Source organism: Dendrobium catenatum, unplaced genomic scaffold (assembly GCF_001605985.2).
Source record: "Dendrobium catenatum unplaced genomic scaffold, ASM160598v2 original_scaffold_121939, whole genome shotgun sequence".
NCBI lineage: Eukaryota > Viridiplantae > Streptophyta > Magnoliopsida > Asparagales > Orchidaceae > Dendrobium > Dendrobium catenatum.
The window spans coordinates 220,227-292,315 of NW_021440374.1; the positions used below are offsets into that span (position 1 = coordinate 220,227).

Genomic DNA, 72,089 nt, shown 5'->3' on the forward strand with positions numbered 1-72,089 from the left:
GGTATTACGGAGGTATAGGATAAGAGATTATGCAAAAGGCGTGTTAACAAACAACACTGTAACTGTTTTCGCCGATTTAAACCGAAAATGGTGAAATTAAGGAGAACCAAACGAGGCCTTAGTCAACAAAGAAAGCAATCGGGGTTCTCATTGGAAGAAGACACTAACCCCTCAACACTGGGTTCTGGACGTAATGTATTCAGATCAATCCCCATTACGCTCATGATGGTGTTGATAGCTGCAATCCCTTCACAACCTGATTTCAGAGATACCCTTGCTGGCTAGACAACAAAAACAAGTAACTTAAAATACATGTCATAGAGAAAAGGAGAAGAAATAGACATATGATAAGGAAAAGAAAGGAAGTAAGTTTTTAGGCAATCATCTAAAAGAATACTTGAAAACAGAAAGAGTGCGGCACCTTTGTGTCACAAAATTTTCCTCTCTTCAATATGCTTATCTCGTTCTTCTCTCCAAAACTTTTCTTCAGTTTCTCCTCTACTTAAATTAACTATTTTTCTCTTACAAATAATTTCTACAAATCTCTCTTTATTTAAAGCATATAAAAGAGCTGACATAGGCGGATGCATATTCAGTTGCGTAGCTTGTTTTAAAAGCCAATAATCATCCAAGAATGATCCCTTCATCATCTTCACTAAAACATTTCTCCTTATAACTATGCTTCAACAAGTGAGACTACGTAGATATCGTATCCAACTATGCTTCAGCTTAATATCTAACATTTCAAACAAAGGTTACTTTCTAACAGCGTTTCAAAAGACGAAGAGCAGTTTAAACACATCGTTGTGTCAAGGAAGCGGGAAGTTCAATTAGCATAAAGCCATTTCTATGTTTGAGCTTGGTTCAATTTAGTACATTTAGGCTTCGTTTGGGACGGCTTTCTTACTGCTTTGTAAAGCGGCTTTCTAGTACAAAAATTTTAATTTTTATACTAGAAATCCACTTTAAGAAGCAGAAAGAAAGCCATACCAAACGAGGCCTTAAATTCTCAAAACTACCTCCTACTTGTATCATCAGTGTGCAATTATCAGAAGACATTTTAAAAAGGATTTACCTCTTTACGTAGGAAATAGTAAGAGCATGCAACAGCACCAGGGCAAGTGTGGGCTCCAAAAATTAGGCCCCGGCCTCCGCCCGACTGTTGCTTTTTCTTTTTCGGGGGAAGTTTTAATGGATTAAGTTCCGAGGTAAATTTTGGGAAGGCAAATGGGTTTATAGATAAGACACTACCCAGAGATTTCGCCCTCATTTTGCGAGGATTTTATGATATGAGTTCTGGTTTCCTATAGACGCAAGCCCCTATAGTTAATTACCCCTCCCGATCACGAGAGAGAACTTTCGATTAAGGCCAGTCGTCAATCAGATACGTGAAGCGTGTTATCTGACATATAGTAGCAGCATGAGCATTTGGAAATATGGAAAGTTCAAGGTTTGATATTTAAAATTAGAAATTTCACCATCTTGCACTTAAAACGGATGGTGGGGGAATGGATGATTGACACGATCAAGATCCCATGGTTCCGTCATCCCAAGCCATCATGTTCCTTGGTCTACTTAATCAGAGGAAGTAGTCGACCCAACCTGACATAAGGATCCTTGTTGGCAGCCAGGGGTTGCTTCGTCCAAGGAGACCTTGTAGACCTAGGGGGAATGCTTGTCTAAGGGGATACATTTGAATCGACCTTAGCTAACAGAGGGCTTTGTGCCCTATTGATCATATCCTATTGATTTATATCTCACGGATTTGATGCCACTAAGAAACATATTGGCTCTGACCATAACCGGTTTATCGTGGTGCCATTTGGTGGCAAAACTACTCGGTTCAGAGGGCCCCGGGTCATAACTGTTTATCCTGCGGTGTCATTTGCCAGCAAAAACCGCCAGTTAGAGGACGCGTACCACGTCCTTACTAGCATAAGATTGTTTGAGAATGGATCTTAATGATATTTTTGACTAGCATTAGCTCTATAGGAGTGTTTATGAACTCCTCCGGTTGAGATAAACATTCAACACGGCCATCATCGGGGTGTTCGGGTCATTTTCATTTGATAATATTAGCATTTTGTAGATAAACCTTTTCGACTCTATCGAGTTATCGATAGAGGATCGGATTTTATAGGCTTTATGCCTTTATTAGTGAATTCTATTGATTATAGGCTTTGAAGACCCAATATGAATGTACTAAAATAAATATATCAGTCGCCACAATCGCATATTTATTTGATGTTTCGAACCTGTCGACTCCTATTGATCTACATAAAAGGATCGAGTTCGAATTTGAATTCACTTATTGACCCGCGCAGCATCCCTAGACGTCACGTGTATACTAATAACACGCTCGCCGGGTCTCATGCGGGTGTATAATTTTATCGATGAATATTTCTTGTAAAGGGTCTTGAAGGCCTAATATGAATGCATAAAATAAATATTCTAGTCGACATCGTGACCGCATATTTATTTAATGGCTCAAACCGTGTTGAGAAAAATCGTGTTCGAACTTAGATTCATCATTTAACCCGCACAACATCCCTAAACGTCACGCGTATAACAGTATCACGCTCGTCGGGGCCCATGCAAGTGTTTGGGGGCATTTTATGGTTATTTATTGAACTTTGTCGACTCCTATCTACTTGTTTAGGAGAATCGAGTTCAAATTTATTAACCCCCGCAACATCTCTAGACGTCACGTGTGTACCAAAATACACTTGTTGGGGCCCATGGGGGTGTAATAATTGTACTTACCCCTTGTGTACCTATGTGTATACAAATTACAGTGCATGCGTATGGGTATGTTGAGATATTTTAATTGTGCAGGTAATTGTCATTTGAATGCACATAACACTCCATTTGAGAACTTATACACGTCTTCTATCCGCTAATACGAGTGTTGCGAATCCGGTGGTGTGTTGTAGCAGCTTGGGGATTGAGTTGTTTGCTGCTTTGTACAGATAGATTGTCGTGCACTACTTGCATGATTTATGCAGGTAGATTGTAGTACGTTAATGAATCTTCTGCTTTTAGATATAGGTGAATCGTAGCATTGTCACGTGAATTGTTCTGATGCAGACTCCCTTTTCTCATTCATCGAGAGGTCTTTCTGGACTTTGAAATCAATGACCGCTGCTTTGAAAAGAACTTTTAAGATCTTCAATGTAGTAGACTTGTTATTTCTGATTTTTGTGGATGCCAAAATTGTTTTCTTCCTAAGTATAGAACCAAGAAGAAATTTTGGAACATCAAGAAGTTTAATTAAAATTTGTTCAAACATCTCTTCTATTCTGCCAGGAGGTAGCCTTCTCCATACATTGAGTTGTCTTCGTACCAGACATACTCACAAATCTCAATCACTGTTGTTGTAGGTGATATATGTACTTGTGTCCACAAGGGTTCGTTGTACTTACGATATACCCACTATTGTTATCCACAAGTGGTCATATCATTCGTCCTTACTCCCAAGCGAGGGGTTGTATTTGTTATCATCTCCCTTATACACATCGATTGCCACATTTGTTTATGTATCTTTTAGTACTTGTGGCGACCGTCATTTGTATGTACGAGACATCTGATGTCGGTTGTAGGGGAGTTGTTGTAGTCTCCTACATAGGTTTGTAGGACAGGCTGACAGCCACCATATCTGTGGCACATTTGCATTAGCACTTCTTTATACACCAGGAAGAATGATGTGTTTTCTTGAACTTAAGTCTTCATTTGCATGCCACTTATGTTTGAAGAATTTCTGCCACTAGTCCTTTGCTTGCATCAAATATTTGTATTCATTTGAAAACTTTGAATCATAACTTAAGATTTTCCCATTTTAATAGCATTAAGGTCCGATTCCCTGCAGTCTGTATTGAGTTCAAGTATAGTTCGATGTGCAAGTTCAAGTTCCTTGTAGTTGTCCCGAGTTACAATCTCGAGTCATTATTTGTTCGAGTTCAAATCAAAGTCTTATGCAGTATCTCTGCAAGTGTTTTGTTATTTGAATTTAGGCTTGGCTCGTTGCACCTTCGTTTAGGCTTGATTTTTGTGTAGTTCATTAAAGTCCAAGTCTTCTATAGTCTTGTTCAAGTCCTCTGTAAGTGTTCATTCAAGCTTAACTTCTGATGTTTAATTTGAGTGAAAGTTCTTTATATTTGCTCATAATAAAGTTCAAGTCCAGAACTCCCTGCTATTCATTGTCACTTGCTTGGATTCAAATTAATTTAAGATTGAGTTCATTTAAGTCCATTTAGTTCAAGTCCGAGCTCACAAGTACACTGTTCATTTGAGTCCAAATCAGGTCCGAGTGCGATTGTATGTTCACCCGAAATTTTGGCTGCCTACCGGCGTATCCCCTGTTTAGGAAAAAATTCGAAAGACTAACCTTCCCTTGCTACTTGAGCGCTTCAAGTAGGTGTCAAACGACACCGCAACCACAAATTCTTCAATTCCCGCCCGCTGCATGAGCGTTTAAGGGTCTTCGGGCACCTGTTGAAAAGAGCACAAGGATTTCCCCACGTATGGGTACTTAGTCTTGTCCCCCTTACGCTACATAAGCAGTCCGGGGATTACCCACCTCGACGCAAGCGCCGTGCCGGTTTTCCTCCCTACTACGCCATGTGAGCACTTAGGGGGTTTGCCGGCTCGTCACAAGCCACGAGAGAAGGATTTTAGGTTAGAAACTTTATACCTTCGTGTAGGACCGGGGATGGAGGCTTGTGGCTCGAGGTAAGAGGAGCACATTACTTCTCTTTTTTTTATTAATTATAATTAACATTAATTAATTATAATTAATTATAATCATCTCTAATTGATTATACTTATTAATAATTAATTATAATTAATTAAAATAATTAATTATAACAATTTATATTTAATTAAAATAATTAATTACGATTTTTGATTAATCATAACTAATTAATATTAATTATAAATAATTATAAATAAAATTTAAATTTATTATAATTAATTAAATTGATTATAATTAAAAACTAATTATAATTAATTAAAATTAATTTTAATAAAAATAAAATAGATTATTAATCCCTCTGTTCAGCAGATTTGCGGAAATAGGCCGAGGAAGCATGCGAAGGGGAGAGATTACCTTCACAGCGAGCGGCTCCCGTCGGTTTCCAATCAAAATGTGTAACTTCCGTTCCAACAGGAAGGAAAGTCATCAAATGAGCGAAGTCGAACAGGCCAAAGGAGCCGAGGAAGCGTGCGAACGGAAGAAAGTTACCTTCCGAGCAAGCTAGCTTGCGTTGTTGCTTCCGATCAAAATATCAGGACTTCTGATCCATCCAGAAAGGCAAGCCGTCGGAGGGGCGAAGTCGACCGACAACATGTGGGCAGCGGGGAGGGCAGCGGCGCGTGGCAGCGGGCAGAGGGAGGGATTTCGAAATTTTTTGAATTAAACGGGTTGGCGGGTTGACCCGGCAACCCGCCGGGTCAACCCGAACTCGACCCGTTTTTTGAAACGGGTCGATTTCTGGAACCCGAACCCGACCCGTTTTGAAATCGGGTCGGGTCCAACCCGGCGGGTCCGGGTCGGGTCCGGGTCGGGTTTTCGTGTCGTGTCAAAAATTGACACCCCTAGCTCCAACCTATCGCCATTTTTGACGCCATTTGATCACAGATGAACAGTGCAATGCCAATATTGGCGTCGCACTGTTCATCTGCGCCATTTTTTTCTCTCTACCGAACAGGTTGGGAAGAAAGGCGCGAAAGAAAACGACTGTTTTAGCGGCAAAATGGCGTTGGATTGGAGATGAAACACGACATTTTTTGATTTCCCTGCATTTTGGAGTGAAAAATGACATTTTCGGTTGGAGATGCCCTAAGGAGCTGGAGAAACGGTGCAAGAGAGAGAGATCGGAGAATAGAGCGAGATAGAGCGAGAGAGAGCGAGAGAGGCCGAAGGCCTCTTCTCTTCGGCTATTTAACGACGCGAGGTAAGTCGCGTTGAAATGACGAGCGAAATGGCGGACGTGCGTTGAGGGGCGCACGTCGTGCGAAGTCGTCATGGCTAGATGTCCGAGTAGGTATGATTTTTTTTTAGGTATACAGGTCAACAACAAGTAATGATCTTTCAAGTCAACAACTCATATCAACATGCTAAGAACCACTAAGCACACACAATGCATTGCCTAACAGGCACAGGAAGCACTCCTGATTGGTTTAAGTCTTCAAGAAGGCATGCTATCATGCATCTTCAAATTATTGATCTGTATTGTATGTATTATTAATCATAAACAGTTGTTAACAGCACCATAAATAAGTTTAAAAATATGAGAGTATATCTATTAAAAAAAAAAGAGTGGTTGCGACTCTGTTTTGCCCCAGCTTCCTCAAAACTAGCACAATGATTTTCCCCTAGACAATTATTCTACTTCCACAGTTGAAAAGAGTTACTGAGTGCTTTTGTCTTATATCATTCATATGGAATAAGTAGATCATCTGCATTGTTTCGAGGAAAAGCACTAGATGTAGAACTTTAGTCAAGTAAAATATCTCATATGCCACCTCTCCACAGAAACTAATGAGGATATCAGCAGAAGATTCTGGCGCGTCTATTATAGGAGACATCGTAGATCGACGGCTACGATTAGAAGTCTTTATTTGTGATGCATTTATGTATTTTATTTTTATTTATATTATGGCTTTTATCATTGTACCTTTGAGAGGGATTAGTTCATGTTGTAGCCGAGTGGGCAAGTTCTTCTTTGTGTCTTTTGTTCCTTGAGGCTCTTATATGAAGGCCGTAGCTTTGTATTGTGATGATAATTGTTTAATGAAATTTTCAGCACTTGTTGTTTCTCTTGTTATAAGCTCTTGAAGAGAGAACCCTGGGAGAAGGCCAAAGCAATACTCGACAGCCGCCGGAAGAGTTCGGGTTCTCGATTTCCTCTTCCCCTTTCTTCTTCCCCTCATACTATCTTCTACAAGCCGCCGGCCCACATTCCCTTTCTCCCAAACCGTTGTTCACCACTCCCTCCTCCTCCTACACCACCGGCCACCTCCACTCCCTACCCAAACCATCAGCCCTAAGCCAACCGCCGGCCCTAATCCCTTTACCCCCTCCATAGCCACCGGCCAACCCACCAAGGTCCCTTCACCCTTGCCACCAAACAACCTCTTCCCAATTCCCTTGATTCCAATTTCAAATTAGCCTTTACTACTTTCCTAAATTAGCACATTGTTAATTTGGAAAGTCCCTTAATTCAAATTCAAATAAATTTGAATTTCAAAATATTTCCTAATTAATATTTCATATTTTAGGAAATTCGCCAATTACCACAAATGTGAAATTAATCTAGATTTGATTCCCCAATCAACAATTAATGCAAGGATCCACATACATTGAATGTGGACACTCATCCCTCCCCTCCTTTAGCCGGCCCCCTCTCTCCCCTTCTCTCATTTATTTCTTTCCCCAATTACAACCCTAAATTAGGGGATAATAATCACCCCTTCCCTCTTCTTTTTCCCCTTTGTTTTGAAATTCAAATTTGAAATTCCCCTATTCAAATCCAACCGAAAAATGTGAAATTAAATTTCAAATTTTGAAGTTATTTTCCCTCTTCCTTCCCTAACCCTAAATTTGAAATTAGAGGAGCCTCTCCTAGCCTTGGCCGAAACCCTCCAAGCCCCTATCTCCTCCATTACCTCTCTTCTCCCTTGCTTCACATACCGTCCAAGAAGGAAGATACCTAACCATTCGGCCTACGTCCCTCATGAATGGCCGATCCTGAATAAAACCATGGATTCGTATACGATCATCAAAGAAGAGTAGATGTGTTGAGATCACCTTTCTTCGGCCTTAACATGGAGATCGACCACACCGTTAACGATTACATCGACCGGATTCTATTCACTTTGACGACAACCATCGACGAGCATAAAACCTCCAGACAGTGGCAAGTTCTTCAACCTCCACCGACTTCTTCCCCTGAGGCTAAATTTTTGTTGGGCAATACTGTAGGCGTCCTCTGTCTTTTAGTTGCGTCATTAAGTTTGCTGAAAGTACTCTTCCGCTAAAACAACCCTCAAGAGTGAGAGTGAGGGAAACTTGAGGTGAAAATTCTATTTGTTAATAGGTGGATTTATGTTATTTGTGCATCTAGTTTTACTATAATTATGTTATTATTTTAAATTGTCATTCTAACCTAGTTTGTAAATGCATATCAACACAAAACAACAATTAAAAAATCCTAGAATTTAATCTTGTAAAACATTAATTTTATATTTAGCAAGATTAACAATTTTTATTAAATTCCTGCAATTCCTATTATGTTTCACATTAGAAACTCACTTCAAGTAATACAAACAGCTAAACCATAATAAGGCACTTTTCTTTTTGTTAAATTACAAGCAGGTAGATAATTGACGTGCAGGAACTTCATGCTAGATCACAATTTTAAATCCATTCTATATCAGCAGTATAAGGGGTGTTTAACTCTGGTACTTAGAAGAAAGCTATAAGTCCTGCAAGGAGGGTAGTGCATCAAGAAATACGTCCAGCTTTAGAGGTTTATATAATAAACTTTTATTGCCCACTCTAGTCTATATGATGAATTTTATTATAACGTAGGTGGGTTTTAAATCCAAGATCTTGGACCTTATCAACTAATTTAGCCGACGCCCACATATGATTCATATAATAGACTTAGTAAGAAGGAATCACGAAAAAAGAGATAGACTGATTAAAGCAAGAGATAAAAGATCTGGGGATGTTGATCAAGTTAGCTGTATTAAAATGAAAGACAAAAAATTAAAGTCAAGGATAAAGATATAAGGAAAAATAAAATAATATTATTTGAGAAAATACTAAATGAGAGTTTTAAGGTATAAATTATTTTGTAAGAGCATAATAAATAATATAGTAAAGAATATTATAGCTTAATTAAAAAATGAAGTGGAGCTAATTCTGAAAAAGTTGCATAAAGGTAAGATTTTAGGTCCAAATGATATACCAGTTTAGAGAGTTGTGAGGGATGTTATAGTGGTTTGGTTAACAAATATTTTAATAGAATTTGAAGGCTAAGAGGATGTCAAATGATTGAAGAAGAAACATTTTGATATCAATATTTAGAACATTCCTAATATGCTCTTTTGAACTGGGCGGTTTGATCGGCATATGCAGGAGGCGGAGAAGTTCCGCCTATATTGTCCGTAAGCTGACCCCGTATGGACAATACTCCCCTCTCAAAGACCCACCTTATCTACAAGGTGGAAAGACAACACTTTTCATTCCCTCGTCATCACAAATGGTAAGAACCCGAAGAGTTCGGTCCTTAGACCTGTGCCCTGGTGTATACCTCTCGTCACATCTGAAACAGAGCTCATTCGCCCTCTTCTCCTCTAATTCCATTTCTGTGAGCTTCTTGAAGTTGTCCCCAGGTCTTCCTCCTGCAATCTATTCCTTCGAAGTCCCCTGAAGAGTATCTGATGTTGGTTCCTTGGATGCCAATAAGGTGGTGGTCATCCTGTACGATTCTCTTGAGCTGCTGCCTCTCGTTCCTCTCTCCAGGTGCCTCTGATCCTCCATCAACTAAGCTAGTTCCATAGCCTCGACCAAGTCACGAGACATCATCACTCTAACCACTACGCAGATCTCTAGTTTTAGTACCTTCATAAAGTTCCCCTCCAATATAGTCTCTAGAAGTCGATCCAGTGATCTCGCGAGGTACTCAAATTGCTCATGGTACTCCACCATTATCCCCTCTTGCATCAAAGCGAAGAATTGCTCACAAAAATCCCCTCTCCTACTGGTTTGGAAACATTCCAACAAGTAGTCCTTAAACTCCCTCCAAGTATGTATCGGTTTCCTCGTATCCCTTCACTGGTACCATGCTAAAGCCTTCCCTTCCAAGCACATCTCGGCTGTTATTAGTCTCTCCCCCTCTGTCAACCTGTTGACGGTAAAGTACCTTTCCATCTTGTAGATCTACCAATGGGCATCTTCTGCCTTAAAAATACGCATCTTCAACTTTCTCACCCACAGATCGCATCCGTTCCCTTCATAATTTCCCAATCCCCAAGGGGGTGATTTCCCTCAAGTGTCTCAATCATCCCTTCTACGTTCATACCCAAGACTTTCATCAAATTCTCACCTTATCCTTTCAAATTCAGTATACCTTGGATCATAACAAACCCATCCCCATTCAAATTTAGGCCCCCTTTGGTCATAATTACCCCTTTCCCTTTCAAATCCCGCTCATCTACTCTCCAAATCAGCACCTCTTTGTTCTTTCCCTACCTCCTCCCGCCTCTCCCCATAGCCTTTGCCCGACTCCTCCTTAGGAATAGGCCCTAGGAAAGACATTTTTTCTGTTCCCTCCAAAATCTCCACCTCTTGATCTTCACTTCGTCTAATTGGCTTAGGATTTTCCCCACTTCCTAGGCTATCGGCACCTTCCCTCATCTCCGACGGTGATATTTTGGTTTAACCCTCGAGCACTATCTTCAACATCCCCTCTAGGATGGAAAAAACTTGAATCGATCTTATCATGGAAGATTGAAATATCCTTTTTTAAATTTGAAACTTAAATTTGGAGATATGAAATTTCAGATTTCATTTATCTGATCCCCCTTCTAATACTTCTACCTTTCTTCCTGTCATAAGTCCCCAGATCTTTGTTAGGCTCGAAAATTCGGATTTCCACCACAAAAACAATAAAATTCATGACCTGAAATATAAAAAAATTGTTGCAGAAATTATCCAAAAACAATTTGGAAACCGATCTGATACCAATTTGATAGGAAGTGCTTATAGAAATTTAGGAAAAGCCTTGCATGAATCTGATTTCAACAATGTCAGAAAACCAACAACAAGAAAACTAGGAATATAATACATAAGAACACTTTTTTTATTGAAAGTTTTATGAAAGAAAAATCTTCTATGAAAATAGTTTTTATTTTAAAAAAATTGATGAAAAAAATATAAAGAGTAGAGAAATGATCTTTATCTAAGTTTAATAAGTCATATAATAAAGTACATGTAAATTTTTTTAGTACAAATTAGAAAAAAAACTGTGATAAAGGTCTGTTAAAGTTATTAAAGATATGTAAATTGGAGTGTTGATTATTATTAGAAATAACAAAAGAACATTTAATTTTATTATAGTAGGATTACATTAAGAGTCAACATAGAGTCTCTATATCTTTTTTGTTTGGTTGTGGAGTGGTTTAAAAGGATATTCAAATTGGAGTGATTTGGTTTATGACAGATAGCACAACTTTAATTAGTAATGCATACTAAAATAAGCTAAAAGTAAAAAAAAAAAGAATATATTTTGAATATAAATGATTGAAAACTAGCATAATAAAGATTGAGCATAAGACATAATCTCAATGATTGTGATATTAATAATTATTAATTAAGCAATATTATCAGAAGAATATGTAATACATAATGATAGATTTAAGAATTTTGGATATATTATATAAAATAATAGGTATAGAGATGATATTATTTCTTGAGTTAAAGTTGAGTGATTAAAATGGAGAACTGTCTCATGAGTATTATGCAATAAAAGGATATCATGAAGGCTTCAAAGTAAAATATAAAATTACAATTAGGCTGGAGATGCGTACGAATCTAAGGGATGGGTGGTAAAAAAATCATTGACAATTAATTTGAGCATGATTGAAATAGAATATTAAGATGGATGAGTGGAAAAATTATGAAATATAGAATAAAAAATGATTATATTAGAGGAGTGGATAGAGTGACATCCATTGATGAAAGTATAATTAAAAATAGACAAGTGGTTTGGACTTGAAAACTTAGGATTACTAATGCTCCCATTAAGTGTTAGATAAAATTAATGATAGAGGATTAAAGAGAAGAGATAAACATAAGCTAATATGGATGTTGCTCAAAATGTTTTCTGAACTAGGTATAATGCCATAGGTCATACTTAACAAGAACAAATGAAAAACGAGGATTCACAATTCTAATCCCATATATATGATGATTACAATGTGAAACGAAGAGTGTCTGCTCCATCAATCTGGATAAGATAATAATCTTTCACTGACAAGGTATATTCCAACATAAACTAGCTAAAGAAGCATCCGAAAACCTCTACCAATATTTACTCATTTCAAGCAATGTTCAGTTAAATTAGAAAACATGAAAAAATGTAGATCATCATCCACTAAGATAACATATATCAATAAATTAAAGGGAAAAAGAAATGTTAGGCAAAAAAGAACCTGTGTAATGTCTGTTATGTTAGGAGTCATCTTAGCCCAAACAGGTACAGTGGCCTTTTCATTTATCCAACCACAAACCTCCTCCAATAATGCACAATCTTGTCCCACAGCCGCACCCATTTTTCTCTCTGGCATTCCATGAGGGCATGAGAAGTTGATTTCCAGAGCATCCTAAATGAATATCACCAAAAACATTCTGAATATAAGCATGCAAAAAAAGTATCCTTTATGAGCTGTTATATTGATAAATGAAAGAGAAATACCACTCCAGCTTCTTCAACTCGTTCAATAAGTTGGTGCCATGCATCTTTATTGTATTCTTCCATTATTGAGCCAATAAGTATCCTATCTGGATACTCTTTTTTCAATTGCTTAAACTCATTTAACATTGTTTCAAGGGGCCGGTCGCTAATGAGCTCAATATTCTCCCATCCTATGATCTGTCCCTTGGCTGAACCATTTGATCCTGCTCGAAGCCTTGCATATCGAGGTGTTACATTCACAACTTTAGAGGCATCCAAGGACACCTACCATACACATGAATCATATACGCAACTTTAAAATCATCCAGGCCACAAGGCATAATATCAACCAGCACAACATTTAGATGCAAAACTTAAGAAGGTAAATTTCTTTCTCAGCACTAAGATACATTAATTAAGGTCAACAGAATGTTTCATTGTCATGATAATAGAATACTAACAGTGGTTGTGTGCTAAGAAGAACTTATACATGCAGTATCTGGGATCCAAGTACATATCTCACATCAATCAGACCTATAAAATTTCCAAAAAAAAAAAAAAGACAACAATTAAGGCAAAAGGACTTACTGTTTTGGCAATAACAGCGCCCCAACCCTCATCAAAGGCCCTCTTCATGACGGTGTAGTTAGTCCCCGGCGGTCCGGACCCGATCACGAACGGATTAGGCATCTCCAGACCGTTGACCTTAACACTAAGGTCGGGCTCCGCGGCCGGAGACCCCTCTCCCCCCGCCGACCTCACTACAAGTGGAAATGAATTCGCCGAAATCCTCCGGCGACGCTGAAAAGGCAGCCCGATTGCTGTGCTCCGCCCCGACGGAAGAAATGATGCCGCCATTTTTGTTTACTCGAATAGATAAGTTAGCCGGCGATGTTAGAAATTTTTTATTTATAAAGAAGAGACAAGCAGCGAGAGAGAGAGAGAGAGACGATACGAAAGCTTGACGAAGGAAGAACATTTCGGACAGGATTATGCGGGCTCTCCGGTTGCTGAGCTGGCTCTTGGTGTCAATTTCAGCTTGCATTGCCTTTCTTAAGAATTAGTTTTTTTTTTTTTTAATTTATTTTGTATAGACACTTAGGCTGATTAAGAGAAACTAAATAATATTTCAAATATTTAAAATTATTTATTTAGGTAAATGAAGAAATATAAATAATTATTTTTTATTTGATTTGAAATATAATAAATAAAATATAGAGTAAGATTATAGTGCAGCAGGTAGTGGCAACAATCAATAGTAGGTGCGGTCGATGGCAGCAGTGGGTTGTGATAATGAAGTCAGATTGGGTGAAAAATAAATTTGATAAAAATAGAGGAGTTTATAATACATACAAATTGCATTATAGAGTGTAAAAGGAATTCTTTAAAATTTTACTTTGATATCTCATGTATTTAAAATACTTTGGGTTTTTTTTTAAAGCAAATCAAATAGTCTTTTAGCAATTGAGGTATTTAAAGTATTTATTTATATAAAAAATAAATGAATTAAAATTCATATATCATGCTTGTGTAAGTTGTGTTATGATGAATAAACTTATTGAAAATGTAATCAAAGTGAAAAAAATTATGAGTTGAAATTTTATTGCGCTATTCTAAATTTATTTGATATTATTATAAATAGAGATAGTTGATAGTTTTGTAAATATTAAATATTTTGATATTTCACATATAATTGCTCATTTTATTCCATTTATAATTTCATATCTAAAAAATTTATATTTGATAGTATTTAATATTAATTAAAAAGTAAATATATTTTTTGTTGCTTTTAAAAAGAGAGATGTTTTGAAGAGGAGAAATTCTTCTGTGCGGCATCCGGATGGGAAGAACTGTCAGGATTGTGAGTGTCATTCTATCTGTACATAATGTGTGTACTAATTTGGCATAGAGTGTATACAAATGTATGTGATTTGGCATACAGTGTATGCAAATGTATGTACAATATGTACACTCACATATCCAAACGGTTCTTCCCGTCCGGATGTCACACAGAATAATTTCTCTTTGAAGATATAGGGAGTGGTTCATTGTTGAATCCCTAATGATGCTTAAATTGTTAAGTCATCCATTATTATTGAAGATGAACAAAAACACAATAATCTTTTTTTTCCTAGATGACTAAACTAAAGATAGTTTATTTTCATATTTGGATGATAATGATGATAACACAACTTCTTTGAGCAAGTTGATGTTGATGAATTAATGTTTTGTTAGGGATAGCTTACTTTTTGCTTTTTATAATAAATTTTTAGTGCAAAAACTTTTAGAACTAAAATTTTTTTATACTAGAAATCGTTTTAAAAAATAGTAAGAAAGAAGTCCCAAACAATGCCTAAGATGGACATCAAAATCTTCCATGTATGGATGTTCATGATGGCTTGCTTTCTTTCTATTTAAGGATGGTGTTGATGAAAGTGATTATTTTTCCTCTTTATTTTGCAACATTTTCTACGTCTCATTAACAACTTTGTCTTGAAGAGTTCAAAATAATTTGATGATGCATAATGACTTATGGAAAGTAATGATAATCTTATCTTATGGAAAACAAAAAGAGAAAAAGAAATAAAACTAAGAAAATGTGAAATGGAAAGCAAAGCTAAGATAACAATCCTTAAGCTTAACAAAAGAAAATCAATTTTCATCCCAAACAACAATCCAATAAGGGATGTCACTCACTACAAGATCAACACATGATAACAGCCAAGCCCTTAACTCTTTGTAGGATAATGGCATGGAAAACCACCTTTGGCCACATCCAAGCCATTTTTTATAATAACCCAAAAATATAAAAAGTAATTTTAAAAGATAAAATTCAAAATTTTGTATTTTTAACCTATTTTCATGTGTTTGAAAGTATTTTTATTTATAACATAGATATGCACATGTTCTGAGATGAGTCTTAGGAGTTTTAGGTACTTTTTAGATAAAAAATTATAAAATTTTACTATTTGAGTGCCTTGTTGATCTCATTTTTATATGAGGTCACTAAGATCAATCCACACCCTAGATCAATATAGACTCCAGATTAATCAAGACCCCAAAATAATCTGGACTCTAAATCAATCCAAACCCTAGATCAATCTATACTTTAGATCAATCCAGACCCAGACCAACTAAACCTCAAATAAATTCTGATCTTAAGTCAATCCAGATCTCAAATTAATCTAAATCTCAAACTAGTCCAGACTTTAAGATAATCCTAACCTTCAATCAACCTAGACTTAGTCAATCCAGCCTTCTATCAAATGTAAATCCTATTCAATCATTTTATAATTATCAACATGATTGTTATTGATATGGATAATTCAAATTCAAGAAATTAAACTTAAAACCTAGTTCAAATTAAAAAAATCCAGACCAAAAGTCCTAGGTCCTAAAGCCCTTTTTGAGTAATTTTTTAATTAATTTAAAATCCAATCAAATGACATCTGATTCATGATCTGTCAGTTTCATATTGATTAAATTTTTCCATAGGGTCAAACCTCCAAATTTGAGTTCAATCTGAGATCTCTAGTCCCAAAAATTAATTTTATTTCCAAAGGTTGTAAAACCTTCAAATATTTATGGCCAATACCACTGGACATTTCACCATATAGATTTTGACCTTGGGGCCCTTTAAAAAATCCTTGAACATGTTCATTACCTTTGTTATGATATGTGGACTAATAAACTATACTTTGACAGACTCAGGTTTACCCATAGTTGACCTAGGGCCCAAATGATAGAAACACCCCTTAAGGGCAAAATTGAAGTTCCCTCCAAACTTCTACATGGCCTATTCAAATAAAACCTTAAAGCCTCTTCTAATGTACCATAATCATCATTTGGAGTGCATAGGTCTCAAACCCAGACCCTGGTCAAGCTTGGTTGACTAAGTCAACCTATTTTGACCAAAATGGCCCGTAAGAGTTTGAATTGCCATTTTGATCCAAATGACCTCCTCTTTGTATGGGACCACTTCCATTCAATTCAAAATGTCAAATCAAACCTATTAAGCCTAAACCTTGACTATGGATCAACCTGATAGACCAAGTCAACCTAGATTGACCCAATTTACCTGTAAGGGTCTAAATGGTTAGTTTGACTCAAATGACCTTTTAACCATTGGGACCACCTCCACTAGACTCCATTTATCATTTCAAACATATTGAGCCCAAACCTAGACCCTTGGTTAACCTATTGATCAAGTCAACTTAAGTTGACCAAATAGCCCTTTAAGGGTCTTAATGGTCATTTTGACCTAAAAGACCATCCAAGACTACTTCCATTAGCCTCTATAAATCAAGCCAAATATGTTGAACCTAGACTAGGCCTTGGGTCAAACTGGTTGACCAAGTCAACCAGGGTCAACCCAATCAACCATTAAACCCTCTTTACATTGAATCAAATTTCAAGTTTATTCAAATCTAACCAAATCTTCAAACCCATGTCCCTTGATGCTTTGGATACTCCCTAGCCTACCATAAGCCAACTCATTGTCAAGTTTACTTGGTCAACTCAATAAAACTTATTCAAATCACCTTAAGCTCTCACACTTTCATTCAAGCTCCAATCCTTTAGTATAAAATCCTTTTCATATCACCTCAACTAGCAAATCGTATTCCTACATACCACATTAATAACCCCACTCAACATAGTCTTTAAAAGGCTCATTAGTGGTTTAACCACTCCTTTAGCACCCTACTTCAAATCCAACTCATTCCTCCCATTCAAACACTTTATAGAGTATTTCTAAATGACTCCTAAACCCAGCTTAACCTTTAATTAGCCCAAAGTATCTTCTAATCATGGCCATGTGTACATAGGAACAAGTGAGGCTTTCCACCTCATTTTACTTTTGATTCCCAACCTCCTAATAAACTTAGTCCAGGTATCAAGCATCACGGATCAAGCCAAAGCAATCCCAACGCTCCATTTTGATTAGGGAAGGATAAATGGGCCAAAGGGAGAAAAATGAACTCATTATCTCATTCTCCATATCTAGTAATATCCACTCCAAAAAACCTCTCCCCCAGCTCCTCCAACATCTCTACAACCCACTCCAAGCCTTTATCCACCAAATCCTAGCCTCTAAAGCCCCATTGGTGAAGAGAAAATGATCTAGAGGGAGAAAGCGGGGTTTTGGAGTTATCTCTCAATCTAGCCAAAATAAGACTTTGGAGTCTTCTAGGAAGTTGAAGAAGACATCTTCATCTTTCCAACAAGCCTAAGAAATTAAAAATCTGATGGTTGGATTGTATGTTATTCATATTTTTATTTAACAATTAGATTTGAAATCACCCCCAATCTACAATGCATTGAGCCAACAAACTCCAAACATTGGAACATTAAGATACCATGAGATTATGTTTCAAATTTCATCAAATTTGGACATGTATTTGGAAAGTTATGGCTCTTTGAATTTTTAGTTCATGTTGAACTATCTCTCTCTGAATCAGAGCCGTCTCATTGTTTCTTCTACATGATCGGAAGGCCCTGATTAAGCCATGTCTCTCATTCAAAATGATGCATTTTTGACTGGATTCAAACTTGACCCACTTGGAAATTGCATTGGTGATGTGGCGCATTTTGGATGTTTGGATCAAACCCGGCTCAGATCTAATGGTTAGAATTCGATGCTAAAGTGGTTAAGTCAAAACCACATCCATGATTTTGATCAGCCACATTTTATGACACGTGTCAACACCAGAAATGGTGGCACTTCCATTAAGTTCAAAATTGATTAAAAATTATTTTAAATACCCAGAACTTTAAAAATTCATAGAAAATTCAATTTTTCATAAAATTGAGTGATCCCGGTGTCGTTGGAAAGGGCTTGATCCCTAATAATTATTAAAATTAAATTTAAGTTATTTTGATCACTGGATTGTTATATATTTGAGTTTGATTGAAATCGAAATTTATCAATTTTCTTATAATCTAGTGGTCAAACATGACACAACCTTTGGTGAAATGTTTTTTGACATCTTTATTTTTTATTTTTTAATTAAAACCCATGGAGGGGCCTACGCGTTGATATAAAAAACAGATTACAGAGTCCTTATGGGAGACCATCAGCTTACTAATGCTCTTGCGAGTTACAAAACAAAGGAAATGAAAGCCTACAAGCCAATTGTCTCCACTACAAAAAATTACAAGGAATCCTAGTAACATTCTAATGATGTTATAGCCATGCATAAAAAAAAAAAAGATATAATGATTACAATTAAGCTCAATCCTTCTGTAAAAAAATATGGAAAGCATTCCTAATCAGCTCCACTTGCAAGGAAGAAAAGATGCAAAAGAAAAAATTACACCATAACAGAATATTAGTAGAAATAATTGCTAAAAAAGGAGATGGTGCTAGAGAAATATAAACAAAAAACAAAATTATTCCAAGTAGAACCAATCTTAGAATCCAGAGTAATAGATCTCAGAATACTCTCATTAATACTAGCCTCATTAAGAGAGTCCACAAGCCACTCAATCCCACCAGGGGAGCCATCCCAAATCCCCACAGATAACTTCCACCAGGTCATCCTCAGAAAACCAAAAGCATAAGACAGGTTAACCAGAAACTGAACATATATAATAAAGGCAGACCACCACACCCAGCTAAACACATTGAACCAACAAACAAAGATAACAACAAATAAATTCTAGATAGCACAACTGCCCCTAGTAACCCAGCAGAGAACCAGGAAAGGACTCGGGATAAGCCAAGGACCAGAAAATAGTACATAACCCAAATACAACCAGCAACAATAATTAATATACCCACCAAAATAAGATAAAATCCCAGCCATAACCCCACCATTACCCCCAGCATCCAAACAATAGGAGAGCAACACTGTGACCAACCTTCAGCAACAAAACCATAAAAATCATTACTCCAGTCAAAATCCACAAAGACATTAGTTAAACAAGCAAAACCATCAATATGTCAGCCACCAATAATCCAAACTAGGGAGAACCAAGTGCTACAATAGCAACACATAATGCCCCAATGACAGGAAAGAGGCACAGCCAACAGAGAAATATTACCAATCCAACAATGCACCCTAACAGCAAAAATGAAAACGAGGCTCCAGCCAAACCAATAGAGGATAGGATAACCAGAAGAGCTCAAGCCAACAAAATAAAAACACCAAGGAGAACTAAGAAACAAAAAAAAAACCCCCCCCCAAGACCAACTGATAACTCCAAGATTGCTAGAACGACAAAAAGGCCCAGCTGACACAAAATTCCAGGGAGGAAAGCAACCAGGATAACCAAAACCCAGAAAATTAATCAAGTACTAACATAAGGAATATCACACTCATCCAGGTAAAGCAAGCCTTTAAGATGGCCAAGAATAGTAGCAGGAATAACATCAGTAAAACATTCAAGACTACAACCCCAATTAGCAAGCCAAGATGCACAATAATTACCAGCCTTACTAATATGGCAACCAGACAAATTAATAAACAACAAAAGCCTTTTAATTTCCATAACATGATAAAAGTTATTCGGGCAGCAACACACCTCCTCCACGTTCTGGAAAGGAGTAATGTTCACTCCAGAGTTAACTTCAATATACAAATTAGTTAAATTAAGAGGAATGCATAATTGAATACCATATAGAATAGCCATAATAAGAGCATTAACAACATTACTTTTTTGAATTGGGCCGCAAAGGAAACAATAAGATGACCATTATTATCCCGAATAAGGCCACCAAAGCTATCAACAGAATCAGAGATAACACCATCAACATTCAATTTAAAGAAATTAGGAGGAGGTTTATTCCAATATATAACATTAAGAGAAGAAGGAACACGCTCCCAATTAGCCCCTAAAGTAGTGCTAACATCATAACAGTTTTTGAAGCTCTTAATAGAAATCAAGTTGACAGCCACCAGAGCTAAAATCTTATCCTTCACCCTTTGAATAACATTGAGATGGTTCATTTTCACTCCATTGAAAATGGAGTTATTCCTCTCCAACCAAGGAAACCAAAGAATGAGGGAAGTTATAGCATTGTGAATGTGACCTTTAGTATCAATAAACCAATACTTAAGTAAAGAGTAAAGAGAAAGATGGGAAATAAAATAATTAAGCTGAAATATATCATCAAAATAAACACACATTCTAACAGACACGGGGCTAGAAACAAAAATATGATGCATATTCTCCATGTGAAAACAACATTGATACTTAGAAGCTAAAATAAAACCCTTTTAATGAGATTGTCCTCCGTAGGAATAAATCTAAGGAAAACTCTCCACACAAACACAGAAACCATGGAAGGGATGCTCTTATGCCATATCTTAGAAAAAATATTGTCAAAGTTGCCATTCTCTCTAAAGGAGTGCCACGTATTCTTAAGGTGAAAACCACCATCTTTGGATAAGTCATATAAAATAATATCTTTGGAAAAAGTATTAATACGAAGGTTTAAAATATGGTGAGTAATATAGTCAGGAATCATACTAGAAAGTTTATCATAATCCCAAAAACTCTCATTAAAGAAAACGTTATCTTTAACAGATGCAGAAGAAGTAGAATTCAGAATAGAATCAATAGAATCTTTACCTAACCATTTATCTTGCTAGAAGAAAATGTTACCTTCACCAAGCACCCAAGAAATAAAGGGCTCCACCTCCTATTTGACCTTGCAAAGCCTTTTCCAAACTTTAGAGTCCCTATTATTAGGAGAGATATTAGTCGGATGGTTACCCACACAATATTTAGAGATCTAAAGTTAGCCCAAAGATTCTCTTTAGTGCGTAAATTATACCAAATCTTAAAGGAGAAGGCCTTAGCAAGGGCATGTAAAGTTTTGCAACCAAAACCACCTTCAGCCAAAACACCACAACACTTATCCCAAGTAGCCCAAGAAATTTCAGAATAAGAGGAAGTACCTTTCCAAAAGAACTTGTTAATAAGCTTGTGAATCCTACTGCAAACAATATGAGTAGGAAAAATGGTTTGAAACATGTAAACAGGTAAATCACAAAGAATACTTTTAATCAAAGTCACTCTACCACCAAAACTGAAAAAGTTAGAATCCCAAGATGAGAGCTTATTCTGAACAGAATCAATAAGATTGTCAAACAAAAAAGTTTGTCTTCTGCCCTTAAACAAAGGAACACCAAGATACTTGATAGGCAAGTTAGCATGAGTAAAACCAGTAGCATCTTTAATAGCTAAAATACGCTCATTGGAGATTATGTTAGAAGCAATAAAGCAGCATTTATTTTTACTAAAAGAAAGGCCACTAACTATTTCAAAGAGATTGAAAAACTCCATAATTTTATGAATTCAATTAATAGTCGCATTAGTAAAAATAATAAAGTCATCAACAAAGCATAAATGAGATATATTGAAGCCTCCCAAAGTTTTAAAGTAAAGACTAGGATTCAATTGAAATAAATTAGAGAGACCCCTAGACATAAACTCATCCGCAATAATAAAAAGGATAGGGGAAATAGGCCCACCCTGAATTAAACCATGAGAAGAGTTGAGGAAAACATGATTGGAGCCATTAAGAATGATGGAAAAATAAATATTTTCAATACAATTCTTAATAAGATTAATAAACACAGAGTTAAAGCCAAAAATCTCAAGCATAAAGTAAATGAAATTCCAATTAATATTGTCATAAGCCTTAGCAATATCAAGTTTCAAAATCACATTACCACCTCTAATCCAAACATCCAAATCTTGGCTTAATTCTTGAGCCAAAAGAATATTCTCAGTGATATCCTTATTCCTTACCTTTCACAAAACCCATTTGATAAGGAGAAATAATTTTAGGTAAAATCCAAGAAAGATTGTTTGAAATAATTTTAGAAACTAATTTGTTGAAGAAAGTACATAAATAAATCATTACAAGTTTGAACATAATTATTTTTAAGAATAAGCACTAATGAGGTAGAAGTAAAAAATTTGGGGATAGTATTACCAGTAAAAAAATTCAAAATAGTAGAAAAAATATCATTATAAATAATTTGCCAACATTTTTGAAAGAAAAGAGTTGTGAAACCATCAGGACCCGCCACCGAATCACTATTCATACCCAACAAAGTTTCTTTAACCTCCTCAACAGAGGGAAGCCTAAAAAGAGAAGCATTATCCTCAAGGGATAGAAGTTTGGGACTAAAAGAGTGATCCATAACCTGAATAGGATTGAAATCTTTATTAAAATGGTTTTAAATATGAAGCACGACTAAATTAGCAATCTCAACAAAGTTATCAGAATAGGAGCCATCCTCCCTTTGAATGTTGTTGATATTATTCTTAATCCTTTTTTCTCTTAGTTATGGCATGAAAATACTTAATATTATTATCACCCTCAACCAAGTGCTTAACAGCAGCTTTCTACTTCCAAAAGACCTCTTCCTGCGTTTGAAAGTTAAAAAGATCAAGTTTGGACTGCTTTAACAAAGAAAAATTAGCATTAGAGGGATCGGCCTGACATAAATTCTCATTAGAAGTAACACATTGTTCAGCTTGTAAAATATTAGAAAAGATATTTCTGAACACATTATGATTCCACCAATTTAGAACATGCTTCAACCTCTTAAGATTAAACTAAAGCCTTTTCATACCAAAAATAGAATTATTAGGATGTAAAGGATCTTGCCAGTTATTATTAACAACATTAAAAAAGGAATTATTAAGTAACCACAAATTTTGGAATCTAAAGTGAGAAGAGGTAGTGCATTGTCTATTCTTAATGTTGATAAGCAGAGGAGAATGATCAGACAAAGTTCTACTCAGATGCTGCACATTGGTGAAATTAATAGAATTAATCAAAGAATCATTAAAAAGAACACGATCAAGCCTTTGTTATAAGTGACCCTTATTCCACGTAAAGTTATTTCCAACAAATCCAATATCAATTAAATTGCAAGACAAAATCATATTATTGAAATCAGACATAGAACGATAAGATGGGGAAGCCCCCCCCAGAAGGGGTAGTGATAGCATTAAAGTCACCACAAACCAACCAAGGTAAATCACATATACTATGAAAATTCAAAAGCTAATCCCATAATAATTTTTTAGTGTAAAGGGAAGAATCAGCATAGACAAAAGATGCACATCGATGAAAATTAAAAGCCTCAATTTTATAATGCATGACTTGAATAAAATCTCCTATAACATCAATTTTAAAAGATTTTTTTCTAAAAAACTTAGATTTTGTTAGCCACATTCACAGTGGCATGGTTAAAACCCAAAAAAATGAGATGTACTAAGCAACCTAGAAGCAGGGATAAGGGGTTCCAGTAAGACAAGAATAGAAATATTATGAACACGACATAAATTTTTAGCACGAATCCTAGAAAACGGGCAACCAATGCCCCTAACATTCCAAATAATAGTACTAAACATAAAAAGTATTAATGAGAAGTATTCGAACTAGTATTTCTAGAAATGTTTTTGGGTGGTTGTAAAGAGATATGCTTTGGCTTCCACCCTCTTTTATTATGAAATTTAATAAAACTAGTATCATGATCATCATTGGCAAAACATCTAGTAGCAATATGCATTTCCTCAGTATCAGTAAGAGCATCACTATTATAATTAGAAGTTGAAGGAGTCTTACTATCATTTGAATGATCCCTGTGTAAATTAGGACACTCATCCTCCATAAACCTACCATAATCCTCTCAATTGTTAGTAGGCTTCATGGCCGATTCTTTAAAGCAGGTGGAAGGGAATTGACGGTGATCCATGGGCACAAATTCTCCATCCTCTAAAGCCATGTCATTCTTCTCACCTTCAATAACAACCAAATGATCATCAACATTAGTAACCTTCATGGATTCCTGAACAATTACAGGATTAGAAGCCATTATATTATTTAAAGAATCATTTAAAATAACTGGTAGAGAGTCTTTCTCAGCTCCCACCAACAGATTCTCACGTCGAGGGGAGTGGCTAGGATTAATATCCACCAAAGGTATCAAATTAAGTCGAGGATCATTCATTGGAATAGTAGGATCAATTTTACTAACTTTATCCCCATTAGATTGTTTCAAAGAATTCTTATCAGAACGCAGGTGAGGATGTTTTCGAAAACATTTGTTCATTTCAATACCAAAAATTCAGAGTCCATTTTAATAACCGCATTTGAAACGCTTGAATATAATACAATGTTTTAGCAAAAATCTGACTATAGTCAAGGTCATTGGCCAATTGAATGGCAATAACATGCCTTTGATCAAGTAAACCCACATGAAACGATTTAGAGAGCTTAAGATTAACAAAGAACTTTTGAATGACATCAAGATTAGGCCTTCTCAAGACAAATTTACCAACCAAAGTTAAAGCATAAGGAGCAGCCAGTTGATCATCCACCGAATCCTAAAAAAGAAGAGCCGGACAGCCCTTAAATGATGACTGAACAAATTTAAATCTCAGAGATGATGAGGAAGATCCAGTGAGAGCCTCTTTGAAAGAATGAGTTTTTCCCTCAAAACTAGAGAAATAAATAGGGTTTGATGATGATGGGGTCATCATCGCCCCGCTCATAAAAACAAAGAGAAAAATAAACTCAGAACACAATAGAGATCTTGTTAAGAAGAACAAAAAAAATTAATCGAAAAACCACAAAAAAATCCAAGCCAGGAGGTCCAGAATCTAGCGCACGGAGAGGAGCCGTAAAATCTCCCATAATTTGCCTCAGAGCAGGAGCCAGAGAGACGTTGCGCTAAAATAACACACCCTTAAATGTTCATGTATGATCATTTTTTATGTTTTTGGACATCTTAGACATCATATGGAATTTTCTTAGGTTTAGAGGTCCAGTGAATTTCTGTGGGATGAATTTATAAAGTGATGGGTCCATTTTGGACCAAAAATTCTAAAAGTTTATCTCTCTAAATTGGTAGAATTAAGCTATCTGATTGTTGTCTTGTGCTTGCATATATCCTAGGGTTAGATGACTAGAGATTCAAATCCAATTAAACTATAATGACACATATGAAAAATAATTAAGGACCATATATAAACAACTTATATAATTCATTGGAAATTTTACACACTCCCAATAAGTTTCAAGGACATCAAACTTACTGATAATTTACACCATAGAATAAAATTTCATTGAATTTGGAGCCCATTAGATAAAAAATTAATCATGTCAAAATTAACCATTCAATTAAGCCTAAAAAATAAATAAATAAATTTAATAAATCCAATTTAACTTCAAAAATTACAAATAATATGTCAAATTGACCAAAATAAAACCCTTAGTCAAAGTAAATTAAAAGCTACTTTATTGGACTTTAATTTTAAGTTAAATATTAAATTTAAGTAAAAATTAATATTTAATTAATTTTAATTAAAAATTTAAAAAAATTTCAATCACCTGGGAATAATTCTATAAGTCTTTACTAACCTTTGGGAGTGATTTCAAGAAATTTGAAATTAGTTTGGATTGAAATCATTAAAAGTTATTTAATTAAATCAATTAAATAATTCAATTAAATAGTCAATCTTTGAAAAATTTTAACTAATTTTAGAAAATTTCAAATTAAGCAACTTAAAATCATTCATCTCCATTTAAGGTTTAATAATTATTAAAAATGTCAAAACTTCAAAATTCAGTCAAATTAAATAAGTCAACATTTTGGTCTACCTTAAGTCTAATTTAAGTCAAAGCTTCAAAAATTCATAAATAATTATAGAAAAATCCAAATCTAGTTAACTTAGTGTCTAATTACTTATCATAAAATTTAATATTTATCAAAAATAATAAAACTCTAGAATTCATTTTAATTTAAAAATTTAAATTTTGACCTTTTAATTTAATATATTAAATAACTCAAAAAATTCTAGAAATTTTATATTTAATTTAACATTCAAAAAATATTTAATTCAACTTTAAAACAAAAAATTAATCAATTTGATTAAAAATTTATCAACCTTTAACCTTTAATAAACTAAGTCATTAATTAATACCAGTGACTACTTGGTAACCCGGGCCTATGAGGCTATTAAGTTATCCTAAAAAAAGGTAAAATAAACTTTATGGAGTTGGTTTAATAAAGATAGTAATCACCCAATACTTAAAATTAACATTAAAATGCTAATATTTAAACTTAAATTAAATTACCCTTTAAGCCGGCCAATTAACCAGAACACCAGACAACTTTAACTAACCATCTTGTATATGACATATCCAAACCACACCACCCTACCTCACACACTTTAGATGCTTTTTTTAGGAAAACCAACTCTAGTCTTAGGCTAGGCTGGTATCTTACTTTTCTGCTATTATGTGTCTGGTTTATAATTATTTGATGTGATTATTTACTTAATTTCTACAATCTATGAATTGATATGATGGACATTAGATTAACCTTAAGTTAGGGACAATCTGTATATTAGTATAATCTTCTACAAGTGTCTATACTCATACATGACTATAAAAGTAAAGGGGCAAAAATTAATCTTCCAATTAACTAGTTTTTTATATGTGTAAAATGCTAAGTCCCCCTTTAAATTTAAAAGAGCATGCACAAGTGTGGTTGTAATTTAAGTATATATATATATATATATAAATGCTTGAGATGTTGATTTTAAATATAATTACATAGTATAACCCTACATGTTGCGATTAAGTCTAGATTTTTCTTTTAATTTTCAATATAATGTGATTATAATCAAGTAATAAATGTTAAAGTGATAATTTGAGATGAGATATACATCTAATTTGGAATCTGAAGAGGAATAAACATCCCTTAGGGGGGAGTTCATTTCCATTTAGAGATCTAAATTTGGATGATTTATAAATATCCAAATAGAAAAAAAAACAACCCTTTCGAGGGGTTTTTTTTTTTTCATTTGGATATCCGGACCCGATAAATTCAAGGAGCACACAGAAGGATGAAGAAGTGAAGACTGAGGAGAATCCCATTCTCAAAGTCACTTATATCTTAGGAATAGAATCTCGGTTGTTGTTAGTGGTACGCAACCATTTTACTTTCTGCAAAATTCTAGGTTATAATATTAAGTGGCGCTTGCCACATGGACATTCAATTTAAATAGTTAGTTTAATTGATTGATTTATATTAATTGCATAATTGAAATCAAATGTCTTTTTTAGGTTTCTTTCTTACATATCGATCTTTATTTTAGCCTAGAATTTGATCAAATGCTCGTGAGGGAATGTTAAAAATTCTTCTATTTTAATCAATTAAAAAATTAAGCTCACATGAAAACTCTAACAACTTTAAGAAGTCAACTAGGATCACCGAGGGTCTCATGCATTTATGTATATTATACTTTCTTTACCTTAGTAGGCATTTCCTCGCCTGCGAGTATGTAATTATGGTATTATCTTTTATAAGAAAAAACTTTGGGTTTTAGTTCTGGCTATTTGATATAAGTTATTATGTATGAAGCTCATTATTAAATGTATATTGTTCATCTAAAAAGAAGTAAAATATATAATGATAAAATATATGTTTTTGTGGCCTGTATTAAAAAAAGATGTGGCATATTTTATTTCTAAATATGAAGTCTATCAATTAGTGAAAGAAGAACATTAGCGACCAGGGGATTTTCTATGCACTACAGGAAAATCATGTATTATAGGTGGATTTTTCTGGTGAAAAATTATTCATTTTTCAACAGATTTAGAAGTTTTATGATGGATTTCTGACGAAATTTTTTTTGATGATAAAACGTGCGCCGGAACATGTTCTATTGAAAAAAAAATGTCAAAAACTTTTTTTTGGCTGATTATTTCTGTCGGAACAATTTTTAATAGAAAAAATAGTCAGAATAATTAAAATTAAAATAAAAGGCAGCCCATTTCAGAATTCATGCCTGCCCGCCTGGGCTACCTTCAACAGCTTCCCACAGAGCCGCATAATGGCATGCTTGCGCTGCCCAACCTAGTCCGCTCCGGCCCACTCTGACCCGTAGTGGCGAGCCACCCCTAGGCCTGCAAGCATGCCATTATGCATAAGGCGCGGTTTGAACAAGGACCCCTCTATATGCCCGCGAACCTTCTACATGCCCACCGACCATCACACCATTTATGAAAAATTATTAAAATCATTATTTTTTATATTTATATTATAACTTATAGAATATTATAATTAATTACAAATTTATCTTATTATTTTAATGATTAAACTTTTTTTTTTAATATTTTAGTTTAATAATATTTAATTTAATTTAACAAAATGAATAATTAATTAAAATAAACTATAAAATTATTGATTAATTAAATTATGAATATATGATTTTTTTTCAAAATTTATTAAAATTCGTTGGAAAATCCATTGAAAATAAATCTGAAAGAAAGTCTGCCATAAAATTTGCCAAAAAATAGTTCGTCCCAAAATATCCGTAGGTAATAGACAATGTTCCTGTAATGATAGCTGTTACCCATTTCTAAGTGAAAATAAAAAAAAAGTAATTATAAAATGTTTTATAGCATTTCCCAGGTCAAGATTGGGATATAATGCCATTTGAGTTGTAGTGGATCATTTGATGAAATCAGTTCATTTTATTCTGATATGACAATGTGATGACAAGTTGCATGAGTGGAGAAATATAAGTACCCATGACTTGTTATTTTATAATTTATCTATAAATAAAATATAAGTACTCATGACTAATTTTATTAGTGAGCACATAAATATAAGCATCCGTGATCATTTTTATTAGCAAGAAGGAAAATTCATATACACGAATATAAGTACCCATGACCACTTTTATTAACGAGCAAAAAAATTTGTATGCATGAATATAAGTACTGGTGACCGCTTTTATTAGAGAGCAAAAACATTCATTTGCATGAGATAAATACTCATGATTGCTTTCATTAGTGAGCAACAAAATTTGTTTGAACGAGATAAGTATCTGTGATCGCTTTTATTAGTGAGTGAAAAAATTTGTTATATATAAAAATAATTAACTACCCTTGACCATTTTATTAGTAAGTGGGGAATGAAATTTTGCCCATAGTGTCACCTGACACATATTGTGACTACTTTTATTAATAGGAGGAAAGGCTTAGCACACCTAATGTAGCCCCCTATACAGGGATGATGTTAAGGTGTTGTCGAAATTTATAATAAAATTAATTAACTTAGATAAAATTTAAGGAAAAATAAAACCTAATATAGCACATAAGTCAACAAGAATTGAAACGTACATGAAAATATAGTTTGTAAATATTGAAAACTAAAAAATAAATGAAAGCTAGAATATAATAAAATGAGTTTTATAGTGAACTTGTACAAGAATTTTTAGTTACTCGTCGACCAACACAAGCATAAGCTAGACTTTCCCCCTTAGCTCCTAGCTCGTGCACACAATTAAATCCCTTAGCAAAACATTTTCTAAACTGAAATGAACTAGGGACAGGTTCCCCTTTCATTACCAAAAAATTGATACCTTATGAGACTCTTTGAGCCAAACTAGGGGAGGAGTTATAGGTTCATAAATGCCTTAAATAGTGTAAGTCAACTGTTAAAGTTAGGAGACACATACATGCCCCATGAATGTATCGTATACCCTATGAATATTTATCTTTGAAAAGAAATAAAATATTACACTATTATTTGTCACGTGTTATATATACAAACCTGTTTGATTTGAAAAAAAAAAAATATTTTGCTTTGCTTTATAAGAAAGCAAAACAAATTGGAATTAAATTTTATTTGGAAAATTTTGATTTTTGGAATTTTAGTCATGAAATTGAACATGACATTATGAACAATATATCCTCAGTAGGCAAGAATATCATTACCTAATGGGTTCAGATTATAAAACTGTGAGTTCATCCATATTATCGTAGTCAAATTCAAGAAAAAACTATATATGATCCCGTAGGATAAAAATGTTATTTGATCGAGTATTTGGTTATGATAGACTAGATAAAGTATCACTAATTTTATATTCAAAGTCATAATAATAAATGATATATATCTTTTTAAGGAAAGCAAGTATTGTTTATTATCAAATGTTCGAATATGATGATAATGATCATAGTTGATTTTAGTTTTTCTGAAAAGAGTTAATTAAGTTTGAAAGTTGATATGGGCTCTTTAAATATTTTATAAGTGCAAGCCCTCATAATTAATTACATCATAGGAAACTTGAGTTTCTAATGAAAACTCTCGATAAAAATAACGACAAAAAGTTTATTTGGAATTTGATTAAAATCAATCTTGCTATGTCTAAGTTCCCTAATGAAGGTGATATTTTCAATACTTTGATGTCTATGAATCAGGACTCTGCTACATGTTATGATGGCTTTACTACTGCTTTATTTCAAAAATGTTGGATTATTTTGAAGGAGGATTTATGCAAGTCTGTTTTGGTCTATTTTAATGGTTTTACTATTCCTAAATGTTTTACTTCTACATCAATTATTTTGAATCCTAAAAATCCTAATCCAAGCTTATTTCTTCCATTTTGGATAAAATTTCTTCTTGAGAATTCAAGCTGCTCTCCATGGGGGCTAGGCTTCTTCTTATTGAGAGTGTTTTATGTTCTATGCATATGTATTTATTTCAAACTATTAATCCTACCTTGAGTGTTTGTGACAAGTTGGAGAAAGTTTTTAATAAATTATTTTTGGGCTCTAATGCTTACTTATAAAAGAATTCATTAGTCTAATTGGGGTACTTACACTGGCTCTTTTTTAGAGGGTGGTTTGGGTTGCAAGTCTATTTATGATTTAATCAAAGGCTTTTCTTTTAAGTTTTGGTAGAAATTCAGGAAAAATGACTCCCTGTGGGGCAACTTTATACATAAAAAATATTGTAATAATTTACACGCCACTCTTGCCTTCTATAAGCAAGGACAATCTTTGGGGTGGAAAATGCTTTATGACATCAAATGGACTACTAAATTGACTACTTAATGGGAAATTAGTAACGGGTCTTCTCATTTTTGGTAGGATGACTGGTCTGGTAGAGGGTCTATTAACTATTTCCTCAACACTTATTCTATCTCCTCATTGAAAGTTTTCTGGTTCTTTGATGTTGGTTTTTGGTCCACTAACTGTCTCCTAGATTTTATCCCCCAAAGTTTAGCGAAATTAATTTTTGACATTCCCATTTAGGTTGACTGCAATGACCAAATTATTTTTAATTTGTCCTTTGATGGGGACTATAGTCTTCTCAAATCTTGGCATTATTTTAGAAGTAAAAAAGATCCCATTAATGTCTTTAGTAAAATCTGGCATTCTATTATTCCCCTTAAAGTGTCTATGCTTACTTGGAGAATTTTGAAAGGGTATATTCCTATGGAAATTAGGCTAAAAAAAAAAGATGTGTATTTAACTTCCAAATGCCATTATTTCCTTAGTTGTGAAAACATATCCCATGTTTTTCTGCACCATCCATGTACTGCTATGGTGTGGATGGCTTTGGAAAATGGCCCGCTTATTAAAGTGGGTTTTAATGCAACAATGTGCTTTCCTTTCTGAATGACTAGTTCCATAACGAGCCTAAAGCTAATATCTTAAGTGTTATTCCCTTACGCATTTTTTTGGTTGCTTTGGGAGGAAAGAAACAACTGCAAGCATAATAACATCAAGATGTGTCATAAGAGGGTTATTGTAAATTTAATTTTATAAAGTTCAGCAACTCTTTAAAGCTAATGTTTAATTTATAAACATTTTAGAGGTAAGAGTGATTGGTTATCTTTTTTTAAAATTACTTGTCAAAATGATGTGGTTATTTCTTTTCCAAGAGTTGCATGTGGAATGGATTAAGCCTATTCTGGAAGCGTTAAAGCTTAATATTTACACTTCTTATTTTCACTCTCGTTGTGGGTTGGAGGCATTATTTGTGAATATAATGGCAAACTCATCTATGATTTTGGTTCTTGTCATCCTACCCATGATACTTTATGTGCTACCTTATCTACTTTGTTAAGGCGTTTAACCTCTAGCTCTTCAATGAATCCTCATTCCTTATCGATTGAAATGGACAATGTGGATTTAATTATTTTTTCAAGGAAAATACTTATTATAACTCTAGATTATTTTACATTTTTAAAAAAAATTAAGAACTTGTTATGTAAGTTTGTTTATAGGTTTTCTATTATTAAGAAACAAAGTAATGTTTGTGCTATGTGGCTTGTTAAGGATGTTTTTTTACATTGCGGTCCAATCTATTATATTATTGCTGATGCTCCTCATTTCCTGAAAGGTAGAATTTTATTAGATGCAGATGGTTTTCCCTATATTTATTAGTTGTTCTGTTATCTTCTATTTTTTCTTTTCTTGGTTTTTTGTAGTTTTGTTGACAGTTACTTTCCATTTCTTTTGTTTGATTAAGGTATTTGTATGCTCTTGTTGGCTGGTTATGTTCTATTTTTGATTGTTCATGTCTATTCCAGGTTAATCTCCTGTTGTTTGAATGTTGGTTGTTGTGTTATTTTTCATTTGTTTCTTGTTAATGCTTTCTTTATCTTCCTTCAGTCTTTTGTATTTTTTCCTTGAGTAATTGTCTTATTATTGTGTCTTGCTGTGCTACTCTTCTCTCTTGCATTACAACTATTATGTTCATGGTTAGTTGCGATTGTTATTACGGATTTATTTTTTTCTTCTATTGTGTTATTGTTTGCTTTGGCCCTCTTCTTGTTGTCTTCTGATGCAGGAGTGCTTCTATATTTTTTATTTCCAGTGGAAGCATGAATCTTGGTGTGGTGATATATTTTTGGGCATTGCTTGTATTTGATGCTTCTCTTTTTTTAGGAGAATCGTGCTAATTTCTTTTGTTTGGATCTCTTTATTTTGGGGTTAGCTCCTAGCCACCCTTAGAATTTTTCTTAGGGTTTATTCTCCCTTTTGTAATTAGTTGTGATCGTTGGCTATTAGATTTTTTTCTTTTATTTTGCTATAACTCTTTGGAGCCTAGATTTCTTTTGACCCCCCTTAAGGATTTGTAATTTTTCATTTTATCAATGCATAAGCCCCTTTATGAGTTTTCTCCAAAAAAAGAAAAAAAAGATTTTTAAACTTAATTGTTATAAATAATTCTTCCATTGTAAATAATACATTTGTATAAATATAGTTGTGTTTAGTTTTTTCTATAAATAGTAATCTTTGATGGAGTATTAATGACTATATGTTTATTTGTGTATAATACAAATAAAATATAATTTTTTGCTAAATAGATATTTATTGTTTGAGGATAGTTATAAAGTAATTATATTGGAAGTGATGGTTTAAGTTCAATAAATTAATGATATATTTTTATGACACATCTTGCTTGATGTGGTCTCAATAGTGTAATTTTAAAATTAGACTACGTTGTGACAACGCTGAACTAATTTCTATTGTTTATATAGTTCTTGATGCAAAAAAAAAAAAAAAAGAGCCAATTGTTATATGATTGAATCTAAGAGAAACATTTATAGGAGATATGACATTGATGCTCCTTTAACTTCATCATCATCAAAACATAATGGGTTAGTTCTGTAAACTTCTCATAATTTAGATTTATCAAGTCATGCTAAACAAACTAGGTTATTTCTTTTATGATGATGCCTTTGGAGCTTGACATGTTGTACTTGGTCAAAATGCATCAATAAATTCCTCTTGTGAGAGCAAGACAGTTGATTAATCTTATAAACTAATACTTCATTGGCACTACATCAATGTTGATCATCAATTGTTAGTATGCCTCCGAGGATATCCTTAGCATGTAAGGTGGATAATCCATTCCTTTTAAAAACATTTTATAATTGAGATAATTAGTAATCAAATTCTATTAATTTGATTAATGTTTCTTGGGAACAATAACTCTAGCTCTAGATCATGCACTTTGAATAGATTTAAATTAATTATTCCCACTCGTACATCAAAGAATACAAAGATGAGAATAAAATCCCAGTTAGATTTGCACGAGTTGTTTCATCATCATGATTGAAAGCATCATAATGGATAATGTCATATCTTAATAGCCACATTCAGTGTTTCTAGGAAATCTAAGTGTCATTATAGAGTTTGCATGAAAGGAGTTTTAGTGTGTTTATATTGATTTTGGCCTATAAATTATTCCTATGCTTGCCATTATTTTCTCCTTGATGCACCATCAACAAAAAAAGGTAGAATTTTATAACTATTTATAACATTACTTTTGAATTCATTCCATCCTAGAGTGTTATCATCTTAAGACTTTAACTTCATTCTCCCAACTAGACAATCATCTAAGACATGATACCTTTACCATGGCATTATTTTTTTTTATTTCTCCAAATACACAAATGACTCAAACCACTTGTCATAAGGAGTGTATCGACAATAAACTTGGTGTATAGCTAGTGGTTCGCTTGAGCTAGTGCCCAAAAAACACATAAGATCAAGATATCACTCAGCTTTAACATCAAAGAGTTAGCACTTTCATCCATCATTCAATTCCCATATAAATGTTTTCGAAACAAATAAAAAAACTTATATAAGTTTTAAAGTACACTAATAAAATATTTGTTTAAACTTAAAGTTATTTGGTATAAGCTTGACATTGTCTCCCTATAAATAAGGCCAAAATTAGACTAAACTTCCCATTGACCTAGCTTTATTCCTATAATTAATGGCCAATCATACCTGCTAGCTATCCTCCACCTCATCATTTGCCAACTTATCATCTGGATTATAAATTAATAAGAGATAATTAAAACATTAATTATAAAAAATCATAAGATGCCGGTAACATAAATAAGTCAACATTATGAATGTTGCGGCAAGACAATGGTACATAGTAACATAAAGCACACAGGAAACATACACACCATGGAGTCAACATGATCATTTACTTAGGTTTCGTTTAGGAAAGCTTTCTTAGTATTTTGTAAAGCTGCTTTTAGTAAAAAATTTATTAAAAATAGGAAAAAAGCAGTGATATAAAACTGTTCCTAACAAAATTGTAATATGCTTTAAATGCAACTTATTCATTAGATTGTGCCTTGAGACCAATCAATCACCCATTAGAGAACTATCATCCTCAGCATTATCATATAGGAAAGTCCTTTAGGATTTTCTTGAGAATGATTCAAAAACACTCTAAAAATGAAATGAGAGATTTAGTTTTTAACGTTAAGAATATAAAGAACAATATTATGACTTATTAAAGAGCAACTTTATTTCAATGCATAAAATGCCACCTTATGATGAAATAATGAATAAAATATGTAAAGGTCCAATTATTATGAGATAAATAGAGTTATAATAACTTAGGATATGCTTATCCCAATTATTGTCTATCTAGAACATATCATCCATTATGACATTTCTTATTTCAATCGGCTAAAATTATTGACATATTATACTATATAATTTAAGCTTAAAGTCCATGCACAAACGCCTTGAGGTTCTTGGAGGATGACCCGCCCACCGCTAGCGCCGCCCTGGCTTTCTCCTTCCACTCCTCAGCCTTCCTCCTAATCTCCTTTGCCCTCTCACCCTCCCCCATCACCACATCCAAACCACGGCTCAGCTCCCCCGCCTCCACGACCTTATCCTCCCCCGCTTCCACCCTCAGCCCAATCCCCCACGCCGCTTCCACCAACCTCGCATTTGTCGCCTGCTCGATCCACTGCGGCAGCATCACCATCGGCACGCCGCTCACCAACGCCTCAGAGGTAGAGTTCCACCCACCGTGCGTTACAAAGCACCCCACCGCCTTGTGACCCAATACCTTAACCTGCGAGCACCACTCCACTACCTTCCCTTTCCCACTCCCTTCCTCCCAAATCCTCTCCACCCCAACCCCTTCTGGTCTGCTGTCCTTTCTCAGCACCCATAGGTATGGCCGCCCGCTCTCTTTCAGCCCCCGATCTAGTTCCTCCACTTGCCGCACCGTTAGCCGCGTCAAGCTGCCGAAAGCCACGTACACCACCGACCGTTCCTCCTGTGCGTCCAACCACTCCATGTAACCACCCGCGTCCTCCTTGAATAGGTCCTTGCTTCCTGTCGTTGCCGGCACGAAGCTCTTGTCCACTACTGGCCCAATTGTGATCAGTTCAAACTCCGGCGTCTCGTCTATCACTGATGCTTCTAGTTCATAGAACGTGTTCACCAAAACCTTAGGCTTCTCATACTTAGCGAGGTCTTTGAATATCTCCTCGTGGGCAGAGAGGAAGGGGTTGGGCTTGGACATGATAGAGGGTAAATCCTTCATCCGTAGAGTAGGCAGCCCGGGTAGTTCTATGGAGAAAGATGCTTCTTTTTCTTCTGCGATGGCGGAAGCGAAACCTTGGTGGTCTTGAAAGTAGCGGTAGTAGATGGCGAAGACCGAGGCAGGTTGGATCCAATAGTGGATGGCAGGGATGCCGAGATCACGTGCGACGTCAGCAGCCCAAGTGAGCAAGATGGTGTGCAATACGCAGGTGATTTGGTAGCCCTGCTCAGCGAAGTTTCTGACCAGGGCCGCGAGGGTCCGGGAGCCAACTGACTTGAGCCTTCCCATCAAAACGTCAGCTTCGACGTTGTCCATGTGGGCGCCTTCATCAAATCCGTCGGAGTAAGGCGCGTAGGCAACGATTCCAGAGCCGTCGGGATTGAGAGGCGCCTCCTCTGCCGACTTATCGGGCTCACCGGCAGCGGCGAGGGATTCGGGAAATAGGTGGCGGTGGGAGGAGAGAGGAGTGGCGAGGGTGACACGGGCTCCAGCGATTCGGGCCAGGCGGCGTGCGAGGTGCCGGGCGGGATTGATCTGACCTTGGGCGGCAATGGTCACCAATAGGAAATGATGTCCTTGCCCATGATGGTGGTTGTTAGCCATTACCGACGTTGCTGATTAACAGCGATAGGCGTCTAAGGGATTAAAAATCGCTTCTTTAAGGAATCGCAGCACTGAGGGTGGCAGATAAAAATATGATAGCTGTGTTGCTCTTATAAATGGTCACAGGCTGCTAACAGCTCCGCTAATTTCCCTCAAAAGAAGGAGATTACAGATCCGCTAGCTGTGACGTTTGCGCTGACGACAAAGATTAGAGATTGTGTGATTATAGAGACTGAATTAAATTTGTTCAGGCTATCCAGAGAAGGGAAATTTACTTTGTTTTTTTCTTGAGGAAGATGAACTATTGAATTATAACATATCCAAGAGTTTTTATTAGAGTATACAATCTTTATATTGGAATTAATCCTAATAATTAATATTAATTAAATAAACTTTTATTAACATAAGTAAATTGTTAATATTGTTTATCTTTAATTTAATTTATCTGAATTGAAATTATTATTTAATTAACATAAGAGGTCACTAATTAATGATTGATTAAGAGGTTACTTGTAAATTTATAATTTAATTAGTCTAATTACACTTTTCTTATGATATTATATTGGTTTATTTTATTAAAATAGAAAGAAATAGCCAAGAGGAAGTAAATTGCCACAGGTTAAACTAAATTGGGTTCAATGAACATTTTTCAACAATAGAATAAACTGAATCTTACGTTCAAATTTTATAATTTATTAAAACAAAATTTTTGAATGATTAAGAGAAAAAATATGGCTGAAATGAAAAGTTGCCCAAGCTAAATAAAGGATAAAAATTAGGTTAACATATCTTGGCCTACTTGTTTAACGGAATAAATCTTAGAAATAATTATCTGATTATTTTCAGTTATTATAAGATAAGGGCACCGTTCTTCCAAATTTTTTTTTTTTTTTTTATAAACTATAGTATTTAAGGGATTTTTCTAAAGTGATTCTGATAAAAAATTATTATATATCTTCATATCTTTTAGGGTCTGTCTTTTTTTGGCCTGAAGTTCATGGCATGGTGTATTGATAAATTATTCCACATTATGTTAGATATTTTATAAAATTTTATCATGTGCATGATTTAGCCTGTCATATTTATCATAGTAAACAACTCACTTCGATATGTTGGTTGGGAGCTTAGGCTATCAATTAAAAGATTTTGGATTTGAGTCTTACGTATGCGATGTGTGTGTGAGTCTGCCTTAATTAGACTAAATATCCTAAAAAAATTATCATAGTATTCACCAAGGCGATTATATTGGATAATTTTGATCTTCTTACTAAGTTGATTTTTAACTACAACTTTAAATATCTTAAATATATCTATTGATTTAGGCTTCTCATGTATTACACATTTGTACTCGTGACAAAATATTTATCTATGAAAGTAATAAAATACTATTAATCTTTCAAAGAAGTCAAGATAGTGGACAAAAAATATTAGTATGCATTAATTCTAATTTGCATAAACTCCGGTGGGCACAAATTATCTTGTCTTCCATGTATTTTCTTTTAATGTATTCATCATATTTAGCATAGTATTTCCCATAACAAATGAATTTGATGGTTTTGATCTTCTTACCGAGTTGATTTTTTACATTCAACTTTAAAGATCTTAAATGCCTTTAAACTTCTTTTCTTTTAAGTATATATAAATGCTTATAATGAAAATAATCAATTGTAAAAATAATAAAATAATATTAATGACAATTCCAAGAAGTTGAGGTAACTGACTAAAGATATTAGGATAAATTAATTCCAATTTAAACTCTTGTTATCACTAACTTCTTTGATATTTGCATTTTCTCTTAATGCATTAAATACATATTTTAAAATCTAAGAAAGTTAGGAAATCAATAATTTCATCTATAAACAATGTTTGAATTCTTTATTTAAAAATATATCACAAATGAATTCTCATTAATTAATTTGCTCTTATACCATACTTATTTTTAAGCAAGATTTTATTAATTTATGAAGCATAAATAATTAGATTTATAGATTATTAACCAAAATTTGTAAAAGCCTATTGTTTTAATAAGAACTTTGTTATCCTTTCCCATATAGAAGAATCTAAGGCAAAACATTTCAAAAAAAAGTTGAGAATTTTTTTTACCACTTAGCATATTTAGAACTATCTTATTTAACATGAGAAAATGGGTGAATATATTATCCTATTTATGTTTTACTTTAGGCTATGAAATCTCTTAGCATACATCTTCCTTTTTTATAGTTTATTCAATTTTCCATTTGAAAATATTGTCATGAAAGGAAAGAAGGCCCTTTCTTTAGCAAGTATCACAAAATGAGAATTTTTTTTTAGTATTATAGCTTATCTTATATGAATCGATTGAGTATTAAAAGAGATTAAAACTAAGTGCATAAGAATATCATCAAATAACTCAAACTTTAGTGCATTGAGTTGAGTCGCAAGATACTCTCTTATATTTTTACTTTATTTATATGTCATATTAAAATAATCTTTTAAAAAATAATGCCAATTTCAACCTTTTTATTATCCAACAAAATAGTCAACATTTGGCTTAAAAAATTATTAGCACTTTTCCCTTCAAATGTTCCTCCCTTGGTTGTAGCCATAACAAACTGCTTGATAATTATAAGACTCATGTTATTAGAATATTCCCATTCTTAAAATTAATGCTTTGGAAAAAAATGGTGATAATATTTGGATCAAAATTTGATTGTTATGTAACAAAATATTCATAATAGTGGAGAGAAACACAGAAGGAGGTTGCTGGTTAATATCTCAAATAATTCTAATGTGAATGAGATTTTTTTTTTTATTTAAACCCACGGAGGGGCCTACGTGTTAATATCAAAAATCAGTTACAGAGTCCTTAAAAGGACCAACCAGCTCACTACTGCTTTGAAGAGCTACAATCCAAAAAAGAGATAAAAAAAAACCTAGAAGCCGGTCGGTCCTTATCCTACGCTTACAAAAAGGATAATAAATAACGAACGGGCTGTGAGACAACAGCACCCAAAAAAGGAAGATCCAATATATAGCATTCAGCACGAACTTCCTGCAAAAATTCAAAAGGAAATAGAAAAAGTAAAGAAAGACAGGAAAAAGAAGTACCTTGCAATCATTTAAGCTCCCAGAACAGCATGAACTGATGTACCTGCAAGAACTACTCCAAAAAGAAATATTAGAATCACTAAGATTAACAAGATTGGAAACAACTTTCAGACTACAATTTCCATCCAATACGGGAAGAACCAACTGCCAGAAAATGGAAATACTGATAGTACACAACCATCTTAAATAACCCCTATACCATAGGAAAAACAGATAGTCTTAGAATGCTAGAAAAAATTTGAAAAACAGCTCAAGCACAAATGAATCTCAATCCCCAGAATGAACTTCCAAAATTCAGTAATAGTTTGGTATAAAAATGGTTTGTGCTTGACTCATGGGTGTTAATACAGTAAATTAAAAGATAGATGATCCAAGGAACAACCAAAATAGCCAGATTTCCCTCCAAATGAGACAGACACTCATCAACATCCAGGATAGTCACCAAAAAAGAATGCATCCTGTTCCAAGTATTAGAAAGACAGCGCCTAGCAGACACAATTAAACTGCTCGGACAAACACTACTAGTAATCAAATGAATCAGAATCTGATTAGTATCAGCAAAATTTAAATTAATTTCAGCAATACTGTAATGGTAGAAGCCATAAGAAATCATAAAAGAGATGAAGCAGTAACTGGAGCTGTGATATAAGATATAGTTATTGATCAACCCAGCACATACATCGTTTAGAAAATTGCCATCCATGATCAAAATGCACTTCCAGCACTTAACAGCAGCAACCCAAGAGCAAATTAAAACAAAAAATAATACAAAGCCGGAGCAGAAACCAGGAATATTAACCATGTCTAATGTAAGGGAGAGAAGTTTTATCCAAGTTATCATACCTTTCAAAATAGGATTTAAATTAGAAACAGTAAGATCTTGATAACTCTCTAACTGACAACCAAAGTTAGTGTGGGCTCCGAAAATTCGGCCCCGGCCTCCACTCGCTTTTCTTATTCGACGAGGGAGTTTTAACGAACTAAGTTCCGGGGTAAATTTTGGAAGGCAGATGGGTTTGTAGATAAGACACTACCCAGAGATTTCGCCCTCATTTTGCGAGGACTTTATGATCTGAGTTCTGGTTTCCTATAGGCGCAAGCCCCTATAGTTAATTACCCCTCCCGATCACGAGAGAGAACTTTCGATTAAGGCTAGTCGTCAATCAGATATGTAGAAAATACGTATTATCTGGCATATAGTAGCAGCAATGGGTTTAGAATATTGGTAAAAATTGGATTTGGAAATTGGGTTTTGATTTTTGGTATTTAAAATAGAAATTGCACCATCTAGCACTTAAAGCGGATGGTGGGGGAATGGATGATGGACCCGATCAAGATCCCATGGTTCCGTCATCCCGGGCCATCGTGGTCCCTGGTCTACTTAGTCAGAGGAGGTAGTCGACCCAACCTGACAGAAGGATCCTTGTCGGCAGCCATGGGTTGCTTCGTCTAAGGGGACCTTGTAGACCGGGGTTGAATGTTTGTCTAAGGGGACAAATTTGAATCCACCTTAGCTAACAGAGGGCTTTGTGCCCTATCGATCATATCCTATTGATTCATATCTCAAGGATTTGATGCCAATAAGGAGCGTATTGGCTCTGGCCATAACCGCTATGAGAAATATTATAATTAATAGTAGCTAGAGACTTTTTTATTCTCCTAATCAGGTAAAAATTTTGAGGGTTACCCTGAACCTTGTTTTTAATAATTTGAACCAAAAGATCAGCATCCACCTCAATCCAAACATTATAGAACCACAAAATAATGCACTTTTCAATGCCCAAAGCAAGACCAGAGAGTTCAACAGTAACAACAGAGCAAAATTGCAAGGGGGTAGCAAAAGCAGAAAGCACCTTATTACCTTCATGATCCTGAATGATGCTCCCAGTGCCAGCTAAATAATTCCTATCCGACCCATAAGTATTCAATTTAACATAGGGAACAGCCGGCTTCCTCCAAATAACCAGCCTGCTAACTCTTTTGGTAGCATTGAAATTCATTTTAATACCCAGAAGTTCAATGTGAATGAGATTGTTGGTGAGTCTTTAGAGAGTTTTGATGAGTCTAACAATGTCCCGATAATTCCCATTTCTTCGCTCTCTAATGCTTACCATGTGTAGACCTGTCAATATTGGACCCGACCCGAAAATTTTGGATTTGGGTTGAACCGAACCCGAAGCGGGTCAGGTTAGGGTCTGGAAAACTAACCCGTTTGTAAAATCGGGACGGGTTCGGGTTGACCCGGGAACCCAGGAATGACTCGAAATGACCTGGAAGCTAGTCCTAACCAGCCCTGCCCGCCTGCCCGGCGATCCCGCATGCCCAAGATGCCACGTTTCCCAAATTGCCCTGCTTACCCCGCCTAAGCCGTGGTCATCCTGCCATACTGAAATGCGTCGCATTGCATCCGCGACTCCGCGCATCACTTCTACCGTCCGGTTAACCCGTGTCACGTCTGGGTGACCAGCGTTGCGTTCGTGACTCCAGCTGACCAGCGATCAGTGACCTGCAAATGCCTCATTTTTTACTTGAAAATCTGTTTTTTAATTGAAAACATGAGATTGACCTTCTTTTTACCTGAAAATCAAAGAATGACCCATTCTTTTACCTGAAAATCAAAGAATGACCCATTCTTTTACCTGAAAATCAAAGAATGACCCATTCTTTTACCTGAAAACCAGCAATTTTTTGTCGTTATAGGGTCATTCGGGTCGTATCAGATTGACCCGACCCGAAGCCGGTTGGGTTCGGGTTCGAAAAATCAAACCGTTTGTAAAAATAGTTCGGGTTGACCCGAATAGTGTCAGGTCAGTTCCGGGTTTGACCCGAACCCGACCCGTGACCCAAAATTGACAGCCCTAACCATGTGGATAATGTGGATGGGCATTGTATGGGAGTTCTAGATTCTAATAAGGCCCCTAATGCTCTTACATTTAGGTTGACTCTACTTCCCGATCAATTTCCATTTGGGGTGATAGAGAATTTTGTCTGGATGATCCGACCAGTTTTGGATCATCTGGATTCTTTTAATTTGGTTGAATTAAATGTTATTAAATTTTTCAAAGAAGGTTCGATTTTCGGTTCTTCTAAGAACAAAAAATACAAGAGGAAGAAAAAACTGCAAATCAATCCTATTGTTGTCTGTGTGACTAGCTAGAGCCAATGCATCTTCTAGGATTACTTCTTTTGTTTAGTTTTTCCCTTTTATTTTGGGTGTTCTAGTCCCTCATTGTTTGTGTATGTGTGGGCGAGTTGCTTTGGTTGTGGTTCGTTGGTGCTAGTGGCTTTTTTGTTTTGGCCTGGTGGTTTGTATTAGCCTTTTGTGTTGGTGGTTGGGTTCTAATTATTAGGTGTTTTTATAGTGGGGGTCATGGTGTTATTTTGGGGGTTTAGTGGTTGGCTAGTTGCTTATGCTTATGGCTGTGTGGGTGGTTCTTTTTGGGCTGGGTGCTCTTGTTTTGTGATTATTGTTCTAATTTTTACTTTGAGTCTTCTTTTCATGCAGGTTTAGCTAGTGGCTTTGTCTCGGTTTAGGTTGGATTGGTTGTTATTTATTGTTGTTAATGGTCATGGTGGGTGCTTCTACTGATGTTCTTCTACATCTGTGGGCATTTTTCTCTTATTGTTTGTTTCTTGCAGGCTCCCTTTGAGGGTGTTTGGGTCTTCTTTTTCTTTAGCGTTCTGCTCCCTTTTGTTGTTATCCTATTTTGGGTGCTTGTTTCTGGCCGCCCTAGATTCTTTTCTTAGATTTTTCTCTTTTTTGATGTAGCTCTTTTGAACATTAGGGAATTAAAGATTCCATTTAATGACTTGTAATTTTCCTTTCAAATTAACACGTAAGCATGTTTATGAATTATATATATATATAAAAGTTGAGAGAAAGTGGTTTATATCTTAGATTTATATGACATATAAATAAGAGAAGAGAGACTATAAATTTTTACATTTAAATCCCAAAAGAAGAAAAATCATGGAGCTTGAGTTAAGTGAAATGATTTCATTAGTATTTTTTATTGGTTACAAATAGTGTTTATCCCCATAATTAGAGGAGGTATTAGCAGAATATAATATATATAAGCTATAGAGAATGATTTCATTGAGGTATGTTGGAAGAGCCTTATGATGTTGGAATTAACTTTGGTGTTTTTTTGGGGTCGAATGAAGTTCTCTTTTGAGGTGAGGAGAATACTATCTTACAAGCCCATTATAAATATTGGTTTTGACATTAAGAGTCAGTACTGTGCATCATCTTTATTGTTAATGGCATGTGTTAACATTATTCATGATCATAAGTGATGATATTGGTTGGTATTAGCATAATTGAGTAATAGTTATTGGGAGATTGTAAATAGGAAATGATTGTTAGGAGATCATAGTTCATGAGCAATGATAATCAAGAAATCATAGGTGTGTGATGATGGTCAAGAGATCATTGTTAGTCAATAATGGTCTGGAGATCATAATCAGGAGATGATGGCTAAATAAATGAAGTTGTGTAATAATAATCATTAGGTCATAGTTGTGTATTGGTTGTTGAGAGATCATAGTAGGAAATAGTGGTCGGAAAACTACATTTGAGTAATGAAGATATAGAGACCATTATTAGGAGATAGTGGTTGGGAGAATATAATTAGGTGATGGTGGCTGGGAGATTATAATTAGGTAATGGTAAATAGTTAGGTGATGGTGATCGAGTGATTAATATTGAGTTGTGATGGTCAAGTTATCATAGGGCAATTGTGGTGGTTAGGAGATTGTGGTCGATGGACCATAGTCAAATAATAGTGATAGAGAGATCATCATTAGAGAAATAATAGTAGGGAGATCATAGTCGAGTAATGATGATTATAAGATCATAATCAGGTGATGGTAGTTGGGAGATCATAATTGGGTGATTATTTAAGAGAATATAATTGGAAAATGGTGGTATGTATAGCTTTGTTGGTAGTTGGCAAACTATATTATGGTTATTTGAAGACTGTAGTTAGGCTATGGCAGTTAGAAGATAGTAACCAAGAGTCAATATTTTGGAGAACTTAGTTGGAATTTGATGGTCAGAAGATTTTATCCAGGAAAAAATAGCTTGGAGATTGTAATTAAATTATAGTGGTTGTGATACTAAATTTGGGTGATAGTGGTTAGGAGACTATAATTAGATGATTGTGATTAAGAGATTGTAGTGATAGTTGGGAGACTATATTTAGGTGATAATGATTTTGAGCTTATTGTTGGGTGATGGAGGTCAAGAGATTGTAGTCAAGAGTCAATGGTTATGAGATCATAGTTGGGCAATTGTGACCAGGAGACTTTAGTTTGTTGATATTGGTCTAAAGACCATAGTTAAACAATAGTGGTTTATAAATCGTAGTTGGGCAAAGATGGTCAAGATATTAAATTTTTGTGATGGTGTTCAGGATATATGGTCAAATGATGGTAGTTTTGGGACCATTGTTAAGACAATTGGGTTGAGGGATTATGGGAGCAATTATGGTTAAGGGACCATAATAGGGCAATAAGGGTTGGAAGACCATAGTTAGGGGATGATTAAAAAGATTATAGTCGGGAAACAATTGAATTATAATGGTGGTTGTATAATGATGGTCGAATGGAAAAGTTTGAATTGTGTTGGTTCAATGACGAAAGTTAGGTAGGTAGCAGTGCATCAATGTTACTGGTTGGATAACTCTAGGATTCTTCAGATTTGTGATCTCACTACTCTACATTCTATCATCTCCATTTTAATGAAATGAATGAGAGTTTATTATAGATCTTTTGATAACATCATTTTAGAAAATATAACCAAAATTTGAAAATACTTTATTAGATGGTTCATTTTGATTCAATTAATTATAGAATATTCTTTAGATATTTGATGTAATAATCAACTGATCTTAGGAATACTGAATTTATCTTATTGAGAAACTTAATTTCATTAGAAACATGCAATATCTAAAGGTCATTTAGACATCTAATTATTTCTCAAATTTTTAATAAAGCTTAAAATACTTAATCATGGCTCTTTCAGATTTGGATTAAATCACTTTCGACGTTGTAAGGTAGATCTCATCAAATCATCAAGATGACAATAAATTTATTGAAATTAAAGTTTGGATGATTATAAAAATGATTTTAGAAAATATTTATTTGTATACTACATCTTGATTCATGCTTGATCAAGTGGATTTTCTTATGACGTCTTAATTGCCCCTTTTATGGACAATAAATTTTATGCCAATAAAAAACATGTTATGATTTTGAAAGTTTTTTTACATAAAATTTTAATTAAAAAAATTATGAGGCCTTATCATTCCATAAATATTAGTGTAGACCATCCCTTAGGTTGTGAACTAAGAAAAATCTCATAGTTATAAATTTAGCCTTGGCTATTGTTGTGTTTGATTGAAAAAGTTGTTAGGTTTTAAAAAATTAATTTTATTTGGGAATAGTTGATTTTTTGGAAGTTTAGTTTTAAAATTGAACATCTCATTATGAATGATATATCATCTTGAAAGATGAAAATATTATTCCCTAATAGGTTCAGATTATAATCTTTTAAATTTATCATGATTATCAAAGTCAACACATAGAAGGACAACATATCACTCCAGAAGATTAAAATAATTTTTGATCGAGTGTTTGACTATAATAATCTGGATAAGAGATCATTAATTTTATAATCAAATTCATGATAATAGAATGATATATCCTACTAGAAAGAGAAGATATCATCTACTATTAAATATTTAAAAATGCCGATAATAATTATTGAATTTGATTTTTTCCGAAGGGAATTAATTAGAGTTTAAAAAATTGATTTTTGAAAATTTAATTTGGATTTCTAAATCTCCTACAAGTACAAGCCCTCGTAGTTAATTATATCATAGGAAGTTTGAGATCACTATGAATACTCTCGATTAAAATAAGGGTAGAAATTTTATTTAGAATTCTCAAATATTGATATCAAAGAAGATGAGGATTGGAATTTGCAGGAGGGATCAAATCAAAGTGGAACACTTATTTTTGGAGGTTAAAGGAGAAAATTTAGGAGTTACTTTGGGATTCTAAAATATTTTAGCTAGAAGCACCACAACCTACCCTATATGTTTGGCTTAAATTTTGATTTGAGGAGATTTAATTTAAATTGGCAAATTTATTAGAAGGTTCAAATTAGGTTTCCGAAGGATGAGATCATATAATATGAACCTGCCTAAAAATCTAAATCTAAATTGGGCACTAAAAATCATTAACCCAAACCTAACTAATGTAATGCAAACTTGGACTTACCCCGGTCTAGATTGGGGAGCTAGTAAGATAACCACCTAGTTGCTTTAAAATAATGTGTACAATATTTTATTCAAGAGTGGTAGGGACATTATTTAGTTAAGTTTGAGGAAATGGGGCTGACATTTAGAATATATCCTAATTAGGTCTTTGATTTATGTTGGTTAAATTGATGCTCAAAGTAAATATAATTAAATTTTAGACTCATTTAAATTTATTTCTAATGCAATGCATACTAGTGATTTGATAAATACATAAATCAAAATGAAGTAGTCTTAAAAGGTTTAAAAATAGATTTTATCCTAAGAAATACACAACTTTTCCTTGGCCAGACTGCAACCTAATAGATCAAGTAGTATACTAGAACCCATAGGTAGGGAGGTGCTTAAGAAGGAAGAAAGCATTGAAATATGATGCATGTGAACTCTAGGGTCCCAGGCTTACTTCTTAAAATCATTAAGTTTCTATGTTATCTTAAAAATTTTAATTTTATTAATGTAAAAAAATTTTGAATCGTACCCTCACAAGCCTTCTATCAGGTTCCAGGCTAAATAAAATAATGACATACAATCATAAAAAAACTAAGAAAAATAGATAATCCTAATCATAAGAGTAGTAAGAAAAAATAATCAAATAAAATTATACTAATTAAATAAATTTAATAATCCATGTGATAAGTGTCACTTAATATTACATCCCAGGATTTGTAGAAAAAGTAAAGTTATTGAGTACCACTGATAACAGCCTAGATTCTACTCCTAAGACTTGAGTGACTTTGAGAATGCGATTCTTCTCTTTGATTCGTCGAGTTTCGATATCCAAATGAGAAGAAACTCTCCCCCGAAAGGGGTGTTTTATTTTCCCTTTGAATATTTAAAAATTATCTAAATTTAAATCTCCAAATGGATAAGAATCTCTTATGGGGGATGTTCTTTCCATTTTGGATTATAAATTAGGTTTTTATCTCATCTAAAGGCACTTTAAATAGTACAACTATTGACATGAATTAATTTACATTTGAAAATAAAAAATTTTAGACTCAAATATACTACATGATTATTCTAAGCATTTATAATTTGAAATCAAATCTCAAGCAGTTATATATTAAAATTAAAAGTAGCAAGTCCAGTCACACTTGGCCATGCTCTTTTAATTTTATAGGGGGACTTAGCATAACAAAGGATCTATAGAAAGTTAATTAGTTTCACTTTAACTTTGCACCTTTAATTTTAATGCCATATAAGAGCATGGCTAGATGCATAAGATTATCTCAACATTTAAATCCCCCCTAACCTAAGGGTAATCTAATGCCCATCAAATCAATTCATAGTTTGCATAAATTAAATAAATAATCATATCAATTAATCAATTTTCAAACTGTTTAGATTGTTGCTAATTAGTTTTGCATGTTTGATATTCTTGTAACATATATATTTTTGATGATTCTAAATATTATTTCTTTGATTGTTATTTTCTCCTAATATATTTTGAAAGAATTATTTTTCTCTTGTGTAAACTAACATTTTAGGGAAATCATACTCTAGATTAATTTAGAGTTTATTGTAATTGAAGTATGTATTTTCCATTTTATTAAGTCTGAGAGAGTGTGATTATAATTGAGTAACTGAGCACACACACAAACACACCGAGGGAGAATTTAAAATTCATATTTTTAAACTGATCGTATTATACGAAATCATTTTGTACGGGATGATCTTGTCAGTTATTTTCCCCAACGAGAAGTTGAATGAACATATATAAAAATATTTTTTAAGTATATATCGTACGGGACGATCTTAGTCTTCGTACAGGGACGAACACCTCTATTTTGTTCTCGCACAAAATTTTTTTTCTAAGTCTGGATCATACGGACGATCCTCATTTTGTACCAGGATGAACGTCTTGGGTCTATTCTGGCTCATTTCATCCTAACATTTCGTACAAACAAAAATTAAAATTTTCTAACTATTCATCTCAGACGAACTTAGTTGGTACTGGATGATCATGTATGAAATGATTTCGTACCGATTCACAACTGGTTTGTAGGCAACAATATTTATACAGTTCATACGTACAAATGTACGATCTTACTGTATGATTGTGTTTGCTCTAATTTGAAAATTTTAATTTTTTGAATAGTTTTTCGTGTCTTTTGTATATAAGGTCCATTAAAGACTGACGTTAAAAATCTTTTCTTCATGATTTTCAATTGAAGGAGAGAGTGTGAGAGAGTGTTTGAGAGAGATTTTTTGCTAGTGGTATAATGCCCCAGAATCAAATAGTGAAAGGATTCGTTTGACATTCTGATCAACAGCAAAGGAACGAGGTCTCACAAGTGGAGTGTGAATGGTTCACAAGGTTACTCAAATTTAAGGATCTCTATGTGTGATTTGAGTTTTTCACTCTTCCTCTTGTCTTTCTAGAATGCTCGTGAGAAGATATTTGATGAAGATCCATTTCTCTACCGACACTTGGAAAGTGTGAACAGCTGACGGTTCTCTACCGACACTTGGAGAGTGTGAACAATCAAAGGTACTCTGCATACTCTTTGAGGGTGTAAAAGGATGAAGGTACTCTACTTACACTTAGAGGGTGTGAAAGGATGAAGGTTCTCTGCCTATAGTTGGAGGGTCTAAAAGGACGACGGTTCTTTTCCGCACCGGGGATTAATGGAAGAGAGTTTTATAAAGGCTTCTCCGCCTTATTGTGGGGGTAAAAGGAGAGTCATATTTGTTAATAGTGCAATACCTGAAGAGAGAGTCTTCAGGGAGTGGATGTAGGTCATGTTTGACCGAACCACTATAAATCTTTGTGTCATTTTAATTTTCATGCTTACTTACTGCAAGTGTTTTTAGTTTTGTGGTTAAAAAGTTTTATTTTTTAAAACTTTAATTAACTTGCCTTTTTAATCAATCAGTTTAAAATTTTAAAATCCAAGAAGTAATTTTTAAAATTACCAATTCACCCCCTCTTAGTTAGCATTGGGACATAAGCATAGGTTTAACAACCTATTCAAGATTCAACAAGAATTAATAAATAGTATCAGAGCCTTATTTCAAAACTATAAGTTTAGACTACTTTTTGATAACGAGCATGACTACTTTTGGAAATCGGAACACTCTTGAAGGGTATTCAATCACTAAATCTCATTTGTTTGATAACATCCTTTTCAATTTTTGAAAAATATGAATGTCTATATTTTTACAGTCACTAGATTATCGTATGTGGATTTTAGTTCAAGAAGGGTATACAAAATCAACTAGATTAGTTAATGGTATTAGAGTTGAAACACCTTTTGCTGAATGGACTGTAGAATAACATGCTTAGCACAGTTAGATATAAAATGTTTAAACAGTTTCTTTTATGCACTTAAGTCAGAAGATTACATGTGGGTTTCCACTTATAAAAGTGAAAAGAACATATGGAATAGACTTTATACTTCTTATAAAGGGATTAATAAAATAAAATAATCTAGACTAAGCATTTTATTACATGACTATGAATTGATTCACATGAAATCCAATGAATCAATTTTTGACAAGTATACAAGATTCACTCAGAGAGTCACTTCTTTGCATGTATTATGTAGGAAACTAATGAATGCTGAAATAGTTAATAAAATTCTTCATTGTTTGCCTAATGCATATGATACTAGAATAACTGCTATTACAGAGTCAAAAAATTTAAATGCTTACTCTATTGACAATCTTCTTGGATCACTAATTGCTTACGAGCAAGGAGTGAGTCAAAGAAAGATTGATATAGAAGAACAATGAAAGGAAAAGAATATTGCACCGAAAGTGGAGGAGTCGGAGAGTGATTTATCATAACCTGAGGATGAGAATGACATTGCCTTGATGACTAGGTAATTTAGGAGCTTTCTTAGAAGGAAGCAGAGGAGATGCTAGCAATGGAACAGAGATAAATTTAATAAGAATGTTAAGGTTTCTAATGACGTGATTTTCTATGAATGCAGGAAACCCGGACACATAAAGTCAGACTACCCAAATCTAAAAGCCACTCCTAACAAGGAGAAGGTAGAGGAGAAACCAAATGTGAAGAAGGGCAAGAAAAGATTCCATATAGCTTTTTTGGCAGTCTCGGCTTTGGATTCATCAAAAATAGAAAAGGAGGAGAAAGTCACCAATTTGTGCTTAATGGCCGATAATCTTAATTAGTCAGATCAAGAAGAGGTATGTGACTTAACATATGCTGAAATGTTAAAAGTTTTTGAAAGAATACATGATGCATATATGAAGCTAAAAAAATATATGCTAGTCTGAATTTAGAATTATAAAAAGAAAACAAAATCCTTAGGAAAGATCATGTATTGATAGATAACAATCATATGAGCTTACTTGATGAATTTGATGACTTAACAAGAAAAAAGAAATTTTAAATTCATCCTATGATAAATTGAAAAAAAAAAATTCAAAGATTTTAATGATGAATCTAAAAATAGAGAGTACCATTTGAATTATAATAATAATAATGTGTTAAAAGATATAAATACATTTTTGAAATTGAAAGTTCAAGCTCTTGATTAAAATAGGAAACCATCAACACTTGAAGATTTTACTAATCTTATTTTGTATCCAAAATTTTTACAACTCAGGAAGAGACAAAAATTATAGAAGATTGAGAAATCCATTTCCTGGAGTTAAATGTTATTCTTGTGGCATGTTTGGATATATAGCACATACTTGCACTCTGGATAGAAAAAATTATTTAGTGTGGAAACCAAAGATACATAAATCTAGATATATCATATATGCATTTAGTTTTAAATTGCCAAAAGGTAAACCCAAACTTATTTGGATTCCCAGGTCTAACATTTGATAGTTTTGTAGCCACACTCTCATATAAGGCATCGTGAGAGCATTTGGTACATGGACAGTGGTTGCTCAAAGCACTTGACTGGAGACACTAAGTAATTTATATCACTAGAAGCCAGAAGTGGAGGCTGGGTTACACTTGGAGATTACACCACTAGGAAGGTGATTGGATCAAGTATGATTGGAAACTTACAAAATTTTTGTCTTAAAAACGTGCTACTTGTAGAAGGCTTAAATCATAATCTTTTGAGTATCAGTCAGCTATGTGATAAATGATATAGTATAAAATTTTTTCCTACCATCTGCATATTAAGCCTAAATAGTAATGATATTTTGTAAGGATTAAGGGTAAATAATATTTATATGCTAGATTTAATTATATTAAAACTCCTTATCTTACTTTTTGAAAACTATTTTTGATGAGTCATGGTTATGGCATAGGAGATTTTGTCATTCTAGCATGAAAAACTTTAGGAAAATTATCCAAAAGGAATTGGTTAGAGGTATACCAAAACTAGACTTTACTAATGATCATATTTGTGATGCATGTCAATTAAAAAAATAGGTGAAAAGCCTTCTTTTTTAGTGCAATAAGGATCTTAGAACTAATAAACCTTTGGAGATTTTATATATGGATCTTTTTGAACTAGTTGGAACTGTAAGTTTAAGAGGAAAGGTATATGAATTTATAATTATAGATGATTTTTCAAGATTCACTTGAGTTAAATTCCTATATCATAAGAGTGATTCATTTGAGGAGTTTAAAGATTTTTTGACTTATATTCAGAGAAAATTATGATGTGAGATTTTAACAATCTAAGTAATCACGACGGTGAATTTGAAAATAAAAAATTTAAGAATTTTTATAAAGTAAAAGAAATTGATCACAATTTTTTGCACCTAGAATCCCTAACCAGAATGGGGTAGTCGAAAGAAAGAATAGAATATTAATAGAAGCCACTCGATCCATGTTGGCAGATTATTCACTTCCTATATATTTTTGGGCTGAAGTGATTAGTACTCACTGTATGTTATGTTCTGAATAAGGTGAATATCAGATTGAAATTAAATAAAATACCCTATAATCTTCTTAAGGGAAGAACACTTAATTTATCATATTTATATGTTTTTAGATGTATGGTGTTTATACATAATAATGAAAAATCTACCTTAAAAAAATTTGAACCAAAATTAGATGAAGGATTTTTTTTCTTGGATACTCTAGTATTGGAAAATCTTATAGAGTATTTAACAAAAGAACTTTGGTAATTAAGGAAACCACCAACACTTGAAGATTTTACTAATCCTATTTTGTATCCAAAATTTTTATAACTCAGGAAATGACAGAGTAATTATAGAAGATTGAGAAATCTATTTTCTAGAGTTAAATATTATTCATGTGGCATGTTTGGATTTATAGCACACACATGTATTTTGGATAGGAAAACTCATTTAGTGTGAAAACCTAAGATGCATAACTCAAGTCATATCATACATGCATATGTTTTTAAATTGCCAAAAGGAGAACCTAAACTTGTTTGAGTTCCCAGGTCTAACATTTGATAGATTTACAGAAACGCTCTCATATAAGGCCTCGTGAGAGCATTTGGTACCTGGACAGCAGTTGCTCAAAGCATATGACTGGAGACACTAAATAATTTATATCGCTAGAAGCCAGAAGTGGAGGCAGGGTTATATTTGGAGATAATACCACTAGAAAGGTGGTTGGATCTGGTATGATTAGAAACTTGCAAAATTTTTTTATTGAAATTATGCTACTTATAGAAGGCTTAAAACATAATCTGTTGAGTATTAGCCGGTTATGTGATAAAGGATATAGTGTAAATTTTTTTTCCTATTTGTTATATTTTAAGCCTAAATGGAAATGATATTTTGCATGGTTTAAGGATAAATAATATTTATATGCTAGATTTAAATTGTATTAAAACTCCTAATACTTTATGTTTGAAAATCGTTTCTGATGAATCATGGTTATGACATATGAGACATTGTCACTCTAGCATGAATAACCTTAGAAAAATTACCCAAAAGAAATTAGTTAGAGGTATACCAAAACTAGACTTTACTAAGAATCACCTTTGTGATGCATGTCAATTAAGAAAATAGGTGAAATCCTCTTTTCAGTCCAATAAGGATCTTAGAACTAATAAATCTTTGGAGATTTTACATATGGATCTTTTTGGACCAGTTAAAACTGTAAGTCTAGGAGGAAATGTATACGAATTTGTAAATTATAGATGATTTTTTTAAGATTCACTTGGGTTAAATTCTTATATCATAAGAGTGAATCATTTGAGAAGTTTAGAGATTTTTTGACTTGGATTCAAAGGAAACTAGGATGTGAGATTTTAACAATCCAAAGTGATCACGACGGTGAATTTGAAAATGAAAAATTTGAAGATTTTTATAAAGAAAAAAGAATTGATCATAATTTTTCGACACCTAGAACCCCTCAGTAGAATAGAATAGTCAAAAGAAAGCATAGAACACACTGCAGAAAAATTAAGTGTTACCTGCGGACAAAATTCATCAAAAAATGTCCAATATCCGTAGGAAATTAGTATTTTCGACGGATTTCTGTCGAATTTTTTTCATCGGTAACACGCACGTCGGAAAAGTTAAACCGGCGCAAAATAAGCCGCCAAAAATATTTTCGGCAGAATTATTCCGTCGGTACCTTTTCTGACAAACTATTTTACATCGGAAATAAAAAAGAAAAATAAAGTTTAAAAAATAGAGAACCGGCTGCACCAGCCCGCTACCCCAACCCAGTTCACGGCAGCACCAGCACGCCACAGCCTAGATGAGCCAGCCAACCTGACTCAATTCGTGAGCTCAACCTGACCCATGCGAGCCCGCTCGACCCACGAAACAGCTTGCCTTCGACGGGTTTCGTACCCCCGCCCACCCATAACCCAGCCCAAAACCAATGAGCCGTGAAGACAAATCTATTTCTTTCGGTTTTTTTATTATTTATATTAGAACTTAATATAAATTTAATCAATTTAATTAATTTAATTTAATTAGATAAATTTATTTTACCAATGAGTTATTAATTCAATAATAAATTATTAATTTAATCAATTTAAGTTAATAAATTTAATTTTATTTAATTTAAGAATGAATTATTATTTATTATTTAAGTTATTATTTAATAATAAGTTATTAAATCATTTAACATGATTTAGTAAAATATTAATTATAGTCATTTTTTAGAAAAAAAAATATTTTGGTCAGAAATTTTGTTGGAAATAAATTCACCAGAAAATAAATAAAAAAATTAGCTCGAAAAATGACAGAAAATTCGTTGGAAATGTTTCGTCGGTAATCCGCCAGAATTTGTGATGATTTTTTTTCGTCGAAAATTCTGTCAGAAATGAGCTGTTTTCCTGTAGTGACAGTAAAAGCCGCTCGAGCCTTATTGGAAGAATATTTACTTCCTAAATTTTTTTGGGCTGAAGTGATTAGTACTTGATGTTATGTTCTAAATAGGGTGATAATCAGATTGAAATTAAATAAAATACTCTATGAGCTTCTGAAGGGAAGAACACCTAATTTGTCACATTTATACGTTTTTAGATGTAAGGTGTTCATACATAATAATGTAAAATTTATCTTAGAAAAATTTAATTCAAAATTAGATGAATGAATTTTTCTTGGATACTATAGTGTTGAAAAATTTTATAGAGTATTTAACAAAAAAATTTTGATAATTTAGGAGATCACACATATTGTATTTGATGAATCTAGAATTTTAGAAGAGTCAAATGTGGAAGAAGATGAGATAGAAATTAACTCTTAAGGTATTAAGAAAGTTGATTTGAAAGAAAATTTGGAGTTAGAAAACATGTTGCCTAGAGATTTAAGATTTTCTAAAAACCATCATTAGGAATTGATTTTAGGTGAACCTAGTGAAGGTGTTAGGACTAGGCGTAAACTAAGCAAAGAAGTCAATCATTATGCCTTTATTTTAACAATAAAACCCATAAATATAAATCAAGCACTTTCGGATGAATTTTGGTTTTAAGCTATGCAAGAAGAATTAAATTAATTTATAAGAAATGAAGTTTGAGAATTAATTACAAGGCTAAAGGATCAAAGTATAGTTGGAACTAAGTGGGTATTCAAGAACAAAATGAATGACTCAGGAGTTGTTATTAGAAATAAGACTAGATTTGTAGCTAAGGGGTATAATCATATTGAAGGGATAATTTTTTAGAAGACTTTTGCTCATGTAGCGAGACTTGAAGTAATTAGAGTTTTATTAGCCTTTGCCTATTTAAGAGGATTCAAATTATTTCAAATAGATGTTAAAAGTACTTTTTTAAATGTGATGATTCAAGATAATGTTTATATTGAACAACATCCAGATTTTGAAAATTTAAAATATCCAAATTATGTTTTTAAATTAAAAAAGATATTTTATGGATTGAAACAAATACCTAGGGCTTTGTATAAGAGGTTAATCACTTTCTTATTAGAGAGATGTTTTAAAAAAAGAAGCACTTTCTTATTAGAGAGATCTTTTGAAAAAGAAAGTGTGGATATCACTATCTTTTTAAAGAAATTGGGAGACGATACACTCATTGTATAAATTTATGTTGATGATATCATCTTTGGATCTACAAATAAATTTTTTTGATGATTTTTCTAAAATGAAGAGAAGTGAATTTGAGATGAGTCTGATGGGAGATTTGAGTTACTTTTTAAGTTTTAGCATTAAGCAAATTGAGGAGGGAATATTTCTTAGTCAGTCAAAGTATGTTAAGGACATCCTCAAACAGTATGAAATAGAAAATGGTAAACCTGTTAGTATACTTATGAGTTCCTCAATTCAGTTGGATAAGGACCTAAAGGGAAAATATGTTGATAAAAAAATTTTGGGGAATAATTGGATATTTGCTTTACTTGACTGCTAACAGACCCGATATTATGTTCAGTGTTTATTTGTATGCTAGATTTCAATCAGATCCAAAAGAATCACATTTGACAACAGTAAAAAAGATTTTGAGATATCTCTTGGGAACTTAGAACTTAGGAATTTTGTATCCTAAGTTTAGCTCTTCATTTGAAAAAATTGAATATTCAGATTCAGACTTTGCAGGTTGTAGGATTGATAGAAAGAGTACTTCTGGAACTTATCAATTTATAGGAAATTTTTTACTTTTTTGGTTCAGTAGAAAACAAAATTCTATAGCACTATCTACTATTGAAGTTGAATACATTGCCTAAGAAGTTGTGTGGCACAAGTTCTTTTGTTGAAATAACAGTTGATTGGCTTAGAATTTATAATAGACATTATTCCAATTTATTATGATAACACTAGTGCCATTTGTATTTCAAAAAATCATATTCAACATACTAGAACCAAACATATAGATATAAGACATCATTTCATAAGAGATTATGTGTCCAAAAGAGAAATTGAACTGAACCATGTTTCAACTGAAAATCAACTTGCAGATATTTTTATAAACCACTAGTATTTGATACCTTTAGCACATTAAGAACAAGGCTAGGTGTGATTGATCTTAATGCTTAAATAAAATTTTATGCAAACTTGATATGTGTCTTTGTGTGTTTACTCTTTTTTGTATTTTATGTGTTTGTGATTTTATGTGATTATTTTTTTGTTTTGTGCGATTTAAAATGTTTTCACATCAAATTTCCTATTTATGATCGATCATGCAAATTTTTCTAAGTGTTCTATTCATACTATATGAAATTATTTTGGTCCCGTACGAATTCTATAGTATTTCAATCATTGTTTTGAACTGATTGCATAATGCTTTCATTTTCCAATACATATCGTACTGTACGATCTTTGTATCATCCTGGACGATGTGTATTCATTCTTATGTATGCACCTAGATGGTTATCCAAGAAGAATCAGTTATTATAACTGATCGTACGTACGGACCCTTAGTTTGTATGTACGAACCACATGTAATTCAATGTGGTGGACAAATCTCCGTCATTAAAATAGAATGATCATTAAAAAAAGTTAGAATAGCCTTGCAAAGATCCACCTTCACAACATTTCACTATTTTTGAAAGAAAGTAGTAGTGAAGCTATTAGGACCAACAACAAAATCTTTATTAATAGACATTAATGCATTAAATATTTCTCTCTCATTAGGGTACTTAGTCATAACCAGAAATTTAAAGCAATCCACAATATTAATAATAATAGGAATAATAGAAGGATTAGATAATGGGAGAGCATTCTTAGACACACACAAAAAAGTATTTAAAGGAATTTAAAACAGAATCAATGATTAAAGATTAATCATTGCACCAATTACCCGACTCAAACTTAATCCTATTGATGTGATGTTTGTCTTTCTTAGAATTAAATAAAACATGTAAGTACTTAGTGTTTTTGTCGCCATCAGAAATGTATTTGGTAGCATCTTTTTGCCTCAAATATTCTTTTCCATGGATTGGAGATTAATCAATTTTACTTTAGCACAAACCTGATTCCTATAAATAGATCCTGTGGAAGAAGCAAATTTATATTCAAGGTAAGCCACCCCTTTTTAGTTTTAATAAAGTGATTAAAGATATTCCCCAACTTATTTTTGTTCAACCATCAAAGAGTTTGTTTCAACCTCATAGGTTTGAGGTAGAGAAAGACCATATCTTTGTTTCCCTTAAAATAAGGCATGGGGTAAAACCAATTCTCCATGACAATGGTTAAAACATATTTTGAAAATGAAAAAAACTAATACAAGAAGTGCCCTCTTTATCAATCTTTAAAAGAAGTGGAGAGTGGTCCAAAATAGTCCTACTAAGGTGTTCCACCATAGACTTAGGAAAAAGAGAAAGCCACTCCCCATTGAAACTAACCTATCAAGCCTTTCCCAAACTCTATTATTGGACAAAGTAAAGGAAGATCCAGTAAAATTAATGTCAGTTAAACTACACTGAATAATCATATTGTTAAAATCCTCTATAACCTTTAAATTAGGCAGAGAGGCCCCCACTTTTTCATTAAAATAAGATATAATATTGAAACCACCCCCACAACCTAAGGACAACTATGAGAAATAACTAAATTAGATAAGTTATACCACAAGGGGATTCTACTATACTTAGAACAATTGTCATACACAATATTATAATTAAAAATATTAAAAGAGCAGTGAATAAGTTGATGAAAATCCCCCAAAATAAAGAGATTTAAAATACTTTCCAAAAAATCCAAATTTTACTAGTCTTATTGGCATAAGAAGATTCAAACCCAAATTGACATTGGCAAATAAAGATTTTAGAAAGATCAACCATGGGCTCTAAATGTGCCAAAAAAACTAATATTGTGAATACAACATAAATTAAGGATAGGAAATTGAGTTTGAAGATTACCAACACCCCTAACATTTCAAATTAAGGAATTAAACATTAACACCATTATTAGAAGAAGCAAAGGATTTATTAATCCACACATCACTAGAGGGTTAATTTACAACCAATTGTTTTTCTCTTTTCCTTAGCTGGGATCCAAACACCATCATCTTTAGCAACATTAACTGGTTTAATGTCTCCCAATTTATCTAAATCACTCTAAGAGTAACCCTCAAAATTAGAATTAATCTCCCCTTCTTAAAAAAAATTGATCAGAAGGGCAAATAATCTCAAAATCCTCACAATCACTATCAGAAATAATATTCTTACCATGCTGCTGATCTCCATGAGTATTACCAGGATAAGATAAAATATTTAATATAGAGTTAGAGACATGAACATTAATGCAAGGAACCAAATTCAAAAAATTTATTGAAATTAAAGCATCATAATATGCAGCCTCATTAATATTACCTTTTTTTTAGCAGTTAGGAGATCAGCTGTAAAGTCAAAATTTCAGTTAATCACTTACTAAGCTAATTAAACACAATAAATTCTACTTAGTCAATCATTTATATATTAGAAAGTTAGTGTCATTGAATCCCAATTGCTAAGCCACTACAGAAAATTCACTGAATAACATTAGTAATTTCAGCGGTTAAACTCACGATTTGACCGTCGCTGTTTACCCGCGTTCAACCACCGGTACAAAGCCAATTAATCGTCGAAAATGTCATAAGCATATTCTTACAATAACGATTTTACCCGCTGTTTAGCCTTTATTTTTAAGTAACTTATTTTCAGCAGTTGAAACTGCCAAAAATGCCACCAGTAAGTGCCCTAAAATTGAACCTCCCCCCTTCACTCCCCTTCTTCCTAATTTCACCTGCCTCATTTCGTTTATCTAGAGAATGCCTGTGATGCTTAGCCGACCTTTCACCCTAGACGATTCTGCTCGCTCATTTCCATCTCGTTAGCCGAAAGTGATCTCCATCTTAGTTTTTCTTTTTAATTTCATCTACATTAAAAATTTCTTGAATCTCATTAGGTAGATGAATATGATTTGATGGCTCACAATTGTCAGAGAAATCTCAGTTGCATTCCAAAATTGTTTGATATTTTTTACCTAGAAACTATATTTTCATTTCAATAGGAGGCCCTCATATGCTTTAAGGCTAAGCAAAGCCATAGGTTAGAGGAAAAATCAACAAAAATTGTTTATCAGAAAAGCATTTATTAGCATCTATTATAAAAGTATGTATTAGTATTTGTCCACATACTTAGAGAGCTTCTTAGTGCATTAGAGAGCTCCTCATTTCTTGATTAAGGCTTATTCTTTTCATTTCATGATTAAGGCATAATACCTCATTGTTTATTATTTTCATTTATTTATTAAGGCACATTATCTCAATTGTAAATAACATTAGAGAACTCCTCAATGCATACTTCTTAGAAATGTTTGGCATATTCAAATAAAAAGGTATAATAATTTTAATAAAGTTATATCAATTAGGAATATGCCAATATATGTGAGATTCTAGGTTTTGTTTTGCATTAAATATTTTAATATTATAATAATATAGAAATATAAAGTGAATGACTCTTACTCATAGGCTGAAATTGACCACTAGTGTTTATAATGAAAAACTTTGGTGTACTTTAGTTCATTCTCACACAAGTAAAGCCAATGGTACGATTGAGATCAAGTAATTTCTTAAGTTTGTGAATCTCTCACCCTCCATCATGATTGAGCAGAAGTTTAGGATAAGGTTACTCCTATAATGTCTTCATGTGGTTAAGTGTATTATTAAATCATTATACTTAATGACTACTTAATAGAAATCCCTTCTTGTAGTGGTATGTAGAACAAGACTTATGTGCTTTAGAGAATGGGTTTTGAGTGGGATGAATGTCTGAAAATGATAGTGGAAGATGATATTAGGATGTGAACTTATAATTTGTAGTAGATGGTATTGTACTACTTCTTATTGATGCATTTACCACACCTTTAAGGCACCTTTTTTTTAATAATTCATTCCATAATCATGTAGGGAATGTTTGCTTTAATATCCAAATGATTATCCAAGAAGAGAGATATTGAACGTATAACAGATTATTTTGAACTGTCTAAGCATCTGTTGATTGTAGATATTAGTATTTTTTATATATTAAGTTTTGAACTGCCTGAGTATATGTTTTCCTTAGCTACTGCAGGTACTTGTGGAAATGTGTTCTAATAGAGGGGTGCAGTCAATTTTTTTGTAAATGCTACAAGTTTTTGGTGGCTAACCAGTAGTTTAGCAGTTGGAAACTTCAATACCGGATGGGCGATAAAATCACTAGTTATTTTATTCCCCGCTGGTAATAACCGGCGGTTAACCTGTGGTATTTGTGCTGGAATATTTTGGTGTTTTACTTGCAATTTTGGCAATAGTAATTTTTGGTTGTTATAGCCACCGAAAAATCACCGAACAAATTTACCGCCAGAAAATACCGTCGGTTTTGATTTCCTAGTCGATTTATTCTGGCGGTCTTCAAGACGCGGGAAAACTGTTGGAATTTTTATAATCATCGAAAAATTGATGGATTCCGCCGAAAATTGTTGCCAGTAATGAATGATTTTTCTATAGTGAGCAAACAAAGTTATTGTTGAGAAATTGTGATTCAATGGCACTAATTCAAAACTTCAACTCTGTGGAATGTGTATTAAACAAACTGTCAAGAGCACTAATTAGACTACATTTAGCTTTTTGTTGCATTCAAGAAATTTTTATACTAGAAAATTAGTTTAGAAAATAGTAATAAAGCTATCTCAAATGAAGGCTAAATAACCCCAAATAATTTTAAAATTCATTCAAATAACATATTAATTTCAATACTCTCATCAAATATTTCTCCATAAATATTATTTAATAAAATAAAAATAATTAATTTCCAACTACGAAAGTACAAAATAAATTTCTTATATCATGAACGGAATCATACTTATGATTTAGGTTTCGTTTGGGATGACTTTTTTGCTATTCTTAAAACAACTTTTCAGTACAAAATAAATACAAAATTTTATTTTTTGTACTAAAAAGCTGCTTTAAGAAGCATTAAAAAAGCTGTCTCAAATGAAACCTTAAGTTTTATTCGGGACAACTTTCTTGCTGATTTATAAAGCAATTTATCGATACAAAAATTTTTAATTAAAAAAATTATATTAAAAATTTTCTTCTTCAAAAAATAAAAAAAGATCCCAAACCAAGCTTTATTTAACCCAATAATTGCCTATGTAAAAGTTCTCATTTCATAATTTCAATGTATTATAGAGTACTATACGTTATAGTACTTATATTTTTTTTACCCTCAAAGGCTATTCACGAATGCCTTTAAGTTCCTAGATGATGACCCCTCCTCTTCAAGCGCCTCCCTCGCCTTCTCTTTCCATTCCTCAGCCTTCCTTCTAATTTCCCTCGATCTCTCACCCTCCCCCATCAGCACATTCAAACCACGCCTGAGCTCCGCCGCCTCCACCAACCCCTCCTCCCCCGCCTCCAACCTCACCCCAATCCCCCATGCCACCTCTGCCAACCTCGCATTTGTAGCCTGATCCAACCTTTGTGGAATCATCAACATTGGTACGCCGCTCGCCACTGCTTCAAACGTCGAGTTCCACCCACCGTGCGTCACAAAGCACCCCACCGCCTTATGATCTAACACCCTCACCTGCGAGCACCACTGCACCACCTTCCCCTTCCCTTCCTTCAAAATCCTATCCACCCAGACCCCTTCTGGTCTGCTATCCTTTCTTAGCACCCACAAGTATGGCAGTCCACTCTCCTTTAGCCCCAGATCAAGCTCCTCCACTTGCTTCCTCGAGAACCTCGTTAAGCTGCCGAAAGCCACGTAAACTACTGAACGTTCATCTTGCTTGTCTAACCACTCCATGTAATCATCCATGTCCTCATTGAACAGGTCCCTGCTTCTTACTTCCTTTGCCATAGAGCTCTTGTCTACTATTGGCCCAATTGTGATCAATTCCAACCCAGTGATTTGGTCTATCACTGGTGCTTCCAGTTGATAGAATGTGTTCACTAAAACTTTGGGCTTATCCGATTTACTGAGCTCGTCGAATATGTCCATGTGGGCTGAGAGGTAGGCGTTCGGCGTTATGATGATGGACGGGAGGTCTTTCACTCGTAGATAAGGTAGTCCAGGTAGTTCCAATGAGAAAGAAGAATCTTCTTCTTCCTCGGTAGCAGTGAAAGAGAAACCAGGGTGATCGTGAAAGTAGTGGTAGTAAATGGCGAAGACGGAGGCAGGTTGGATCCAGTAGTGGATGGCAGTGACGTCGAGATCGCGCGCAATGTCGGTGGCCCAAGTGAGTAAGATGGTGTACAGTATGCAGGTCACTGGTCGTCCTCCGGCGGCAAAGTTGCGTGCCATGGCAGCGAGGGTGCGGGAGCCATGCGACTTGAGCATTTCCATTAGGAAATCGGGGTCGATTGTGTTCGGGTGAGTTCCGTCACCAAAGCCGTCGAAGTAAGGAGCGTAGGCGACAACTCCGGAGCCGTCAGGATTGAGAGGCGGCTCCTCTGCCATGTCATCCGGCTCGCCGGCAGCAGCGAGGGATCCGGGAAATAGGCGGCGATGAGAGGAGAGAGGCGTGGAGATGGTAACACGAGCTTTGGCGGTTCGGGCGAGGCGGCGCGCGAGGTGACGGGCGGGATTGATCTGACCTTGGGCGGCCATTGTCACCATTAGGAAATGGTGGCCTTGGCCATGACCGTTGACCATTTCCGGCATTGGGTGGTAGTAAGAAGATGACCGTTGTGTTGCTCTCACAAAATGGTTATTTGCGAACAAGAGAGAATGGATTGCTCTGTTCTCCAATAATAATTATCATTCATCGAATGAGATTTGTGGGTAGGAGGAACCAGTCGTCGACATGGTAAATCTATTCCAGTCTATGTTTCCTTCAAGGTATTCCATGAGAAAATTTTTTCCCTCTTTAAAGGTAATCGCCATTGAAGAAAAGAGAAGAAGAAAGGAATGAGGAATTCTTCCATTAGATGCTCTACTGGTTCTGAATCTTTATTTATAGCGTTGCAGAAGCTAAAAGTTAGTACTTGCTAACCGATTCAGGCTAAGTAGAGCTGTAGTTCTAAGAAACAGACTACCAATTACAGTCGTTCAATACTATGCAAAGTAACATATTCAGTTCTGCAGCAAGCAGCTAACTGCTGGAAAAAAAATTCGTTAGCAATTATAAATTATTAGAATAGATTTTAAAATTGTTAGATTTGATTTAAGATTGGTGCGATGAATACAAATTTTTTGTTACATTGATCTCAAAGAAGATCTCAGAACTTTAAAACTGATCAAAAATATGATTGGCATTCTGGCAACGTTTTTCCTTGTATTCACAAACTAACATCTAACAGCGCGTCTTCTCTTCATTCATCCAGCTTGAAATTCCTTTAACCATTTGGATGCTTCAATTTTTTTTTTTTTTTTCTGCAGAAAGAGTCTTAGCGTTAAATTTAGGATATGTTTGGGATAACTTTTTTATTGTTTTATTTTTCAAACAAAAAATATATTTTAGACTTTATTTGGATGATTTTTTGTTGTTTTTTAGTACAAAAAATAAAACTTTTCTACTAAAAATTTGCTTTAAAAAGTAACAAGAAAGCCGTCTTGAAACATTTTTTTACAAAGACTTTTTGCATTCGAAATTTTTATATTAAAAAAAGTTCTTTATAAAAAGTAGTAAGAAAATTATCCCAAATAAAACTTTAGATTTCATTTGGGACATCTTTCTTATTACTTTCTAAATAATATTTTAATAAATTTTTTTTGAACAAGAAATTTTTATATTTGAAAAATTGCTTTAAGAAACATCAAGAAAATTGTCTCAAACAAAGTCTTATAGTTTGGTTAAAGTTCTCTTATTATATCCTTTTGAGATATTTTTGTGGCATAAAGCAGTTTTTTGAAACCAAAATTGCTAAATTCTAAAAATATAATTTACATGTATTTCCATATCTAATACTTGAATATTACAATTTAATTATATAATATTTAAATTTCTAATTCACATAAAAATACAATTATTATTAACTTATTAAATGCAAAAAAAATCATATCGTACCCATTCTTTGATATGATTTAGATACTAAAATTACATATAAGTAAATATATAAATTTTGGTGCAAGATAATTTGAATCTTGCGGTATGTATGTAAATCTCCTATAAAGAAGTAAATTAGTCCATAAGAACATTCTAAAAGAAGCTTATTTAATAATTTACTCTAATGATTTTCAATTTTAATATTAAGAGTTAGTTTATCACATAGAATAGACTTGGGCTTCGTTTATGACAGCTTTCTTATTGCAATATTTTTTTAGCACAATAATTAAAATTTTTGTACTAGAAAGCTTGATTTAAGAAGCAATAAGAAAGTTTTCCCAAAGAAGCCTTGGTCATATAAAATGTTGGTCATGTTTAGCTTGAGCTAGAGTTGAGCTTTCATATGCATAATTGTACTTGGCTTGTTTTATATTTTTCAATAATTGAGCTTAAATTTTATTTGACTTGATTAAACTAGCCGGGAAAGTACTTATAAGAGCTAATAAAAAATGTTAAAAATGAGCGAGTGTTTTTTTTTTGTTAAAACTCACTCACAGGCCTACGCGTTAATATTTTTTTTTAAAAAGGTACAAGGTCCTTAAAGAGACCTCTAGCCCCCCTACTGCTCAATAGAGCTACAAAAAGGTCCAAAAAAATTCTATGAGTCAGTGGTCTCTACTAAACAGAATTACAAAGAAAAATAAGAAACCTAGACTTTGGCGGCCAGTAGCCCGCACCCAAAAATTGAGATACACTGAATAAACATTTAGCTCAATATTGTCTCTAGAAGGAAGAATCAGCATCCCAAAAAAAGGTTCATCAAACATTTGCATAAAAGAGCCGCACCAGAAAATGTCGGAGCCATAGTGAACAATGCCTATAGAAAAACCATCCATAATACAAAACACAATGGATTGACAACTAAAATCAGTTATCTGCATATAGAATAACTACAAGGGATAAAAACCAAGAAGCATACCATACATCATAGGCATCAGATGAGAGTTGAAAGTATAGAAAATAAAGGATAAACTAAATAAATGATAACCATAACCCACGCAAACAAGCAGGTAATGTGAAAAGTGGAAAATTCACAACAAGAGTAGCATAGCACAAGTGACCCCTCCCTAAACTCTCGAAACCAGGAAGAAAATATTGCATGTCGCTAAACAGATAACCACCAAATCCAAAAACCACAAAAGCAAATGAAAAAAAGCAACCCCACATTAATGGGATCTAATATAAGGTAACCTAGTCTGATCCAAGACCACCAAACTTTTAACAGTTTTAGGGATCTCATCCTCTTGAAATTCAATGAACTGGAGAGCAGTGTAACCCATTTTAGTTAGAGCATCAGCACACATATTACCCTCATGCAAGATGTGAGAAATTTTGAAATTAAGGCAATATAAGCCTTGTTTAATATGTATGATCAGATACAAATTATCGGCATTAAATAAATGAGAGCTATTGATGTAGTGTATAATAAGCATAACATCAACCTCAATCCAAATATTATTATTACCTAACTTAATACACATATTGATACCATAATTAAGGGCATAAAGCTTAGCCATAAAGGCAACAGAAACAGAAACATGGCAAAGAAAACCTTTAATCAACTTACCAAGATTATCTTTCACAATACCCCTATAGCCAACCATATTCCCTTCAAAAGGCCCATATATGTTGAGCTTAAACCAACCAAGAAAGGTTTATGCCAATGGATAACCCTATCCTTTATCCCTTAGGCAGAAATAATTTTTGAATACCAAAATGAAAAGAAATAAAATTGCAACCTTTGAAATTCTCAGGTTTAATGAGATTAGCAACATGAAGATACATGATTTTATCTTTAATATTAAGGATGATATGCTCAACATTCATAATGATCCCATCATGCTTGGTGTCATTCCTACTTTTCTAAAGGTACCAAATGATAATATTAGGGAGACTATTTCTAATATGACCTTTAGAGTTAACAAACAAACTTTTCATAATATCAATAATGTTGTTATAACCATGAGAAAAATTCAAGTTAAAGAGCTCTTAAAAATGAAGCAACACTTTAATGGAAATAGTCCCATTGACCAAAACATGGTTAAGAGTTTCCACATGATAACAACATTGACATTTAGAAACAATCTTAAAACCTCTTTTAATAAGAATGTTATCAGTAAGATAAAGTTGTGAATCACTCTCCAAGTAAGAATGGAATAAGAAATGGGAATCGATTTATGCCAAACAATCGAAAAAAGAGGGTTAGGTACGTGACCTATCATCTTTAATTAACTGCCAAGCTTCTTTAAAATCAAAATTCTATACCATTTTGATCTTTAATAAAAAGGATGCAATCCTCTTTGTTAACATGCAAAGGAATATTAACAATAGTTTTAATAATATTATTAGGAACAACATCCTTCAACATTTCAATATTCCACTTCCCATCAGAAATAAAGCTTTTAACAAAGAAAGGGGAAATATATCTAGTATTTAATAAACTATCAATGAAATATTTACCAATTGACTGGTCTTGCCAAAAGAAAACATCAGCACTACCAATACCCCACTAAATGAACTTCTTCATCTCCCAATTAATGCTACAAAGCCTTTTCCATATAGAAGAATCTCCCTTTTTAGGAACATATAAAAGAGGATGATTATTGCCATAATATTTGCTATATAAGAAATTAGCCCATAAAATCTTACTTGTTCTAAAGTTGAACCAAAGTTTATAAGAAAAAGCTTTAGTCATAGCATACAAATTCTTACAGCCAAGGCCACATTCCTCTAGACTATCACAACACTTCTTCCAAGATGCCCAGAGAATAGTAGATTTGTCAGTTTTAGCCCCCCAAAAAAACTTGTTGATTAACTTCTCAATTCTATGACAAACGAAAATAGTGGGAATTAAAGTATATACTAAATAAATAGGAAATTAATGTGGAAAGAACATTTTTAATTAAAACAAGTATCCCAGCCACCAAAAGCTAAGAAATTGAAAGCACAAGTGTAAAGTTTTTTTTGCATAGCTAAGATGATCTCATCAAAAAGATGTGATTTCCTCTTACCCTTGTAGGGAGATGTACCCAAATAAGTGATCTACAAATACATATAAGATATACTAATTTTATCATGAATTCTATTACTACGTTGAGAACTAATGGGCTTACCAGTAATAAAGCCACTTTTGTTTTTGTTAATATGTAAAACACTAAATTTAGAGAAGAACTAATATTAAAAATATTAATAAAATAGTCAACTATATAAGCATAAATCACATCGAGAGAATTTAAAACCATGCCATTAAGATGAGTAATCTTATAAATATGGCTAGAAACCTTTTTGTTATTAACAATACTTTGAAAAAATTTAGTGTTCCTGTCACCTTCAACCAGGAATTTAGAAGCAGCTTATTGTTTCAAAAAAGCCTCTTTTTTTTTTTGTAATTTAAAAAAGATCCTTTTTGGATTCATTAAGCTTAGCAAGGTTCACACCCAAATCATCAAGCATATATGACATTTCTAAAAAATTAACTTTAATCTCAGCATCCAAAATATTAGTGAAAATAATTTTGAAAACCACTTTATTCCACCATTTAAGCTTTTGTTTGAGTCTTTTGAGTTTTATACAAAGTCTATGCATCCCTCTAATATTATCATCTGAATTTAAAGGAGCAGTCCAATTAGTACCCAAAACATTGAAAAAATCTTCATCCAACAACCACATGTTTTATACACACAATGAGAGATAAGCTGTCGTTTAGAGAGAGAAGCTGTAGTTTAGAGAGTGAAAGTTTTTTGAATTTTTTGAATTCAATTTCGCCGAATTTTGATTCTTGTTCTTCAGGGGGTTGGTGGGAAAGATGGCGGCTGATGGCCGCCGGCCATCTTTAGCGTCCGCGACCAGATCATCTTTAATTACAGCATCCAAAAACCAAATTCTGGGTGGGAATCAAACTTTTTCTGGATTCAAGCATGATGATTTCAATATGACGAATAGAAAACTGAATGGAGCTTTGGTGATTAAAGATGTTTCTGAGGCTGCTCCTAAGAAAATCTTACCTGTGGAAGGTAAAGGCAAAGTTATTGTTGAAAATTTGGAAATGTTGACTCCTCGTGTGGTTAAAAGTTATATGATTTTGAATTCTAATGGTCTAGCTGCCTCGTCCTCTGGAATGAAAATTTTGTTAATAGATTTGGGAATTCAAATGCAATCCCTGGTTAGAGTGTGATAAATGTGAATTCACCTAATTCGGTTAACAAAAGTCTTCATGAGAATGATTTTATGGCGGAAGGAAAGATGGATATTAATGTGAATAAGGTGTCTGATGAATTGGCTAGTAGTCCCATTAAAGCTGTGGATGTCAATCCTTGGAGCAAGAAACCATATATCATGTTGAATTTTAAAGAAGAAGATAAAGTACTACCGGAGGATGGAGCTGCAGTTAAACTGTGTGAAGAGAAGGAAATTTTGAAATCTAACAAGTTAAAGAATTCATAAGTAATTAAGGTGTTTAGGAAGGAATTACCTTCGCATATGGTGGCATGGGAAATTAGAATACAATGGAGTCAATTTGGGCATTTTCGAATTTCACTTCACTTGGAAGGGGCTGGTTTTTATGCTCATTTGATTATCAGGAGATGACTGAAGGAGTTCTTTCAGGAGGGCCTTGGTTTGTGAATGGACATATACTTATGGAGAAGTGGTCTATGGATTTTTCTCCCTTGTCCATGAAGGGACTGACCTCCCCAATATGGATAAGACTACCTCATTTACCGTTGCAATGTTGGGATGAGGTGAATGTGGCAAGAATTGCTTCAATGATTGGGACACCATTAATGTTGGATGACAACATGTTCCAATGGGGAAGGAGGGAGTTTGCAAGGGTGTGTGTAAGGATGAAGCTTGAAAAATGCCTTCCTTTAGGAGTATGGGTTGAAGGTATTTCATGAAGATTTTTTTAAAAAGTTGAGTATGAGAAAATATCAACTTTTTGTTTTGAGTGTGGTATGATTGGGCATGTAAAGAATGATTGCAAAAGTGGAATTCCTGTCAACAACAAACTAGCTGGAGTTGTTAGTAATGAAGGATTGGGTTTACACGATGCAATTAATAAGGCAAGAGGTAGCAGCTGATGCTTCCTATGGTCCTTGGGTCCTTGTTAATAATAAAAGGAAAAGGAGGTTGATCCATAGAAGTAATAATGTTAAGACTGTTAACATGAAATTTGTTAAAAAGCAAGGCAAGCTAATTTAGGAGAAAAATGAAGACAGAATTATGAAGAGTTCTATACAACGGAGTGGCACAATTGAGTTTAAACAGAGCAATTTGAATGTTTCTAATGATCAAATTGAAGAAGGGGAAATTACTGGAGATCAGGAGCAAGGTATGGAAGATCTGATAGCAGCAGAAACTGAGGAATGTTGTATGAAGATTAATGAAGATCAGAAATTTGGTGTTGATATTAGTTTGGCTCCTAATCCTGATAGTTCTATTTTGTAGTTGGATGTGAATAAATTTGGTATTTTGAATTTGCTGAATGAGAACAGAGTGGGAAATGATGTGAATGAATTAAGGAACAATGTAGGTGTTGATGATGGAGATGTTGTTTTGGTTGAAGGTGACGGGCTAGGAAAAGAAGCTGGCGGTGAAGGGAGAAAAAATAGTGACAAATCTTATTTTGGTGAGGTAAAGGAGATTGATAATGTTGGGAGTTGTCCGAAGTGATGCTTTCTAAAGAACTGAAATCTTTAGGGCCAATCAAAAATGCTCCTCGAGGAAGGAATTTTAAGACTTGTTATAAGAGAAGGGATAGGGGTTCATCCCCTAGTGGGGTTCAAATGAATTCCATTGCTTTTTGGAATTGTAGATGGCCTAAGAAGAAAGAAGCCTCTCTCTACATATCAAGAAATTTACTAATGATTTCAGTATTTTATTTGTGGGATTGGTGGAAACAAAAATCAGTACTTTTGATAAAGTAGCTTTGATGAAGATTATGGAACAAAACTGGGATTTCTTTCTACAGTCGTTAGTTGGACTATCAGGTGGTATTATGATCTTATGGAGATCAAATTTGGCTTCCTTTTTAGTTTTGAAGATGTTAGATCAATGTGTTAAAGGGGATCTAAACGTCTTTAACAACAAAGTGTGGATGATCTCAACGATATATGAGAGTAAGGAGGTACATAGA

The 72,089-nt window shown here is 33.7% G+C and overlaps 3 protein-coding genes across 3 annotated transcripts in view; all 3 read right to left on the reverse strand.

Moving 5' to 3' along the window:
• LOC110098369 (dihydropyrimidine dehydrogenase (NADP(+)), chloroplastic) overlaps nucleotides 1–13,433 on the reverse strand; it is a 15,461-nt gene extending 2,028 nt beyond the window's left edge. Inside the window, exons 1-4 of the mRNA XM_020825191.2 lie at nucleotides 13,050–13,433; nucleotides 12,483–12,746; nucleotides 12,220–12,390; nucleotides 169–281 (exon numbers count right to left, since the gene is read on the reverse strand). Coding sequence (XP_020680850.1) covers nucleotides 169–281; nucleotides 12,220–12,390; nucleotides 12,483–12,746; nucleotides 13,050–13,319 — 818 coding nt within the window. The 5' untranslated portion in view covers nucleotides 13,320–13,433. The remainder of the gene's footprint in view (nucleotides 1–168; nucleotides 282–12,219; nucleotides 12,391–12,482; nucleotides 12,747–13,049) is intronic.
• A 22,262-nt stretch (nucleotides 13,434–35,695) lies between these two features.
• Nucleotides 35,696–37,500, reverse strand: LOC110098370 (cyanidin 3-O-rutinoside 5-O-glucosyltransferase-like). The gene has a single exon (XM_020825192.2). It carries the CDS (start codon nucleotides 37,211–37,213, stop codon nucleotides 35,774–35,776), a length of 1,440 nt encoding a protein of 479 aa, XP_020680851.1. The 5' UTR covers nucleotides 37,214–37,500; the 3' UTR covers nucleotides 35,696–35,773.
• Nucleotides 37,501–63,132: 25,632 nt separating this feature from the next.
• Nucleotides 63,133–64,563, reverse strand: LOC110098372 (cyanidin 3-O-rutinoside 5-O-glucosyltransferase-like). Its single transcript, XM_020825194.1, has one exon. The coding sequence runs from the start codon at nucleotides 64,561–64,563 to the stop codon at nucleotides 63,133–63,135; it is 1,431 nt and encodes a 476-aa protein (XP_020680853.1).
• Between the last annotated feature and the right edge of the window lie 7,526 nt (nucleotides 64,564–72,089).

Coding starts and splice junctions, on each gene's coding strand:
- LOC110098372 (XM_020825194.1), bottom strand. CDS start 64,563: ATGGTCAACGGTCATGGCCAAGGCCACCATTTCCTAATGGTGACAATG.
- LOC110098370 (XM_020825192.2), bottom strand. CDS start 37,213: ATGGCTAACAACCACCATCATGGGCAAGGACATCATTTCCTATTGGTG.